Source organism: Mya arenaria, chromosome 8, assembly GCF_026914265.1.
Source record: "Mya arenaria isolate MELC-2E11 chromosome 8, ASM2691426v1".
Lineage (NCBI taxonomy): Eukaryota > Metazoa > Mollusca > Bivalvia > Myida > Myidae > Mya > Mya arenaria.
The window spans coordinates 67,824,943-67,897,031 of record NC_069129.1 but is presented as its reverse complement, the minus strand read 5'-3'; the positions used below and the strand labels follow the sequence as shown (position 1 = coordinate 67,897,031).

General features: G+C 36.1%; 3 protein-coding genes across 3 annotated transcripts; all 3 read right to left on the bottom strand.

Annotated features, from left to right (window-relative positions):
* Nucleotides 1-36,733: 36,733 nt before the first annotated feature.
* On the bottom strand, nucleotides 36,734-40,295 carry LOC128244974 (thiol S-methyltransferase METTL7B-like). Its single transcript, XM_052963146.1, has 2 exons — nucleotides 39,776-40,295; nucleotides 36,734-37,695 (listed from the first exon to the last, which is right to left on the bottom strand). The coding sequence occupies exons 1-2, from the start codon at nucleotides 40,289-40,291 to the stop codon at nucleotides 37,459-37,461; spliced, it is 753 nt and encodes a 250-aa protein (XP_052819106.1). The 5' UTR covers nucleotides 40,292-40,295; the 3' UTR covers nucleotides 36,734-37,458.
* A 6,692-nt stretch (nucleotides 40,296-46,987) lies between these two features.
* On the bottom strand, nucleotides 46,988-52,583 carry LOC128242408 (uncharacterized). The gene is made up of 4 exons (XM_052959546.1): nucleotides 52,434-52,583; nucleotides 49,088-49,272; nucleotides 48,621-48,713; nucleotides 46,988-48,242 (listed from the first exon to the last, which is right to left on the bottom strand). Exons 1-4 carry the CDS (start codon nucleotides 52,444-52,446, stop codon nucleotides 47,610-47,612), a joined length of 924 nt encoding a protein of 307 aa, XP_052815506.1. The 5' UTR covers nucleotides 52,447-52,583; the 3' UTR covers nucleotides 46,988-47,609.
* Nucleotides 52,584-58,386: 5,803 nt separating this feature from the next.
* Nucleotides 58,387-67,710, bottom strand: LOC128244510 (low-density lipoprotein receptor-related protein 2-like). Its single transcript, XM_052962511.1, has 18 exons — nucleotides 67,609-67,710; nucleotides 67,083-67,165; nucleotides 65,275-65,415; nucleotides 64,865-64,991; nucleotides 64,497-64,668; nucleotides 64,125-64,250; nucleotides 63,559-63,655; nucleotides 62,790-62,926; nucleotides 62,405-62,597; nucleotides 62,038-62,168; nucleotides 61,491-61,650; nucleotides 61,102-61,214; nucleotides 60,833-60,961; nucleotides 60,485-60,679; nucleotides 60,122-60,304; nucleotides 59,747-59,870; nucleotides 59,340-59,443; nucleotides 58,387-58,983 (listed from the first exon to the last, which is right to left on the bottom strand). The coding sequence occupies exons 1-18, from the start codon at nucleotides 67,708-67,710 to the stop codon at nucleotides 58,847-58,849; spliced, it is 2,454 nt and encodes an 817-aa protein (XP_052818471.1). The 3' UTR covers nucleotides 58,387-58,846.
* Nucleotides 67,711-72,089: the final 4,379 nt, after the last annotated feature.

Sequence of the window (72,089 nt, the reverse complement as noted above, 5' to 3'; positions counted from 1 at the left end):
AATCTTATAACAAATATGATAAAATAAATACATTATTGCTAGAGTGTGGTTTTATTGACTTGTTGTTTGTAAAATAAATTTGCATGTCTCTTCAACACTAACATTAAAGATTTTATTAATCTTAAATACATGAGTATGTTGTTACACACTGACTTTGAATTTATTTACATAGTTTTATGAAAATAAAGAACAGAAATTATATTTCATGTCTGTTGATTTTGTGGTCCTGGTAAGTGGAAATGGATTCACGCAATGGTTTATCGAAGGCCATATAGAGAATAAGTTATTAATAATACATTGTATTATGCTGAGAGGGTTAAATTGTAAACTAATAATTTCTCTGTACTGATACTGATACCAAAAGTCACTTATCATATAAATGAGTTTAAATTTGAATAATAATACTAATTTGAATAACATATAAAACTAAACGTTTTAATGTCAACTTTGAATAACATATAATGTCAACATATAAAAACCAAGATAAATATATTAAATTAGTATCAAAAGGAATGGCCCCATACAAAACTCATTTGATTTTTTCAAGGACAAAGTTGAAACTGACTATACATTCCGTAGATGGCATCTTCTACAAAAACACACACTTAAATGGACGAAGCCATTGCATTTTAATGAAAGTGACACTTTTTATTTCGGGTTAGCAAATACAATTTATTGGCAACTGGTATTCACTTAAAACTTGTTACGGTATATTAAAGAAGCTTATATGAATGATGTTTGCATGCTCATGCATTTTTATTTGATGCAATATCAACAATATTGTGCACATTAAAAGTTAAATACCCCTGTTTCCGGAATGAGCTTATCCGTTGAGATGTTGCATGTGTAATATTTATCAAACTATTTTTGACAGAAGGAGCGTATACATTGTTGACAGTTTTTTCAGGTATTTGGTTGAATAGTTACCATTTTAATATGCTGGAATGAAGTTTGTCATTAAATCTGCCGATGCACAAAATTCTATAAAGAGGAAATATGCACTTGAAACAGGTAAGTGCGATTTTATTAAATTGGTACTACTGTACCATCATATATTAGATTTTCATTTGTCATTTTCATTTTCAAAGGTACACCATAAGCCCTATATATTGGTGTATATTAAAATAATAGGTACATGTTTACGCTACTTAATGGATATTGGATGTGTAATGGATTTGATGGGTATTTTTTCATTAAAATTCAACAACCTTTTCGTAATGTCGTTGTATATGCCAAACAAGTCTATGATGTTAACAGAAAAATGCGGTAAACACGCACTGACCGGAACCTTGTTTACCAGTGCATTGTGGGTATTTTTATGAAGTTTTGGTTAGGTTAAAGTTGTCCAAGTTGGTTAACTTAGCCGCCGCATTTTCTGCCTTTATACAAACGGATAAACGGTTTGGATAAAATGGCCAACTTGGTTAAAGTTAACCGCTGGACAACTTTAACCAACGGTTAAATTTAACCAACTTTTATACAATTGGCTGCTGAATGATATGTTTCCGAGCGTATTAGGTTACAATGTCCGTGATGCTCCACGCAGTCTTAATGTTATTTTCTGTACGATATTAATCAAGCAGTACTCTATTGGAACATATTCCATCACTACCTCCTTCTCTTCTGAAAAAGTTTCTGTCGGAAGCTATTTAACAATAATTTGATAATCGACGATGTACTGCAAGTTACTTGTCTTACATTTCACTTACAATAATTAAAAGTCACTTTATACGTTTTACTAACTACTAAACAAATACATGTATGCCTATAAGTAATAAATACATATGAAGCTACAGTGCACCACTATGTCAACACACGCATTATTCTGAAGTTAAACAAACGGGGGAAAGAATTAATGTGTATGCACTCTCAAATAAAAACAGCTTTGCCAAGAAATGCTTGACATTATGCACTTATCCTTCACTAAGCATTAACAAGGCATCAGCAGTTGCCAATGATTGCTAAACAAAAGCCCATTATGTCTTAATAAAATCGCATTAATAAACTGGCAAATGTAATTTACCAATTAACACTTGGAAAGTTCGGTCACAAACCTTACGTGAACAACGAACTCAAACAATTACAAGTTAGGTGTTAAAAGTCCACACTGACATCACGGTGGAGGAAACAGGTTTCCAAGGAGAAATGTCTTTAAAGAAAAAATATCAATTAAGAATGTTAATATTCCATCGAAGCTTTGAATGCCATTGGTCAAAAGGCAGTTCTCTTGTTCACCGGCATTGAAGCATGACAAAACAGCCTCACAAAACTGGTTTTCTAGAATTTAGTTAATGTGGCGAAATAAACTGCTTGATATGAATATTTTGTAACATAGAACACTGTTAATGAAAGCATAATATTCAGTTAATTGAAGTTCTATTTGAAAGATTTACGTAAAACTTCAACATCAAAGAAAGCACCTGTGGTTACGGCATCAGAACTAGAATAACAAAAGTATACTGTTCAGTTTATTACACACGTTATTGTCCTTCACGAGAGCAATTGGCGCGAGCACGTGTTGCCGTTTGTATGTTATTCAGTGTATGGTTCGTACAAAGGATATAGACAGCTTGTGCTTCATTGTCCATTATTGTGATTCGTAAAGAGCATCAATCATCAACCTATGAGTGTTTTGGTCACTGCCTACGCACCATTCACTTAGTATTGTAAAATTGGAAGGTCACGTTATACCCAATAAATAGCATTTCAAACAGTCGAAGACAACTAAGTAAAGTTTAAAAAAATACTAATACCGGCACTGAAGTACTAAGGCTCACAAGGAAAAACAATGAAAAGAAGACTTACAATGAAAATAAAATGCGTTCATACACCAAAATGCCTCAAATGAACACGATGGCCACCTATGATGCTTAACAATAGAGACAAACCTATGGAATCTGTAATGATTCTGCATTCATTACGTAATTATTCCATACATTTATCAGGCATGTAATAGCGCATGTCCCTGTGCACACCTGACAAATCCGACATGTTTAATTTGTGCAATATATTTTCTATCAATCATTTATTGAACAGGGAATTTCGCGACCGTCAGGCTACAATACCGGTTTATTTTGGTTATATACTTTATTTCATATAAAAGCGGACTCATTGCAACTGGGAAAGGGTAGCTTATCTGTTAAGTGTATGGCCATGGAGGTAAGTGTGTTGTATGGTGTAAGAGTATGTAAAGGAACGAGTGTATTATGGACTTGAGGCAGCTACGTTCAGCCAGGTTTTAGAATTTTGGTTTAGATTGCCTTGTACGAAGTGCATTTCGGACTTAAGCGATGAAGGTGGTCTTCTTAGTATTTGACTAAAGTGCGCATGTCGAAAACAAGAGTTTTTCTAAAAACCAAGGTATCAACGATTAGCTATATTGTCTTCTTGTAGGTTGCAATTGAGTTCATGTGCTCTATTTCGTAAACTGTAATACATCAATGAAAACGTAAGTTGTCCCCAAAGAGTATTGTGTTCGACTATTGTTACGAAAAGGGTTTATTTTAGACTCAATGCCAGGTTGTCTACATACCTGAATATACGTGACATTGTATTGAGACCTATTGCAACTACTTTTATTTTAACGGCATCAACAGCATCAAAACATCTATATCCTTTCACCGAATCTTGCTCTCGTGAGGGACAATAACGTGTATAATAAATTGAAAAGTAGAGTTTTGTTATATTACGTTCTGATGCCGTAACCACAGGTGCTCTCTCTGATCTTACAATTGTACGTAGATCTTCCAAATAAAATCTCAATTAAATGAATATTACGTTTTTATGCAAAGTGTTCTCTGTAACAAAACTCTTATATCAAGCAGTTTATTTTTCCACATTTACTCTACAATTCTACAAAACCGGTTTCTATGAGGCTGTATGGCATGCTTCAAAGTCAGTAAACGAATAAACAGGAATTACCTAGGAGTATTCAAAGCTTCAATGCCAAACTGTCGATGGAATCTTAACGTTCTTAATAAATAAAAATTCTTAGATGACATTTCTTCCCGGATACCTGTCCTGTTCCTGCACCATAATGTCAGTGTGGATTTTTAACACCTAACTTGTAATTGTTTGAGTTCGCTGCTAACGTAAGGTCTGATCGACCTTTCAAAGTGTTTATTGGTATGTTACATTTGCAGTTTATTAATGCAATTGTATTAAGATATAATGGGCTTCTGTTTAGCAATCATTGGCAACTGATGATGCCTTGGTAATGAATAGTGAACGATAAGTGCATAATGTCAAGCATTTCTTGACAAAGCTGTTTTCATATGAGAGTGTAATATACATATAAATTCCTTCCCCGTTTATTTGACTTCAGAATAATGCGTTCGTTGGCATCGTGGTGCACTCTAGCCTCATATATATTGAATACTTACACATGTATATGTTTAATATATATAATTAATAAATAAATATATATTTTAAAAAATCACTACATTATTAAAAGTAAAAAGTATAAAGTGATCATTACATCATTGTATTCAAAAAGGGTAACTTGTAGTGCATCGTCGAAATCGAATTATTGTAGAAGTAACTTCCGACAAGAATCTTTGTCTATATCAAGATGTCTTGGGACTAACTAAACGAAACGGAATGGTGTTACACTATCAAGTCCAGTAGCGATAGAACTAGTTCCAATTGTTTACCGCATTATTCATGTCGTACAGAGTTTAACACTGAGACTGCGTGAAGCATCAATGACATATTAATCTACTACGTATGGAAACGGATCATTCAGCTGTTTTTGATGCCCTTTAATGATATTGAACATGCGGTATGACATTTTGTCGTAGCAAAGCCTATACTGGATTTCGTACTGAAAATTCATTATCTCCCCATTGAATGCGCTACATAATTTCATCACCCAGTACACCCTTGCCAGTAATCCTGTGTCCACAAGATGATAATTTGTTGTTTTAATGGAATAAGTAAATATTGCAGTACAATAGTTTATAGCTTATGTTGTAGTGGTCGATAATATGTAACAGGAGTTCTGTGAGTTTTCTTCAATTTTAAAACGCAGATTTAATGAAACTTAATGAAAATGCAGCTAGAGTCAAGCTATTTTCCTACGTGGTGGCAAAGATCCACTGCTAATCAAGGGATGTTACTGCATAGGATTTTGGAACGCAATTGGCCGTTGAGATTGTCATTGTTGTTCAGTTTAAGTGACCTTGACGTTTCATTTGAGTTTGATTGCTCTATTCCTGACCTTTGTATCTTCATCTATAGTAATGTGAGAGTGTAATTCCGTTTTTATTGATATTCTAAGAGTCATACATTCCAGGAGAGGTGCCTTACCACAAACTATTTATATGCAGTATCATGGTACATATGAGTTCTGCTACAAAAGCAATACAAAAAGTGAATTTTGTGAATGGACATTTATAGATAAAAGTTTGTGGGTAAGAGATCTTTCGGTAGCACAAAACATAAACTTATAAGAGGATCGATCTTGGCCCTAATCCCAGAAATAAAGACTCATAAATCTAAAGACTATAACCTTGCATTGTCGGATAAACTACCGACACCCGAACGCCTGAAATAAATAACAACTAAGAAGAGGAAACGACCCAACATTAGCTTCTAACATTAAAACGTCCATTTTATATACAACACATAAATCATGGCTCATATTTGATAGCTATTAGATAAGTTGATTGCTTCATTATTAACAAGAACAATTGTAGTTAATATTGCACAAAGAACGCTGTCAATTCTTCATTGTATTATAATCATAATAAACGCAAAAACACGGCATTGGATGCAGAGTTAAGACTTCACAAAACATTAATTCAGTACCTGTATTTCAACAAAGCATTAACGTTTTATGAACATTGTTAATGTAATTAATGCTAGCTACAAACGAGAAAGTTAAGTTATTTTATAAGTAAGCGAGCGAATTTCCAAGCGTGTTATATGCTCGCTAGCTCTTGTGCGTTCGTACTGCATAAACCTAAAAATGCCATCAATCCTTAATTGACATATTTTGAAGACACACTAATGAAGGCCTTATCGTCATAGACGGGATTAAAGACATTGTCTAAAAACGACGACTAATGAATACAATACTTGGAGATTTAAATAGTTTTTGAGAACTAAAAAACTAAAATATCGTTTCAACATTTATTAACGTTGTGTTTAAGATCACACTGCTTTTAAAGGGGATGCCACACATTAGAACGACAATTGACATTAGAGCAATAAAATGTGCAGGTGCTCAATTAAATACATTTTTCTGTCATGCTTTTAGGTGAAATATGTTTATTAGTGATATTACAAAAGTGGTTTTACCACTTCAAACAATGAAGTGAAAGTATAGTGTTAGTTATCATTTTCGATCGATTTCTTGAAGTTGAATTGTTGAACAATTGCGTCCGTACAAACTTATAAAAACAACAACAAATGCTGGTACATAGATCAGATGTTATACCATCTGTTTAATATCTTACCAAACTGTCTGACTTTGGATTAACTGATTTATAAGTAACAAAAAATCGGTTTACGAAAATTCAACCATGTACCATGTCTGTGTGAAAATTAACGGCTAGAATATGTATCATATTTCATTATTATATATATTATCGTCCGTGCTGCAATATTTAAGATAAATAAATCGTAAAACTCAAATATAACATTAAACATAAATGACATACTTTTATTATCAAACACACATATTTGAAACAATACGATCTGTTGATGTTTAAATTGTTCATTACAATGCAACGCACATAAATAGCCAGTTTCTTGACATTTAAATCTTACTGTTTCTCACCGTTTGATTAAGACGTTATGATTAATATGTTAGTATATTTTACTTATTATTTGTAACAACTATGTGACACAATAATTTTACCATAAGCATTTATAAAAAATGTTTCTGAATTACCGGTATTTGCTTTCTGTGTGAAAACATATGCTATAGCTGATTAGCGTGGGCGGTGCTCGGAACACAGAAAATTGTCTTTAGAATTGTTAAGTGATTATGTCTAAATATTTCAAATTATTCAATCGCTATTTTAGAAAAATAGAAAATTAAAGGCGGTCAATTTTGCATGATTTGGTTTATCTAAAGTTCGACTTGAAAGGCCACTATGAACCTTGTAAAGTAATAGTAGTGTTGTATTTTGATTCCACACTATGTAAACAAGCGACTGTTTTTCCTTATCTATTTTAAATGGCCACGAATAATCCGATAAAAGGACAGTTAAAGAGTTTTGTGTTTGACAGATGTACTGTTATCTTAATGACACTGATGGAGACAGGTCATTTATTCCGTAGATAAATTAATCCTGGAGCCACTAAGTGCTTTTCTACAGTCGTGAAGATTTGTAGAATAACCGTAGGCGTATACATTTTGCCTGAGTATGTCATTTTTATTTGTGTACGGCACATATAAGAAGAGAATGTTGCTTGAGGTGTTCGTTATTTCAACCAGACAACACGTATTTGTTCAGATAATGATGTACCAAATATAAGCAACTAGCGATCCAGTGGCGGTATTCAATATTCAACTTGAGTCAATCTTGTGGTCATAAATCATTGACTTCATTCGCTCTACTGTTCAGTTTTTAATAACAAGTAATCCGATTAGCTACTTTGTTCTTAGATCCAATTAAGACCAATATTGAGTACCAGCCCATGGGAGGAGGGGAGTCGCCAAGTGAACATTTCATGTGAAAATAGTGGAAAAGAAATGTATAAATTACACGAAAATGTACCATTTTAGACTAAAATTAGCCATGAGCCCCCGAACTCCCTTACCATATTCATACAAGGAGTTCATGGGACAAGGGTTCAAACCCCAAGGTGCGTTCTCTCTCTAACGTGTATACAACATGGACAGTCAAGTTTCTTCGTTGAAAACAATGTTTTTGAAACCTACATGCAGAAACACCAAACGTGGCTTCGAACATGCAAACGCTCAGGAATGTAGAATAAGTGTACTAAATACGGGGAAACATTCTTGTCTGATAATATATATATGTAAACAATAACATAAAAATAGCATTTGAGAAAATACGTGTTTAATTTTGTTACTTTTACAGTAGGTATATGCGATAAATTGTATTCGATCCTGGTGCATTACTGCCTATTGTTGATAAAGAAACGCAATTAGCGGCAGAAATAGGCCAATAAAAGGAGAGCTTCGAATTTTGTAACCTTTCCCACGAAATGGTTATATGCCCTATCTAAGGAAACGCTACCAATTGCAAATGCCAATGTGTTTACATGATCATTGGCGAGAGAGCAGTTGACCAAGTTGTGCCAAGCTCGAAAAGTTTCACTACTGCTTTGGCTAACTAATTATACCATATGTGTGATATAGGTGCGTCTAGCTTCTTCCAATATTTTTCTTGTAGATGTTTCACCAATAATGTAGACGAGTACCTTATCATTATGACAAAACCGAAAATTGAATTTGACGGTGTCTGGATCTGTACCTTCCGAATTTACTCTATAAAAATAATATGCCTATCAGGTTTTCCTTTAAAATGATAGACAGCGCGCATCACGTACATTCCATTTGAGGGAGCATTAAAAGCAAATACACATCCCTCGGTTGCCCACCTTTTCTGGTATGTCGTAAAAACCCTCAGCTAAGACTGGCATGATATACAAAGTATATTTATTTCGATACGAATCTGTTTTTATTTGACTTCAAATAATAGTTCTGATTTTGTTCCCATCGTCTGTAATGTACACCAGCTACAGGCACACCCAGTAACGTAACACTGTATTGCAATATACAATATTACAATTACAACACTTACAAAGTATATTTTAAAGCAACCAATACCTAACGGACAAACACAGAGAAACAAAAACTGCAGTTTTAATTACGAATGGATTGTGAACATGTAAAATGGCACTGTTCGACCAAGAAACACATACACACTGAACAAACAATTTTTCGCCCAGGTTTACACCAAACCTAAATATGTGCGTCGTTTGCATGAGCCATTAACAACAATGACTTTTCGTTTGCAATTATTGCAATCCTCGGAATGAAATGTATTAACGTATTTTGTGAGGTTTACTCTCCAGTCAACACCATGTACAATTGACGTTTACCTTGATTTTTGATGAAATGGAGAAAAGATGAACCCGGACAAATGTGCCCAGAAATCCCAACCATGTAAAAATATCATTTTGAGGTTGGTAAAGTCGAACATCTGGGTTGCAATGACATCCAATGACACCCATTTAAACTTTTGTGTTGTTAGTTAGAATCACTTTTAATTTTGTAACACAGATCATCAATATCCTACTGCTCGAATGCGCAAATACCACACAGTGTCACTAAGTCAACCTCATATTTATTAATAATTATTACAGGTATATGATTAATGTCTTTTGTACTGCAACCCTGCATAATTTGCAAATGTTGCCTGTTGTAATGAGGACCTTTTATATCGCCGGTTTCTTCTATTTTGATTTACAATAATTGCTTTGAAAATATCCCATTGTTTAATGACACAATTCCAGCCTCTTTCTAACATATGAGTAGTGGAGTCTAATGCACTTTGAAAGATACAAAAAACGCAACTTTTATTTTGGGGTTTATTGTCTCTAAAGCAATCACCTAAACCGTATTGAAGTTTGAGCTTTGAGTACAATACAAAATTCAATAAATGATATACTTATGAATGTTTTATGACTAAATGTTTATTAACAAATTGATATTGCCAAATTAATTTTATGTTTAAAATATTATCCTAAATGATCCAAGAAGTTAGGTACAGTGCAGACTACATGGTAATACCGGGAAATGCCTTTTCTCGACAGTTTTAAAACTGTAAGGGTTTTTCTTAGATTTTCAAGAGCTTTCTGACATACAATGGCAGGTGTCTACTTAAGAATAAAATATTAAAGAGGTTGCAAAACGCGACGTGTATGTGTGTTTTTACGTGAAGCTACGCGTACAAGGAAAGATTGCAAATGAGTTTAAAGCAGCCTGTGAAATTTCTCTAAGGACTTGTACTTGTATGCTCGCTGATACTCGCATGACTCAATGTCATCGTAAAATTGTACCTGCTTTTTTGACCTGTACACTGTTCACATACCCGAAAAACGTTTTGCACAAAGGAACACACACGTACACGTACAACTTTAACATGATTAACTCATAGTTGTTTACGTGGACTGTGACTGTCAGTGAAATATAACATGACTGATACAACGTTTGGGCTAATTGTATTTTAACCCCCAACTCTTGAATATATATATATATATATATATATATATATATATATATATATATATATATATATATATATATATATATATCATAATGTTAAACAGTTCCTCGTTTCAATGAGGTATATGGAAGAAATGAAACACTTTTTACATATTACTGGACGTTAAAAGATAAATACTGTTATGAAAGTGGCATTAATTATTATGGACTTCCTCTCTTATAGTTTAATTACACTGTCACCTGTTAATGTCATATTTGCTATGTTTAACAGTATCCCAGCAAAACATTGACGCGCTAATAGAACCAGTGCGTTAAAACGTTTAACTAGTTTCGAGAAATACAAAAAAATTGTATTCGATGAACCTGGATTACATAATCGAATTGTGTTGGATGGAAATGTACAGGCTATTTAGGTCTTATATAAAAAAGACAACCTACCTTATTCAAGTTGCATTGAGTCAAAAAACACAATGGTTTCCTATTGTCAATACACGGTCATGGCCTTAGAAGACAACCAAGCGTATCGTAGCTGCCTTGAGTCCGATTTTCTAGTAAGCCTCAGAATAGACACCTTTTGTTAAACCTAAATTTGCTCTCCTAAAAATAAAATCTCATACGCTGATACAATACCAAGACAATAAAATGCGTGAGGATGTCTGTTGCAAATATACATCAATATTATCATCGGTAGCTATTCATTTTAAAGGGCACTTGAGGAATTGGGAAACAAAAGGCTTTCTAGAACATACAACCGGCAATGCATGGCTGCAAATACCCTCCTTTCGTTTTACTAGCGAGGGTCATGAACTGCACACCACACCATTTTTTCCCTAATTTTGATTCCACAAAATGAGTGCCTTATTTGATCTAGCTCTTTTATATTGATATTCCGAAAAAAACACAACTAACATTAATGATATGTGAATGCACAACATTCTCTTCGAGAATCATTAAAACTAACGATATATTCGAGTGATATTGATAGTCAAAATGTGAAGAGATAACAAATTCGACTCCTGTGTGGGTTTTTTACCTAACTTAATGTTGAACACAATACGTTTAGATGTAAATTTAACATCATTTGTGTACATTTGTGCTGAAAGTAAGTGTTATCCCTATAGGTGGTATTTTTTAACAAATAATATATAAATGGGGCAAAAAATACCTTTCTGTTGTGTTTCCACTGAAATACGAATCCAGATTTTTTTGATTATTAAACCTGACTTTGTTTTCATAAAATTGCGATCATAATGTTTGCTTATATTGTTGTTTGCTTATATTGATATGTTGCAATATCACCTTTTGACGATTTGCCTAAGCTTTATTCTAAGTTTATTGTTGTTAGCTTTCAGAACAGGTTTGAACTCATATAAAATATGCTTATACATTGATGGACTAGACTCTAAAAACATATAAAGGAGTTATTAAAGATTTGCCGTATTTTCATGTTCGACCAAGATTGAGTTTAGCGTCACCTTAAAGGGGCTGTCTCACGTATGATAAAATAGCGAAAAAAAAAAGAAAATTGTCAAAAACTGACATAAACTTGGCATCGATGTGTACAAGGCATTGAAACTTACTAACTGAAGTACCACATAGTTTACAATTTATTTCAGTTTAGCAGTCATTCGTATTTTCCATTAAAAAAGTTTACTGGGTATGTCTACCAGGTAGAATTCATTCCTTATGCGTGATTGGCTAGTCGGTGTTATCGCGTGATGTTACCGTGGTAGGTGTATAGCTTAATTATGTCACCCGATTAGAATAAGCCTTTGTAGCTCAGTGAATAAGACGCTGGACTTCAAATTTGGCGACGCGGGTTCGAACCCGGTCTCCGACACAATTTGTTGTACATTTTGGTACTTTTTTTTTACAATTATGATATCAAAGCGTAACACATTCTATTAGATAATCGTCCTGAGATTCGTTACAGAAAAAAAACTTTTTTGGTGCCAATCTGTGACACAGTCCCTTTAAGTTGTTTATATACACATTTTAGAAAACCTGTAAGTAACAAGAAGAAATATCTTTTGTCCAGGAGCGTTTAAACCTTATATAATTCAATAAATAACAGTTTTCTCTAAAGGGTCAATCAAACCCGCTTTCTTAACCGCCGCCGCCTCCACCATGTTTTCTGTATGGACATTTTATTTCGTATTTCTATCTTTTCTAGGCAGCAGGCAATGTGCCTGTTATATTTTGAGTTACGTTCTTGACGAAATGTCTATGACCGATCTAGCAAAGTTTAGATATCGGGTAATTACATATGCCTAATGTTTATTGCGATTTTACTTAGACATAATGGGCTATTGTTTTGCTACCATTAGCAAATTATGATACCTTGTTAAAACTGATGCCTTGAATGATTCGTACATTATGACAACCATATCTTGGTGAAAGCTTTATTCATATGCAGTTGATGCACACATAAATTCTTCAGATGTACTTTTTGTCTCAGAGGCACGTGGGGATTTTTGGCACCGAGGTAAATTACATATAAAAATGTGCCAGTTGATTATCCCACGGTACTTGTGCAGTAATAAAGGAAGGTGTACCATGAATATCGACAATGTCCGGAATCGGAATACTACTTCCTTTTAAGATTGAATGATTTCTAAACTTATTATATGCTGTCTTTACTTTGTTTAACTACTAAACATGTATATGTACACATATATACAAGCATAAACTGTATAGTCTTTTCACTATTTGCTCAGCTTACAATACAAGATGCAAATATGTCTAATTAAAAAGTAATCAAATGAGTTTTAATCTACAGAAAATGAGCCCGCTAATTGAATATGCAAGATCGCTACATAACTGTCAAGGGTAGCTTTCTTGGCATTAGTCAATGCATGACTACCTCGACAATTAACCCAAGCCCATACATATTTTAACACATCAAACAGCGCAAAAAAACATTGCAGGTCATCGTTGCCACTTTTTTCAGTATAAGGATAAATGTCCAATACGCTCCTAATTACCGTCCTGGGACCGAGGAATCGTGATTAAGTATTGATATGATAATGGTAGTAAAGATTATAATTTGATGTTCTTAATCTGTTCGTTTGTGTGATTCTTTTTCTTCTTTTAAACTGTCTATCGACCGTTTTTGGTGCTATATTGTTTAACTGTCTACGGTTATATACTTATGGAACGCGTAGTTTATCATTTACATGAAATGTGCTTGTTGTCTTGTATGTCTCTGGTTGAGTATGTGTTTGACCTTGTGCTGTGAAACAGGACCGCTGCTGGGATTGCTTGAACTATTCAACAACATTAGAGTCCCTGAAGTTTTATTTGCGTTATTACTTGACCATTTGTTTTTCATGTACAGTAACTTGAGAATGTCAATATCGACTATATTGACATTTAAACAAGATCTGAATGAGGATTCCCCAGAAATATTAAATACATATACTTAAAGAATGAAGGCGTCTCATGGCATATAAGAAATCTATTTATACTTAAGGATACTCTCGAAATAAAAAAATGACCAGGAACATGAGGCTTTCATAACCGTTTGAATTCTGCATTCAAGATTACATAAACTCAGGGGGAGAAATCGTTCGATAGAAAAAAACACACATATAAATAATGAGATAATCGACCTTAGTTAGTAATGCCAAACTCCCAAACATCTGGAGCAAATAAGACCTTACAAACATTAGCTCGTAAGACCAAACCTCAATTTTATTTTCAGAATCTTAAGCATTGCATATATTGGATTTATAATAGATTAGGTGATTTTATGATCATTACCAGGAAAGATTATTGTTCATTATTGGTCATAAAACGATGGAAATTCTCGATTTTATTGAAGTCATGCTGAGCTCGAATTTCCCACGGCCTTTGATGCATAATAATATTTCTTCACACATTCATCACTTTTCCACATTTTTAACATGACATACACGTCTTATTAGCGTTACTGTTGTTTTAAACGAAATAATTTGTTCCTCAATTAATAGCGAGCCAGCTCTACAAGATACTGTTTTGCTCGAAATGCTTTAATCTTAAACATTTAACACGATTCTAATTCCTTTTGACACTGGTTACCTTATTTCTTATCATTGCTCAAATTGCGAAGTTTGGGCTGAATAATCTGCCATATTGAATAAGTACCTTCTGTTTTTCTTTCGGTTGAAACATTATGCATGATCGGGCAGTACAAGGGATTTGATTTTTAAAATGTTTTTCTTTAAGGACACTTGAATAATCGAGAAACCAATGGCGCTGCTATGCAATATATTTGATGCTAATATTTTGGACTGCAGTTCTCGTGTTATTGCATCAAGCATTTAAAACACAAATAGTTTGATGGGTAATGCTATGCGTTTCGTCATACTGGGCACTAAAGAAATTAAGCAGCAAAAAAGGTCAAAGACTCATGTAAATATAATTGCACATATAAACTGTAGCCTACAAACTCTAAATCGTTATGTAGATTTTTTTAAATATCGATAGTTTATGCCTATATGCAACATACATCAACACACACACACGCACACAAACACACACAAACACTGGTCAGGCATTTTAGTAAGGAAACATTATATTATGAAGAATATTGTATACATGTTCATATAATGCTTTATACTTCGAAACATAATGCTTCCTTACAAATATGTGTTACTGATTTAGTTTACCCTTATATATACATGATATATTGATGGCTATGGCGATAACATTTTGAATCATATCAGTGTTTTTTCCCGCCGATTGCGAAACAATTAATGGTTTTTTGTTTTGTTTTCCTCCCGCAAGTTTTTGTTCTGCAGTAAAAAGCTCCCACTTTTTTTAACGATAATTTTCTTTGAAACAGAATGATGTTAGATTTTGCCCAAGAGGTATATGTACAGAATAATTCTTACATCATGAAATGAAGGTACACAGCAAATTTACAAACATATAGGATTATGGGACGATATAACGATGCATCTGTATACATAAACTACCCACAAAGTGTGAGATGAACGTGCATACTATATTTCGAAAAAGTGCTATCCAGGTTTAGATTACAACCTTCATTTTCAGCTGATGAAATTGCAGATAGGCAATTGTTAAGTACTAGGCTTTATTATTGGAAAATTCAACTTTCACGGGTATTAAAAGGTCTGCCTTATGCATCTCATAAGATTTAAACGCTTTGTGTTAGAGTTTGCGATAAGTTAAATTACTTGAATTGATATATGAATGACGGAGAAGGGCTCGTTCGCTTCGCTCAATCCGACCATATTTGACTTAGTGTCATGTAACTATTATAAAAAACTCGTGCCCTCTCAATGTCCAAATTATTTATTTGAAGCAACGCATTAGCTAGGTCAACTGGAGACCTGAGACATAATATATAACGTACGCACGCACGCTACACAGATTGTACGACGCATTTCATTAACTAAATTACAAAGCGCACGATTATGATTTGTTTCTACCAATTGTGACTTTTTCTCTTTTTTAACATTTGGCAAGGCTTTCTTACATATAAATATATATGTACTCTTCAAAAAAATAACTTTTCATATAAAACACATGGTGTAACCTCTTAAATATTGGCACAATCACTCGAACATCAACCACCACACATGCTTTTCACAAGAAAACACAACCGTTTGAAAAACCATCGCCACGTTGCATCTGGCCAAACGTATGATTATCGTCATTTAAAAAGCTAAACGAAATCCGGAGGGAGAAGGATTCACAGAGAAAACAATGAAGCAATACTGACGTTGTTAACTGTCTTACATTACGGATAGAATAAACGAACTAAACACATGCATCTGCCAAATTCCTGCCATTCCGTCATCACAAAACATGCACATTTCATTTTATGTACAAAAGAAGCCATGCAAACTTGAACAGACGGTTACCGGAAAAAAACCTTCTTTTAAATGTTCTGGCTATTCATGCAATAACAATCTATTTGTCATCCGTTTACAGCCAAATGAAATGCATCGCTCTTTCAAAACAACAAGAATGTCATTTAATTCATGCAATGTCAATTTTAAACACATAAATCAAAACTTGCTCAAGGCTATACTGACTAAAGATGTTTTACGAATATCGGCACTGACTATGAAACGTTATATAATTGATTCCCTGTAACGTAAAGATATTGATGGATATGCTGGATATAAGATTTACTTCAGTGTATTTACTATCAAATTTCTATTCAGTATTGTTACATGATCTCTGGGGAATATTATCGTCAACCATATATCACCACTTGAACGTTTTAACCTTATGTTAAGAACTGGATACAGGAAACGCACCATCAATATTAAACACAAATAACACCTTGATATGCACATAGCAAATATCGCTTCAAGCATACTTCCCTTCAGGGATATGTATTTATAACCAGATATTTAAAAGCAACTTCATTGAGAAACATTTGCAGCCGCATCTCAGTGTGTGTACATTGTATGAAACGATTAACAATCATAGCTTTGTTTTTGTTCTGTTTATGGACTTCATATGAACATTTTGTTGATTCTAGTATCTTTCAACATAGCTAATGATATCAAGTATTGTTCACAATATAGAGCTATTTAAAAATAGATCTACAAGAAAATAGTTAAATGTGTGGCGCGTGTTTCCTTTAAATACTAGCACTACTATTTATACTAGGGTGGTGCATTAATGGCAAATGTTTTACATGCAAAATGTGGTGCATTAATGTCAAATGTTTATAATGCCATGGATGGTCCTATTGGAAATGTCAATTCTGTTTTCATCAAACATGAAGGAGAGATTGAGGAGATCTTGGTTTGCCCTTGTTGAAAAAATGGCCTCACTCATTCGCTTACCTTTCTTTCCATATTCACGAAGAAGAGTGCCGTTTTGTGTCCCTTATACTAATGTATTTACGTAATATGTTCACTTATAATAACATATCTTCAAGTAAGCTCATTTAATTTTATGGCCGTCCCAAATTATTATTAAGGGAAACCAACGAGCACGTGCCATTTTTTCATGCTTTCACGAGTTCATCTTGGCATTTGATATAAATCATGTTTAAAGCCTTTTCAATTGACTTAAAATTACCTACTTCGATAAATTCTACTTTGGTGCTATCAACTGAAGAAAACACAAACTATAAATATAAACATGAATCGTCTATAATACATGGAACTCGCTACTGGAAAAAAAACAGTACTGTGGCGATAAATGTCGGGTGCGCGACTTGTGTAGGTCGATTCTGCGTGTCATCTCATTACATTAAAACACTAATGCGCAAAACTTTTTTATTCGAAAGTTAATAGTTCTAATAAAACGCCAATATCTTGTTGAAGGAGGTGGACATTATTTCATAATATATTTTGATATTTTTAAACTGCCTCCAACATCAATGACAAATTAACATTTACTCTGTTAATATTTTGACATTCATCGTTTAATGGGGAATAATTTACTAGAAACGTTCCCGATTATGATGAAATAAACATCCTATCCAATAACTTTCCGATAATTGCGATGCTTATGCTGCTGCACGTAAATCGAGGCTGAACTAACGAGCTTATATTGCATCGTTTCTCCCATTTCACCTGATTTGTTTCAGATGTTCGGGAGTGTGGAAGTGTCTCTGACCTTGCTACGTGTTGTTCGTCAAACCTGTTCAATCTGATCTCTATTGACTCATTCAATATGCATGTCATATTTTTTTTAATTCCTGGCAATTGTTGAGCTTTCGCAGATGTTGAATATTGGATTCCATCGTTCCTGTCATAATTTTTATTTCTTGCTTTGTGTTCTTCAAAAAATAGAAACTGCAGGGACTAGTCCAATTGTCAGCAATTTTAACGAAGTCTCTGTTCACAGGCAATGTGTTAAGAAAGGTTCGTTCAAATGCAAACACATATCATTATAAATAAAAAACTGTTGCACAAATTGAAAAACATTCTTACTGTGAACAAAGATGGCTATGGTTACAAATGATGGTTGGCAAACATATCGCCTAGTGTGTTCGGTGTAGTGTCCAGTCCATTTCTTCTGTGAGTAAACAATCATTTTATTTCATATCGCACCGTGATTCTATGCCACACTTGAAGTTGCTAATGGCTGTACAAAATTATTAAAATCAAAAAAATAAATAGTAATTATACTTACAAATGAAATTACTTGACCTACTTTTATTAATTTGCTTGAACTGAATTTAATGCATGGCACCAGACAATATTCGCGTGAACGCGAAATCAGTTACCGCAAAGGGGAGGAGCAATGCTCTTTGAAAAAAGAACGACTTTATAAAAGCACAAACAAATGGTGTCTCTCTGCTGTTCCATGTGCAATTTGTGTCAATTTGTGTCACAGCGTAGTTGATTTGGTTGGATTTTTATGGTAACATTTTGTAACGGGCTCAGTAATTTGTATATGTTTGTAATGATTATCATCGTCTGAGACAAAGCATTATACAAATGCATGTATCCATATGAACTATTCAAGTAGATGACACAATAACTCATCGGACGATAGTTTTTGTCATAGTGACACGAAGGTGATCGACAATTCACGTCAAAAGTTCGACGAACAAAGCAGAAAACGGACGGAAAGATGTATTAAATGGTATAATAAATACCTACGTCCAAGGGCAGGATGTCTCTAAATTCCATAGTAAACTCCTCCCAGTCAAGCAGGATTGTCACCGTCTTCTCGATGTCATCAGCTGTAACACGAAAGATGTACAGGTTAAATGCAGTTATACACATTTGTGTGTAAGTATGCAGGACTTCTATAAATCAATGGTATACTCCGCCCCGTCCATCTGGACCGTCACTGAACGTTCGGTGTCGTCAGCTGAAACGCAGGAGAAATATGCATAAAATAGTGTACATTGGTTAACAACTTTCAACTCAGGATTGGGTTTGATTAGGTTTTTAGGTATAGAAAGGTGCGGGAGAATCAAGAAAGTCAAACATTTCTGTCTGGCTGAATCGTTACTTCCGGTTCTATGTCGTCAGCTGTATATATAAACTAAGACATGAGCGTATCTTGTTGTCTATTTTATTGGCTTTGGTACCCGCTGTAAAACAAATGAAGCAGGGACATGAAACAAACAACGTATCCTGGCGAGTTCACCCCTTTTGAATCATAGCAGTGCTTTCGTTGAGGTCTAATGAACACATGCAAATGTGATAAAATATCAAATATATACCCTAATAATAAGCTTCGTGTCGACTTCTGTAAGAAATACCAGATATGAGACTGACTAGAGTGCAATACAGTCTGGTATAACTGATCTAACGAATCAAAGCGAATGTAACCAGTGGCTAATACGACTATTATGGAGAAAAGATAAACATCATAAGGCGACCAGGACAAAAGTGCCAAGAAATCCTAACCATGTAAAAATATAATTTTAAGGTTGGAAAAGTCGAACATCTGGGTTTGCAATGACATCCAATGGCATCCATCCAAACTTTTGTGTTGTGAGTAAGAGTAAATATTCATTTGAAACAAATATCATCAATATACTACTGATCGAATGCGCAAATATCACACAATGACAACCTTATTATTTATACATAATGTCTGTTATCATGCAACCTTGCTTAGTTTGCAAATGTTGCCAGTTGTAGTAAGGACCTTTGATATCGTCCGTTTTTTCTATTTGAAGTTAATAATTGTTGCTTTGAAAACATCCCAGTATTTAATGATTCAATTCGACCCTCTTTCTAACAGATGCACTTTGAAAGGTACGAAAAACACGCAGCTTTTTTATTGTCTCTAAAGCAATCAACTAATTTAAACCGTATTGCAGTTAGGCTAGCTTTGAGTACTGATACAAAATTCAATAAATAATATACTAAAGAATATTTTATGTCTGAATGTTTATTAACAAATTGATATGGCCAAATTAATTTAATGTTTAAAATATTATCCTAAATGATCCCAGAAGAAGTTGAGTACTGTGCAGACTACATGGTAATACTCTCGAAAATTTCAAAAGCTTAAAGTTAATTCTTCTTAAATTTTCAAGAGCTTTTTGACGTACGAAGGCAGGTGTCCCCTTAAGAATAAGATATTAAAGAAGTTGCGAAATACGACGTAAACACGACGTGTATGTATACTTTTACGTGAAGCTTCGCCTAGAAATAAAGATTGCAGATGAGTTTAAAGAAGCTTGGTAAACTTCTCTAAGGCTGTACTTGCAAGCTTGCTGATGATACTCGCATCAATTACTTTCATCTTGAAATTGAATCTGCTATTCTACTTGTACAATGTTCACACACCCGAATGGCGCTGTGCACAATATATTTACACCTCAACTTCCATTCCTTAAATGAACTGCCTTTCGGCAATTGCCTTCATCAATCGATGAACGCAACTTCTTCGGATATGTTCGGATCGTAATTCATTGCATAACAATATACATGAAAGCTATTGATCTTGTTATTGGTTGTATTGTGTCTGCAGGTCCCGTAAAATATAGATCAACATTTTTAAAAGTGTTAGTTTATTATATTTTAAATATAATGGTACCAGAAGTGTTTCAATTTTACGTTTTAAAGTGATTTAAAGTGGTTGATCTTTTCCCGCGTTATTGTGAGGTCATTTGAAAAAAAATGTTTCCGGCTATAGTCGGGTCGTTCTATTTACAGAATGGGTAAGAACGGATAACTTAAAGGTTTTCTTAAATGAAATGAAGATTTTTGTTTTGGGTTGGTCAAAGTACGCGTGGAGTCCTTCGGACTCCACACACATTGACCAACCCAATTGCGTTCATACCCCGATAATGACATCAACCCCGCAATTCATTCCTTAAAGAAACATACATGTACACGTACCAGTAGTCTATCCCAACGTCACTAATAACTTTAACATTAAAAATACATTTTAGTTGTTTGTCGTAACCGTGGACTGTGACTGTCAGTGAAATATAACAGTGTGTTTTTAGAATTACATTTCGTTGTTGCTTGTACCTTTAGCTTAACGTACTTTTGACTTAAACCCCAACCCAACATGCTTTAGACCTACTTGTTTATATTATAATGCTAGAGTTTCTGGTTACCAACACGTGACGATTTTTTCTAAGCTAGATTATAATTGGTTGGTTTCAAAACATGGTTTAGATCATATAGAATACAATTCAGAGCACCTAATGCAAAACTTTTCAAAGATACGATGCAGTCATTGTTTGAAACTATGAGCATCACACACAGTCTGCCTTATAAAATAAAAGGTTTATGGCTGTGTTATCATAGCGTTTCGTAATAAAAAGCATCATTGTACTACAAATGGGAACAAATAAAGAAAACATTATTAAAAATAAAAGCGCCATATAATAAATTAATTCCAACTCACAGTTTTCTCGATGGGGTAAATGAAACCAGCCCTTTTTAAGTATGGACATTGTATTTCGTATTTCTAACTTTCTTGGGCAGAAGGCAATGCACCTGTAATTGTTTGAATACGCTCTTGACGAAATGTCCATGACCGACCTAGGTAAGTGTGGACACCGGTTAGTTACATATGCCAAATGTTTATTTCGATTTTAATTAGACATAATTGGCTATTGTTTTGCAATCGCTCAAAAATGTTGAAGCCTTGTTAAAACTGACGCATTGAATAATTCGTACATTATGACAAACATTTCTTGGTAAAAGCTTTATTCATATACAGTTGATGCACATACAATTACTTTTGGTCTCGGGGGCATGGGGGTCTTTTGACACCGAGGTAAATTACATATACAAAATGTGCAAGTTGATCATCCCACGGTACTTGTGCAATACTTACGAAATATATACTATGTCAATCGAATATGTCCGGCATTAGAAGACAGTTTAAATAATGTTTTAACTTATAATATGCTGTCATTACGTTGTTTAACTACTAACCACGCATATAAACAGGAATAGACATGAAAACACTTTTTACAAAATCGAAGGAGTTTTAATCTGCGGAAAGGTAAACCGTAAATTGCCATTAGATTAAACTTAAAGTTATATACTTCCGGAACGGGATGTTTAATACATATATGGACTGTGCTTGTCGTCTTGTATGTCTCTTGTTGAGTATATGTTCAAACTTGTGCTATTAAACAGGATCGTTGGGAGTGCTTGAACTATTCAACAAGACCAGAGTCCCTGACGTTTTATTTGCTTTCTGTTTTGACAATTTGTTCTTTGTGTAAAGTAATCTGAGAATGTCATTACCGTTTAAAATGACATTCTAAGTCACAAATTTTTGGTGAGGATGCCTCAGGAAGACTAAATACATATACTACTTATTGAATAATGGCGTGTCAGCATATATGAGTTCTGTCTAAACTTAAGAACGGGTAGAGAATTAAAAAAATAACCAGGAACTTGTGGATTTCATTACTGTGTTAATTATATACTCAAGGTTACATACATTCAGAAAAAAATCGTTCGGTAGCACAAGCTTCATATGAATAATGAGAAAACCGAACTTAGTTTATACGGAAAAACCCCCGAACATCTGGGACAAATAAGACCTAAACAGAGGAAACGAGGAAACATTTGCTCGTAAAGATCAAACCTCCAGTTTATCATCAGCGGTTAAAGCATTGCATATATTGGATAGTTAATGGATAAGGTGATTCTACGATCATTACCAGGAACGATTATTGTTAATTATTGGACATAAAACGATGGAAAGTCTCCATTTTATTGAAACCATGCTGTGCTCGAATTTTCCAATACCTTTGATGCATACTAATATCTCTAAACATATTCATCACTCTCCCACATAGTTTAACAAGACATTAACATCTTATTAGTGTTATTAATGTTATAACGAAATAATTATTTTATTAGTTTACAGCGAGCAAATACTACTCGTTTGTTTTGCTCGGCTTGCTTTAGCCTTAAACATTCGACACGATTTTAATCCGTTTGTACATTGGTAGCCGTATGTTATTTCCATTGCTCGAATTGCGATGCTTCCTGAATGTTTAACCGCAACTGCCACTAAAACAATGTGACAGTCATTCAACACTTAAAAATTCGAACGTGGGTACCATTTATTAGTAGCATATAATAAAATATCTGTACTGAGTCGAAGAATGCTAAATGTACATTCAAATTGTGTGTAGACTTTGAATAAACGTGCAATATTGCGTCCGGCAAAGCGATTGGAACTGTTATTTCTAATTATACCATTGTCTCCACATCAGCATTGACCACCGATGAGCCAATCGGTTTTACAATATGAGAACTTCAGAGGCCAGCTCAACTTCCAATTATTCGAATAGTATTGACCTCGTTTAAAGACAACATAATCAAGGCCTTATAGAGATACGAGGCAGGACAGAAAACGTATTTTAACAGGGGTCAATGGAAATATTTATGCGATAAGCTACAGAAACAAGCTCAGTAGCAAGAAGTTTAAACATAAACCCGGTTTAGTTGCACTGGGTAAACGCCAAAGACATATTACATAAAATCACAAACAAGAAACATGGAAGAACAGCACAAAACTCCACAAGCAGCATAGTACATACATACTATATATAAAAAACTAGGTAAGTTTATCAAGGATTGTTAGGTACCGCCTTGGTACACTAGTCCACTGAGGGAGACCACTTAACCTTCAATATGTTTATTGATCTACATTTATTTAATTATTTATAATAACCAATCATATAATTTAAATGAGAACACAATACTTCAGGACCTGTATTATTGAAACTTATTAAGTGATTTCCTAACTTTATTTAACTATCTCACTTATCGTATGATACAATAACTTTGTAAGTTTTGAACTACTTTATATTCAATGGACTTTATAAAAAAAACATCATACTTTTATGTTAAATTGTTTATACTGTTATTTTTATTTGACAATGAGATATTTAGGAACACTGAATTTACTGAAGATAGGAAATGACATTAGATGTTTGATGAATAACGGCCCAGAAAACTGGTGGACAGCTCACCGATGTTTAATACAACGGATTGTAGCTTACTGAGCTTAGGATATCTCCTCTAAATGTTTTACCAAAATCTACCAAGGAGTCAGTCATGCCTTCACTATCAACAGAATCGAACGTAGTCTGGTGATAATGACATATTCACTACTTTTTGAGTTCTAAATAATTAATTTAAGCCCAAGCCAGTTAATGTTTGAAATGCAGTCAACCCAAAAATTATAAAAAAATAAGATATATGTAATCGGTCCATATTATATTGAGTGTGTTTTGATCTCTTTTTGTCTAGTCTAAGATCATACATATACAAGTGCTAATTCTCATTAGACAAATCCGAATTGTTTATTTTTCATTACCATTAGCAAACATAACATAGTCGTAGTTCTTATATAACCTATTAAAACGTAGCTATGCAGTTGCACTTTAGATTCTGTTAAAAGTGGCAATATAATAAAAAGAATATCGGCACCGAGCCGAAGAATGCTTCTAATAAGCAGTAAAAGAGTTTGTAATCACTGAAACAACACGCAATATTGCTTCCTGCTAAGCAATTGTAACAGTCATTAAGAATATTACCTTTATCTTCATAGCAGTATTGACCAGTGATGCATCAATCTATAACAGTTTAACAGTATATAGAAACTTTATAACAGGCAAACTATAATGGAATATACAGAGATAAGCTCAACGGCCAAGAATTCAAAAATTATCCACCTTGTTTAAAGACAACACAATTAAGGCCTTAAAGAGACGCGAGGCAGTTAGAAACAAAGTTATTAAAACTCAACCAATAAGGAATAGCTCATTATCAACAGTCTACGTACGGATTGTTTAATAGTATAGGCATGACTAGTGTTCATGGCTAAAGATTTAAGCTGCAACCAAATGCATAAATTCGGATAAGTTGTTCACCGGTTGTATGCAGTAAAGTTTGCTCATTTAAATGTTATGATTGGTTATTAGTTACAACAAGATAAATATGACCAACAAAAACACAGTGTCCCAAATTAACAAATTCGCTTCCACCATACATAACAATAAAAATGTATTTAGAAATCTTAACTCAGCATCAAAGGTCATGTTAAGCATGGTTTAAATAAAATGAAGAGTTTCAATCGTAAATTATCTACAATCGCACCTGGTTATGATGAAATAATCAGTGTATTCAATAAATATCCAATATACAAAATGATCAAGCTGCTGTAAATTTTATGGAGATTTTATCTTCATGATTTATCAAAATTTTGTAAGGTATGATTTATTTCAGATGTCCGGAAAGTAGTAGTACTTTATCTTTCATGCTCCTTGAATTTGTTTATTGACGTTATATATTGTTTGCATGAACGTAACTTGTCTTGAATTTGGGATATTTGATTTTAACATAGTTATTTGCTAAATTTGCTAAATTCTATCATTCATATCACGTGGTTTGCATGATGGCAATGATGACTGAACATCAAGGGAAGAAACCGATGTGTGTAGTTTTACCTCATTCACGATTGTAAGTACAAGCAAGCTAAGCGTCTATAACTCACTGCAGGTTTATCGCAAGGACAAGCCCAGCAATCAAACCTTACTGCGGGCCTGTAACCAAAGCTGCAAAACATCATTGCGGCCCTGTTGAAAGTTCAAGCAAGCCAAGCGGCCAGAACGTCAATGCAGTCCTGTTGAAAGGACACGCAATACCAGTGGCAAATCCTCACTGCGGTTGTTCAAGCTATCCAAACTTCCAAACCTCACAGCGGTTCTATTGAATAGGACAAAAAAAGCTCAGCGACCATAACTCAGTTGAATTGCTATTTGAAAAAAAGCCTAGCGGCTAAAGCGCACTGCAGTCCTATTGTATAATATAAGAGCTGAGCAAACGGCCAAACCTAAATACGGTCTTGTTGAATAGCACAAGTTAACTCAGCGATCAAGACGCATTGTGGTGGCAAAAACACACGACAGTCCTGTTGGATAGTACAAGCCAGTTCAGAGGCAATAACACACTGTGTCTATCTTGAATAGTGTAAACAAACCCGCGAGCAAACCTTACTGTGTCTGTCTTGAATAGTGTAAACAAGCCCGCGAGCAAACCTCACTGTGTCTATCTTGAATAGTGTAAACAAGCCCGCGAGCAAACCTCACTGTGGCTATCTTGAATAGTGTAAACAAGCCCGCGAGCAAACCTCACTGTGGCTATCTTGAATAGTGTAAACAAAACCGCGAGCAAACCTCACTGTGTCAATCTTGAATAGTGTAAACAAGACCGCGAGCAAACCTCACTGTGTCAATCTTGAATAGTGTAAACAAGACCGCGAGCAAACCTCACTGTGACTATCTTGAATAGTGTAAACAAGACCGCGAGCAAACCTCACTGTGGCTATCTTGAATAGTGCAAACAAGCCCGCGAGAAAACCTCACTGTGGCTATCTTGAATAGTGTAAACAAGACCGGGAGAAAACCTCACTGTGGCTTTCTTGAATAGTGTAAACAGGACCGCGAGCAAACCTCACTGTGTCTATCTTGAATAGTGTAAACAAGACCGCGAGCAAACCTCACTGTGTCAATCTTGAATAGTGTAAACAAGACCGCGAGCAAACCTCACTGTGTCAATCTTGAATAGTGTAAACAAGACCGCGAGCAAACCTCACTGTGTCTATCTTGAATAGTGTCAACAAGACCGCGAGCAAACCTCACTGTGGCTATCTTGAATAGTGTAAACAAGACCGCGAGCAAACCTCACTGTGTCAATCTTGAATAGTGTAAACAAGCCCGCGAGCAAACCTCACTGTGGCTATCTTGAATAGTGTAAACAAGCCCGCGAGCAAACCTCACTGTGTCAATCTTGAATAGTGTAAACAAGACCACGAGCAAACCTCACTGTGGCTATCTTGAATAGTGTAAACAAGACCGCGAGCAAACCTCACTGTGGCTATCTTGAATAGTGTAAACAAGATCGCGAGCAAACCTCACTGTGGCTATCTTGAATAGTGTAAACAAGACCGCGAGCAAACCTCACTGTGGCTATCTTGAATAGTGTAAACAAGCCCGTAAACAAGCCCGCGAGCAAACCTCACTGTGGTCCCGAGGAATAGAATAAGCGAGCCCAGCTGGCATCATCACTGTGTGATCACATGGACATAACCAGTATCTGACACTACGATCAGAAGTTCTACGTATCCATTTTAAAACAGATTTAAATTAGATTGAATGTGATCGTTTAAAATTAAATCTACGTCACCAGCCTCAGCATTTTCCATTTCTTAAACATTTGTTTGTATTTTTCTTAGTTATCGGGACGTTTAATCATCAATATGTGTCGGTGTCTTAAAAGGTGTGTAATGGTTTGCGTTTGTTTTATCGTTAACAATAGTTTCATTTACATTTTGAAGTGAAAAAGGGCAATACCAAAGCCAAAACGCAGTATGATCTTATATAATGGTTAAAACTTATGGTAGGCCGAGCAAAATAAAGTCCGGTAGGACAGTAGTTGGAGCACTCACTTCTCACCTAGGCTATCCGGGTTCGATTCCTGGCCAGGGGGCATGTGAGTTTGGTTTTAGGTCGCCAAGCCGGACAAGTGGGTTTCCTCTGGGTACTCCGCTTTCCCCCACAACACAAGAATATACTCTCGCCTAACATCGTGCCAACGAGAGTGATAAATATAATGCTGTTATTACTTGTTTCACAATCGTTGAAAAATAAATAAGGCCTAAAAAATAATTGTTTGTTTAGGGTAACATCCCCAAATCTGCAAGGTAGGGTAGGTCGGGATTGTTTTTATTTTTATTTTTCAATGCAACGTATGTCATGAAGGTATTTTTTGCAAAATCACTTTCATATATTGCTGTTGATTAGATATGGAGCTTTATTCTGCAAAATATTGATGTCCACCAGTAAGATGTTTTTAACAATAACATGTTTATTGGAAATACAAAATTGAAATAAACTTTTTGGCTAGTTTAATGACTTTAATACCGACGTATTAAACCAATACAAATATTTCTGTTTCTGAACTGACAACTAAATTGAAACATAGATACATAGAATTGATAGAAAGTGAATAGCTCAGTTTGGAGAGGGTTAAATGTATACAAAATATATGTAGCCAAGCAGGGATTTGAGCTCACGACCTTCTGTATAGAAGGTCTTTTCAGATGGTCTTAAGTTCGAATCCTGGCTAAGGTATACATTTTTAACCCCCTCGTGCTTAATACGTATATTTTAAACTAAAACAATTGACATTTTTATTAACCTAAACATGTAGATATTAAGAAATCTATCAAGACAGTGCTTCCCGTCTGTTGCTTTTACATCAATTACTTTTAATAAATGATGTATTATCATTAATGTATATATTGCGTTGACAGTTCAATGCCTGTCCGGCTAGCATCGCATTTTTCTTGGGAAGGTAAGGCATAAGTTTAACATGCGAAAACATCTTAACTGTGGTGCATGTTCGCATTTTGGTCGAAAGATATTAATAATAGACATTGTGAATTAAAAACATTTGGTACTGTAGTGGCCAAAGTTATAACATTTTAATTTGTTGTTTATATATTGAAAAGAAAATGGCCTTTAAAACCAATGACTGAAAACGTTCGAAAAAAATAGTTCGGTTCGAAAGCGCATTGTCGATTGGTTAGCAGTATATCCAGAGCCAAACAAATACAGTGTTTCAAACGAAGCGTTCGTCTGCGTTTATTTCCCTTTAGAGCTCTCTCTTTTTTCGCGGAGGAATAAAATAATTCGCGGAGGAATAAAATAATTCGCGGACGAATAAAAAAAGGTCATGGGAATGGGAAAAATTCGTAAGGGTCTGCAGCTTTTTCTTTGTAAGGTCGGGTTACCCGAAACAAACATTTTTTCTTCACGCATAAGTTTAAAACTAAAATAAAGAAAATAGGTTCTTTTGTAAATACCATAAAAAACAATGAGGAGTTTATGTTTTGTTGAAATATGTGAATAATTACTTCAGTAATATACGTAGAAATCTTAACACCGCATTAAAGGCAATGTTAAGCATGGTTTCCATAAAATCAAGAATCTCCATCTTTTTCCGTGCAATAAATTAATACAATCGTTCCCTTGTAATGATGAAATAATCAGGTTATCTAATAACTATCAAATATATGAACGATATAGCTGCTGCAAATAAAATGGAGGGTGTATCTTTATGAGCTATCTTTACGAGCGAATGTTGCATCGTTTCCATCGGTATGGTCTAATTTGTACCATATGTTCGAAAGTTCGGAAGTAAACCTAAGCAATGTTCCTTATATAAGTTAACTGACGTGTTTTTAATCTATATTTCATGAGTGACATTTCTTAATTTCTGGTAAGTCTTGGGTTTTAATAGGCATCATTAGTTTAGACCGATCTTTTTACAATTCATATGTGTGTGCTACAGAAATATGTATGTAACTTAGGTCAACTCAAACAGTTATTAAGTTCTCAAGTAACTCTTTGTTCCTTTTTTCATGAAGCTTATCAAGCTTGGTTGTTGCTTTTCAAATAAAAACAACGTTGTTTTCAATATAAAATATATTTGTTCCATGGCAATGGTTACTGTACGACAAGGGAAGTCTCTGATGTGTGTGTGGAGTAATTAGCTGTAATCCTGTAACGGCCAGCCTATTGGCCAAAACCAACTGCGGTTCAAGCATAAGGAAAAGGCCCACTAAAATAGTTCAAACAAGCCAAGCGGTCAAAACTTATTACGGTTCTGTTGATTATCACACGCAAGCTCAGCGCCCAAAGCTCACTGATGTCCTGCTATAAAGCTAGAACTGTAGTGTGCCACGGCGTAGTTTTGGTGTTCGGGGGGGGGGGGGGGTGAAATATATCGCGAACTTACATGAAACTGAACAATTTTTCTTTTTTTTATTTGCCTAAAAGAACATAAAATGACAGTTTAGTGTTGTTGATTTTTTTTTTAATAAAAGGCACTCCAAATTGATTTCGAACGTCACGTCATTTCGGAAATAACGTCATTGAATGTCTTACGTCTATATATGTGGGTTATATATAACCTCGTTTCCGCAAAAACATCCTACACTCGGGTTCGGATGAACCTTTCTTGTATACACGAGCGACATGGAAAATACTTATATTCTTACATTTACCTCCAACAAAAAAGACAAAACACTACATATTTATAGAGGTAACGAAAGTGTTTCTTTTAGTATTAGAGTGTTTATAAATGATGCAATCTTCTGACGAGGATAAAGTATACAGATGTAATTTGAATAATACTAACTGGATACACAGTATTATATCATAACAATTACCTACGTGAACCGATAGTAATTCAACAGTACAAACCGTCGTGCAGAATATTTTCCAGTCAAATGCTGTAAGTAAAACGCACAACCCCTCTCAAAGTCAAGCGTTGTATAAGCGACAACTTTAAATGGTAAAGGACTTGAATAGGTTAAAGTCAACAAGAGGCCAACGACATGGCATGTCCGCACGTAACTGTACATATTACCCAAGGTCACGCTATGATTAGTTTGTTAGTATTTTTAATCAAACTAGAAATTGTACACATGTTTTTGTACCTTAGTATATCATATCGATTTAATCAAAGCTACACAGTTTTTGTATTCTCAATTTTAGTTAAACTCCTGTAATTCAGTCAAAGGGAAATGAATCTGTTGTTCAAAATGACCTTGACACTACGCCATACACCATACGCCAGACTTACAATGATTGTAAGAAAACAATTAACTCCGTGTATTGTCTCTTGAATATACTTTAATTTAATTCATTATTTACAAGCACAAAATAACAAATCAGAAAACATTAAAAGTAAAATGTTAGCTCAATACAAGATAACATTATGTCGTAAATGTTAACAAGAGCGCCAAGTGTCACGAAATACGCCCGGACATAAGTTTTGTGGTAAGTAATGTAGTGCGCAGACACTATAAAGGTAGTTCTTGCCAATTCAAAGGTCATAACTCTGGTTATTAATCTGACCAAGACATTCTTCCCATACATATTCTGACACAATCTGTTGATGACTTGAAGGTTTCGTAAGTTATTGCTCGAACAAGATTGATTTTAGGAAATTTATATAAATAATAGGCGATTTCTCTTCAGTGACTCAAGCGATATGGCTAGTCAACGAATTTATCCAAGGTATTATTCCCATACACATTCTCACCAAATATGGTAGGTACTGGAAAAAGAAAGGGCTGGTTATGAAACTTGTCCGAGCTATTTTACACATACACATTTTGACAAAATTTGGTGATGATTGGTAAAAGGATTTCTAAAATATTGAACGGACAAGACCAGTTTAGGTCATTTCTATGATTAAACGGCTATAACTCTTGAGTGACTAGAGTGAATACTTGTTGAAGGTATTATGCTCAAACACATTCTGAAAAGATATGGTGATGGTTGGACAAAGGCTTCAATATATATTGATCATACAATACCGAATTGAGATTTCTACAATTAAAGGGCAATAATTCTCGAGTGACTACAGCGATATGACTGGTTATTAAATTTTTCCAAGATATCATGAAAATAAACAGTCAGATTAAATTTGGTGGTGATTGGACAACGGCTTCTTAAATGTTATTGAGCTGACCACGACCAAGTTTAGGTAAGATCTATAATTAAAGAGCGATAACTCTCGAGTGAATAGAGCGATATGGCTGGTTATAAAACAAGGTCAAAATAGTATGCCAATACACATTCTGAACAAATTTAGTGATGATTGGACAAAGGCTTCTACAGAAATAGAGCGGACAACAAACTGGACGCCGCCCGCCAGGCCGATAACTGCCCTAACATATGCTGCACGTAAAACTAAATTACGTCCCTTTTTAAAACGGACAAATGAAAACAATTCAACATTTTTTTCTAATTTAAAAAATAAAATGCCTAGTATAGACACTATCTGCAACATGGAAACGTAATGATAACAAGAGCTGTCATAATGACAATGTGATCCACTATCCCGCTGCTTTTCAGTTTAGGACTGCAAAGATTTGGTGAAACATGCAGGAATCACTGTAAAATTAGATAAAGAGCAAAACTTTAACCAGAATGTCTAAGTTAAGTTATAAACAGCCATAATTTGCATTATGTGCAATATATGCAATAAATATATCTAACTTGATTATCTAAGGGTGATGGATGCCTGAGAACCCAAGTACCAATGTTTCAATGCAATACATGAGGTTGTTGCTGAAATATCGACTGTTTTCTTACATGCAAAACCTTAACCAGAATTTCTAAGTCGAATGATAAAGGGCAATACTATGCATTATATGCAAGTTTTAGTTATCGTACTTGGTTAACTAAATAGGTTGGATAGTTCCTAACATATGCCTTAAATTTCATAACAATAAATGATGTATTTGCTGTGATATTGACTTAAATATAGTTACATGCAAAACCTAAACCAGAATTTAGAAGTTGAATAATCAAAGGCCATAATTTACATGTGTATATGCAAAATAAAGAATTATTTAACTTGTTTATTTAAGTTGGTTGGATGGTTGGGTACCGTTGTATAAAATGCAATACACAAGAAGTTGCCGAGATATTTACCAGTGTATGCTTACATGCAAAACCTTTATCATAATTCGAAGTCAAATATTAAAGGCCCATAATTTGCATTATAATCAAAATAGTATTGTCTAAAATCAATTCATTAATTTCAGTAGGTTGGATAGTTAAGATCACTAAAGTTTTAATGCCATACATGATGTATTAGCTGTGACAACAATTTTAAGGTGCTAACATGAAAAACCTTCAACAACTTTTAACGCAGATGCTAGTGAGTAGTACAGGTCTCTATAATTGTCAACCATTTGAACCAAAAACAACATGTTTTCAACAGTTTTTACCATAAAAAAATGTTTAAATATACAAATAAGGCGAGGAACCGCTCCAAAATGTAAAAACCCTGCAGGAATGTTAACTCTTGTGTAACTTTTCCAGAGAGTTATATAGAAAACAATATTGTAAACTAAATCACACCCACAGAAATTAGACACCTGTTAAAACCTGTCATTAAATGGCACAGAAGGTGCAGCTGGTTTTAATAATATAATATGATTAAAAAAAGACAATTAATACATTCTAGTACAAATGTGTCAAATTAAGACTGATTGTTTATGATTAAACAGGAGTAAAATACTTAATACTACAAAATAAAACTTATACTGAATACTTGTATGAAGAAGTTGGGAAGTTTTCTGAATTTTATCACAGACACTGTAAATAGTGCAGAAAAAATTATTGTTAACAAATTTATTTCAAATAAATATCTAGGCAATATGCCGAAGTGTACACATGCAGTAAAACATGTATGTGCTATTTCATAGCTAATGGTCATATAAATATCAAGTTCAATAAGTACAAGTTTTAACAATTTAGTTAATAGTACTTTATATCAAATCAAATAAAGCATGAGGTTAACTTTACTATAAATATTTATCCAAAAATATTTATATGAAAAAAACTTAAATCCATAGCCTTAAGTAAATACATCGCTAGTTATCTGTCTACATTTTGTGAGGTTAATAACATTTTATCTCAGATGGTGGATTGGTCGTACATAATTAATTTCATCTAAGCTTTTTTTTGTAATACTATGAGATATACAGTGTATACAGTGTATACCACATGATAAATTATGTCATAGATGCTACGTCAGAATGCAACATTTTGCTTAAAATTAAGACTTAAATCAAAGATAACTTTTCTTTTACTACACCATTTTAAATGAAACAAGAGCATTTTTTGTAACGAAAGCCAATCAATGGTAAGGGTAGTTTTTCAGGAACAAAAGAAATACGTAAAATTAAAGAAGGGCAATAACTCTTTCAAAGGTCAAATTGCAAAAGCCCGACAATATGCGCTGCGTCACTATATAGTCATCAATCTGTAAAAGTTTGGTAGAAATTGCATGAAAAACGTAAGAGGAGTTGCGAAGAAACCAATTTTAAATGTAAAAAAGGGCAATATCTCTTTCAAAAATGGACGAATCGCGAATCTGTGAAAGTTTGGTAGAAATCGCATGAAAAACAAAAGAGGTGTTGCGAAGAAACCAATTTTAAATGTAAAATAAACAAAGGGCTATAACTCTTTCAAAAATGGTTGAATCGCAAAAGCCCGACAATATGCGCTGCGTCACTATATAGTCATCAATCTGTAAAAGTTTGGTAGAAATTGCATGAAAAACGTAAGAGGAGTTGCGAAGAAACCAATTTTAAATGTAAAAAAGGGCAATATCTCTTTCAAAAATGGACGAATCGCGAATCTGTGAAAGTTTGGTAGAAATCGCATGAAAAACAAAAGAGGTGTTGCGAAGAAACCAATTTTAAATGTAAAATAAACAAAGGGCTATAACTCTTTCAAAAATGGTTGAATCGCAAAAGCCCGACAATATGCGCTGCGTCACTATATAGTCATCAGTCTGTGAAAGTTTTGGTAGAAATCGCATGAAAAACGTAAGAGGAGTTGCGAAGAAACCAATTTAAAATGTAAAATAAGCTAAGGGCAATAACTCTTTCAAAAATGGTCGAATCCCAAAAGCCCGACAATATGCGCTGCTTCACTTTATGATCATCAGTCTGTAAAAGTTTGGCAGAAATCGCATGAAAAAACGTAAGAGGAGTTGCGAAGAAACCAATTTTAAATGTAAAATAAGCAAAGGGCAATAACTCTTTCAAAAATGGTTAAATCGGGAAAGCCCGACAGTATGCGCTGCTTCACTTAATGATCGTCAATCTATGAAAGTTTGGTAGAAATTGCATGAAAAATGTAAGAGCAGTTGCGAAGAAACCAATTTTAAATGTAAAATAAGCAAAGGGCAATAACTCTTTCAAAAATGGTCCAATCAGAAAGCCTGATAATATGCGCTGCTTCAATTTATGATCATCAATATGTGAGAGTTTGGCAGAAATCGCATGAAAAAACGTAAGAGGAGTTGCGAAGAAACCAATTTTAAATGTAAAATAAGCAAAGGGCAATAACTCTTTCAAAAATGGTTAAATCGGGAAAGCCGACAATATGCACTGTTTCACTTTATGATCATCAATCTATGAAAGTTTGGTAGAAATTGCATGAAAAATGTAAGAGGAGTTGCGAAGAAACCAATTTTAAATGTAAAATAAGCAAAGGGCAATAACTCTTTCAAAAATGGTCCAATCAGAAAGCCTGCTAATATGCGCTGCTTCAATTTATGATCATCAATATGTGAAAGTTTGGTAGAAATCGCATGAAAAACATAAGAGCAGTTGCGAAGAAACCAATTTAAATGTAAAATAGGCAAAGGGCAATTACTCTTTCAAAATTGGTCAAATTGCAAAAGCCCGACAAATATGCACTGCTTCACTTTATGATCATCAATCTGTGAAAGTTTGGTAGAAATCACATGAAAAACGTAAGAGGAGTTGCGAAGAAACCAGTTTAAATGTAAAATAAGCAAAGGGCAATCACTCTTTCAAAAATGGTCAAATCAGGAAAGCCCGACAATATGCACTGCTCCACTTTTTGATCATCAATCTGTGAAAGTTTGGTAGAAATCGCATAAAAAACGTAAGAGGAGTTGCGAAGAAACCAATTTTAAATGTAAAAAAGGGTTATAACTCTTTCAAAAATGGTTGAATCGCAAAAGCCCGACAATATGCGCTGCTTCACTTTATGATCATCAATCTGTGAAAGTTTGGTAGATATCGCATGAGAAATGTAAGAGGAGATGCAAAGAAATGAATGTGGGACGGACGGACGGACGGACGCACACAAGCACGCACACACACACGGAATCGCGCCTCCCATTACTATATCCCCTAGCCTTTTCAAGGCGGGGGATAACAGAGGGCAGTCTATGCCGCTTAAAGAGCAACGCCTTCGTTTTCTTACCAGAGTTTGATAAAGCGATAAGTTTCATCAAACACTTTGACAAACCTGTTCCCAAAATATTGTTTTGACAGTGCTCTGTCAGACGGCCATATTGTGAAAAGGTTTGTCGAAGTGTTTCAGGAAACTACACTCTTAATCAAACTCTCGTAAAAGATTGAATGTGGGGCTCCGTAAGTGGCGTAGACTGCTCTATGTTTCATTTAAAATGGTGAATAAATAGGAAAGTTATCTCTGTTTAAAGTGTTCATTTGAAGCAAAATATTGCCTTCTGACGTAGCATCTATGACGCAATTTATCACGTGGTATACACACTGATATATATCAGTATGAAATTTAGATTTAAGAATATAATGATTCTTATGTTCAAGCACATAACACAAATGACAGTTTCTTTCTATATACTGGCTTTTGCCATTTACCAGCCCCTTCTTGTTATATCTGTGCAGATACTTTAATTTCGACAAAGCATTTCTATTTTTACCAACATTAACATTGTTAAGGTAGGACTGAAACTTAAAATTTGATATTAACACATGTTTGAGCTGTGCTAGACTCTGCTAATTCTGAGCTCCAGTTCTTTATAAACATATCAATATTTCCAACAACATATTTCAAGAATTGCTTTCCTTTAAATGGTGATGTCACACCTGATTAGACGAAGTCATTATTTTGCAATATGTGCGTGACATCATTTCCTGTTTAAAGACAGTGAATGATGACTGTTTTAAGAACATTCTTCATAAAATCAAGATGAAATATCATGTTCTCATTTTAATATGATTGAAATGCAAAATGAACTACTTCATTCAAATTAATCTTTATGAACAAAACAAAATGAAAAATAAATGTATGACTTGCTGGAATATTACCAATAGGAAATTACTTTTTCTAAAATTAATTTGTTTACAAACATGCAGAATGATATTGTTACGTTGCACATGTGAAAATACAGAAAAATATATGTGATGGTAATATTACACCAGAAACATGTTGAGGCATGTGATAAAAATAAATACTAAAATGGGCTATAAATGTGAATGTTTACAAATAAAAGAAAATTGTTTTTAATATTGTTTTGATTCTGCCCAAGAAAAATTTAAAAATGCTCAAATCATAATGAATAACATTAATAATAAAATACAAAAGTACCATAATAAAAAATAACAAATAGTTTTTCTTTAAAACAAAAAGGATAAAACATTTATATAAAGAGCATAATATATGGATAAGATTTAAAAACAGTACAGTTAAAATAAAAGGCTAAAATCTGAAATACATGTATAAGAGATGACATCCACAGTTAATACATGTACTTATATAATGAAATGATAAAAAAATGTGCACAAATAAAAATAAACAAATAGTAGAAAAATAATCACATCGTTAACAACCTTATAATCATATACCTGGTACATGTAATTACTAGCTTAATAAACATAATACTGCTTTTCATATGCGCATGTGAAATTTGAAGACTTTTGGATTATTTCCTTGCATATCCCATGATGCATGGTCGTATCCAAAATGGCAAGGACTTTGGCCTTATGTTTTCAAGGACAACTTCACTGAAGCCAGCCTTCTCTATATTGTTCCTCGTGTTTCTTCTGGCCTCACATCCATCTCCAAGCCATCTGTGGAAAGGGTTGGCGATTCCTTGAACATACCAGGTCAAAGACTTCTCCTTATCTGCGACATGTTCCACACTGACAAAGATTCCCCCCTGTAAAATATGAAATATATCAAGAAGTAAAAAAAAAAAAATGTACATGCATAACTAAACTAGATGTAATTACAATGTCTATAAATTACATCAGGACTTTCAACAGGTTCTGAAACCTAAGAGTTTTTCTAGATTCAGTGCTCCAGCTAGGCCTATATAGCAGGGTGGGGCTCCCTGCTGCCCTTTTCAAGCACCCTGTTACCTTTTAATTACACCCTGCTATGCCCTTTTGTTAGACATAGTAAATTTTCAGAAATAAGTATAAAAGTAATAAATATACATTATTTTGACACTAAAGAAAAGATAACAGCTGAGGTATTTATAACAAACTATTAGTTTTGAAAGTAGTTACAACACATAAACCATTAGAATTGAACACTGACCCTTGCAAGTGACTACTAAGGCTCATTTATTGCACATTATAAGTGCCTTTTCTGGCCTACATGTAGCACCCTGCCCTTTTTAAATCCTGGCTGGAGCTCTGTAGCTTAATGGTTTGTTTTTTCTGTAAGTCATGTATCTCATCTGTCATAAGATGCCAGATATATATTTATACTACATGTACTTTCAATAGCTTCCAAAACATTAATAAAATTTCCATTTTTCAGTGTTTTATCAATATGTATCAGTATTAGATGAAGATATACAGCTACAATGTAGCATCAGAATTTAGGGAGAAGTGTGATTTAGAACATAAACAATCCACCATGTATATAATCACATGTGATTTAGAACATAAACAATCCACCATGTATATAATCACATAAATCAATTTTACTGCTTTATAAAGATCTACTGACACTGTATACATTAAACCCTCAACTAGCATGCACTTTTGAGATGTTTTTTAGTAAGAAATAACGCATGACCGATATATTACTTGTCAAGGGCATTTGAGAAAATAATTGAAAGAAGTTTATGATGAAAATTTAATTGTGAGAAATGAAAACGAGTAATACACTTGGGTGCATAGTTAGTTCATTTAGATAAATAAATATTTCAGTTATATTTCATTTTATAGTAGTCCACAGGAACAATAAAAAATTGATGCTTGGACAATCATTGGTATTCATACTATACAGGCAGCACAGCTTGAAGACCATACAACTATGATTGTAATACCAATTCAGACATGGCTCCCAGATTGAACATTCAAAGCAAATACAAATGATGGAAAACAAAATCATAAAACACATAATTTAGAAAGCAACAACAACAATAAAAGTTGTCAACTTGTGTTTCCTGATATCATTTACTCAACAGACACGCCTTTTTCTATATAACTCTAAGTAAATTTATAAACACTTAATATAAGCCTTTACAATTTTGTCATGGATACATGCAACTAAGACAAGCAATTCTGAATTTTTATCTAGCAATGTTTTTTAATCCGTGTAGTTTTTGTATAATTTTTATTTTATTTGACATGTCTGGCAAATTTTGTACGGGTCTCACAGCTTTTTCGTAAATGACTGTCCGGATGACCAACAAATTTTGAGACGACAACATAGCTAAAAGGTACCTAAAAGCGAAATGTCTGTAAAAACTATTCTCTGATTATTCATTTTTGCAGTAGTGAGTCAATCCCATATTGACATTTGCCGTCACATAACATCGCCAAAAGTCAACCATTTCCAGTATAGAATCATGATGTTACCGGCGGACCGAAAAACCGGAAAACACCTAAGTGGCAGCGGTGTTGAAAATATTTTTTGAGAACTTGAATTGAATTGTGTTTATTTTTACTAAACGATATGTCCATGTAGTGTATCAGGAAAGCATTAAAACCAGTTGATATTCATTTTTTTACTCTTTTTGAATACCATTTTATGACATATTTGTTCGGACAGGCAAAAACTTCCAACAATCCTGTCCAACCTGGTGGACAGGCAGAATTTTTACAATTTCAAGAAGACTGTATAATAAGGGCTGTAAAGTCTGCTAGTCTGGATATCATGTGCCACATTAGATCATTTCAGCAACAAATCTGGGCTGTATAAAACTGTTGTTCCGTATTATCCAGGATTGGCTGAATTATGAATGGTTTGCAGTTTCAAAAACTGTTGAAGTTTATAATTACCTTTACTAAAACCCTTTTAATTTCTTTGAGACAATCATCAACATCTTTCACTGAGCAAAGAACCAAGGTGCAGATTACAACATCAAATTGTTTGTCCTCAAAAGGCATGTTTTCTGCAAACCCAGTCACAATTTCTGCCTCAACAACTTTGTCATTTTTCTTCAGATTACTCTTAATGTAGCCAACAAAGTGAGGATTCGGATCTAAGCATGTTAGAGATGTGTTGTCAGGTAAAAACTGGAGATTTGCTGCAGTCCCTGCGCCTACTTCTAAAACTTTCAAATCATGATTGACGTCCCGTTTATGTTTGTGCACGTACTGAAAAACTTCAGTTTTGTATTTATATAATCCCCTGTTCATCCGATTGGTAACTCTATCCATAAACCATGCGAACATGCGCTGTTGTGTGTGGTATTTTATTCTCTTCCGAAAGAGCCACATTGCACTAGCTATGACAACAGCAGAACCTATCTTGTAAATCAGAAAATTTTGCACAACTGCATCTTCGGCCGACATTTTGTTCAAGCGTATCATGTGATGGTGTAATCAGTCAAATCGTATTTATTGAAACGTTTTTGTTTTTCTCCTTCCTGGGTTACCTACCCTTATCGTTTCATGGTCGGAAAGGGCTAGAAAAGGCAGCAGCTCGTAGATAACCAGTAGGAAGAGACCAGATGAATTAGTTGCACTCAACTAAATATTCAAGGTTTTTCTTTCAGAATGCTGATATTAAAAAAGAAAATATCAACATAATTGAACAGTTTTAGCTGAAATATTGCAAATTAATACTCATTCTCAAAGATTCCACCCCTAACTGCATAGTGTATGGTGAACTTGGTGTAAACCCATAGCTTTACAAATTAAATCGAGAGTTTTATGTTATTGGAGCAAGATTGTGAACGAAAAAGATTGTAAAATATCTAAGTTGTTATATAATACGGTTCTAAAACTACATAATAGTAATGTTATTGTTTCTCCATGGTTATAATTCGTTAGCAATACCTTAAACGAACTTGGTTCGTCTGAATATTTAAGAAGTCAGTCAATCATTAGCCCTGTTAATTTCAAGTCAATTGTTAAAAGTAGACTGTATGACAAATTCTTACAAAACTGGACTAGTACTGTAGATAGCTCTTCCAAATGTCTTGTACATAGAATGTTTAAGAGTAATCATTGTTTTGGAGATTATCCTGACTTGTTACCTAGTAACCTTAGTAAAATACTTTGTAAATTTAGGACCACAAACCATTCTTTGCCAATTGAAAAAGGCAGGCATTTGAACATTGAGAGAAACAAAAGATTATGTCAGTCATGTACTAAGAATGTTATTGGTGATTGGCATTGTTCTATAAAATAATCTTACTGAAATTCAGATGACTCACTCTCCATATTCCGATTATCTACAAGATCTGTTCATAATTACAGTACCATTCCGCTGTGTATTATTGCTCCATATTTTCATTGATGTTGTTTAGTAAAGTTTTTTTTCTTCTTTTTTTGTGTGTTTGACATGTTTGTTTACTGTTTTATTTGATGTCAGTTAATATGTGTATCGTTGTTTTGTGATATCACATGCATATTATATGTCATGATGAAAATAAAACTTGAAACTTGGCTCCCACACTAGAATTGCAGGTTTGATCACATCTGTAATTCTTCTGTCCTTAAATAAAAAAAAATTCTAATGGTGTTGATGCTGCAATAATAATAATTCAAATTGAAGAATAAGTGATTTGGATTTGTTTTTTTTTAAAAAAGGGAAAAAAACCCACTCTTGAAATTTACACTAAATGCAAAGATCTGTTTCACCAATATGGTTCTATGGGCTAAAACTCCTTTTAATAAAAATGTCTACAGTCAATAATACATTTCACCAGACATGTCAGGTGGTAAAAGATTTTTCATTACATTTCAGAAGTTATTGTGTGTTGTACTGGTGACAAGAAAAATCCTATGACCAGACTTATAAATGAAAGATATTGATGTTGTGATGGAAGTAATACTAAAATTAGCAACATAAAATTCATATCAGTATACATAAACAAAATTGCACTAGACTCATATTGGTTAGTATAAGTTGCGAACAGTGTTGGCTAGATCGGGCTGTATGGTAATGCACTTGTGTTGTCATGTATCCAGTATGAAGATTTATCTGTATAACACAGGGATGTCACTGGATACCGTGCAGTTTATTGTTACCCAATTTAGGACAAAATGTTTCTAGGAAAGTTTTAATTACCGTGATTTGGCGTTTAATAAGGATTATTCTGGTAAAACTACATCCGAAATTGGCATTACATTCGCATTATGCGAACACTGTTCGTACGTAACAGTTACCAAAAATGCTATAGTTGAAGAATAATTAAATCAATGACAAAACTCTGCTGTGCTATAGTTAAAAAGCATCTAAGACAGCTGTGACAAGAATTTCGCATTTTCAGCTAATGGTTAACACGTTTATACTAGTGCCCATACGTTGTATATTCAGCAGCTAGGTCGCCATTTTTGGGCTACGCCAGATGTAACCTGTTGTTGTACAGATTATGCTGGGAACCAGACAACTCCTTCCAGTAGACGATTGCAATCTATACAGGGTTTCCCATAACCGACAGATTAATCTTTGACTTTATAGAATGGTCAGTTTAATGCAGATAATATCTCATAACATGAATATTGACATAACAGGAGTGTAATGAATATTTTTTTTATTTCTTTGTACGTCATACAATAGTCTGCATTTGTAGCCTACTTCATAATTCGGCATTTAGGCTTATCTTTAAAGACGCCGCCAATAAATAAATGAATTTAGGTTTGATCTAAAAACATACTATTTACTTGGATGCATTTCTTCTATGTGTACATGTGCTCGTAGTTGTCCAGTGTACATGTGCTCGTAGTTGTCCAGTGTACATGTGCTCGTAGTTGTCCAGTGTACATGTCCTCAAAGTTGTTCAGTGGACATTTGCTCGCAGTTGTCCAGTGTTCATGTGCTCGTAGTTGTTCAGTGTACATGTGCTCGTAGTTGTCCAGTGTACATGTGCTCGTAGTTGTCCAGTGAACATTTGCTCGCAGTTGTCCAGTGTACATGTGCTCGTAGTTGTTCAGTGTACATGTGCTCGTAGTTGTCCAGTGTACATGTGCTCGCAGTTGTCCAGTGTACATGTGCTCGTAGTTGTCCAGTGTACATGTGCTCGTAGTTGTCCAGTGTACATGTGCTCGTAGTTGTTCAGTGTACATGTGCTCGTAGTTGTTCAGTGTACATGTGCTCGTAGTTGTCCAGTGTACACGTGCTCGTAGTTATACAGTGAACATGTGCTCGTAGTTGTCCAGTGTACATGTGCTCGTAGTTGTCCAGTGAACATGTGCTCGTAGTTGTTCAGTGAACATGTGCTCGTAGTTGTCCAGTGAACATGTGCTCGTAGTTGTCCAGTGTACATGTGCTCGTAGTTGTTCAGTAAACATGTGCTCGTAGTTATACAGTGAACATGTGCTCGTAGTTATACAGTGAACACGTGCTCGTAGTTATACAGTGAACACGTGCTCGTAGTTATACAGTGAACATGTGCTCGTAGTTGTTCAGTAAACATGTGCTCGTAGTTATACAGTGAACATGTGCTCGTAGTTATACAGTGAACATGTGCTCGTAGTTATACAGTGAACATGTGCTCGTAGTTGTTCAGTAAACATGTGCTCGTAGTTATACAGTGAACATGTGCTCGTAGTTATACAGTGAACATGTGCTCGTAGTTTTCTAGTAAACTCGTGCTCGTAGTTGTCGAGTGAACATGTGCTCGTAGTTGTCTAGTGAACATGTGCTCGTAGTTGTCTAGTGAACATGTGCTCGTAGTTGTCCAGTGAACATGTGCTTGCAGTTGTCCTGTGAACATATGCTCGTAAGAATACAGTGAACACGTGCTCGTAGTTGTCTAGTGAACATGTGCTCGTAGTTATACAGTGAACATGTGCTTGCAGTTGTCTAGTGAACACATGCTCGTAGTTATACAGTGAACATGTGCTCGTAGTTGTTCAGTAAACATGTGCTCGTAGTTGTCCAGTGAACATGTGCTCGTAGTTGTCTAGTGAACACGTGCTCGTAGTTGTCTAGTGAACATGTGCTTGCAGTTGTCCAGTGAACATGTGCTCGTAGTTATACAGTGAACACGTGCTCGTAGTTATACAGTGAACACGTGCTCGTAGTTATACAGTGAACATGTGCTCGTAGTTATACAGTGAACACGTGCTCGTAGTTGTCTAGTGAACATGTGCTCGTAGTTGTCTAGTGAACATGTGCTCGTAGTTATACAGTGAACATGTGCTCGTAGTTGTCTAGTGAACATGTGCTCGTAGTTGTCTAGTGAACATGTGCTCGTAGTTGTCCAGTGAACATGTGCTCGTAGTTGTCCAGTGAACACGTGCTCGTAGTTGTCTAGTGAACATGTGCTCGTAGTTATACAGTGAACATGTGCTCGAAGTTATACAGTGAACACGTGCTCGTAGTTGTCTAGTGAACACGTGCTCGTAGTTGTCTAGTGAACATGTGCTCGTAGTTGTCCAGTGAACATGTGCTCGTAGTTGTCTAGTGAACATGTGCTCGTAGTTGTCTAGTGAACATGTGCTCGTAGTTGTCCAGTGTACACGTGCTCGTAGTTGTCTAGTGAACACGTGCTCGTAGTTGTCTAGTGAACACGTGCTCGTAGTTGTCTAGTGAACATGTGCTCGTAGTTATACAGTGAACACGTGCTCGTAGTTGTCCAGTGAACACGTGCTCGTAGTTGTCTAGTGAACACGTGCTCGTAGTTGTCTAGTGAACATGTGCTCGTAGTTGTCCAGTGAACATGTGCTCGTAGTTGTCTAGTGAACATGTGCTCGTAGTTGTCTAGTGAACATGTGCTCGTAGTTGTCCAGTGAACATGTGCTCGTAGTTGTCTAGTGAACATGTGCTCGTAGTTGTCTAGTGAACATGTGCTCGTAGTTGTCTAGTGAACATGTGCTCGTAGTTGTCTAGTGAACACGTGCTCGTAGTTGTCTAGTGAACATGTACTTGCAGTTGTTCAGTGAACATGTGCTTGCAGTTGTTCAGTGAACATGTACTTGCATTTGTTCAGTGAACATGTACTTGCAGTTGTTCAGTGAACACGTGCTTGCAGTTGTCCAGTGAAAATGTGCTCGTAGTTGTCCAGTGAACGTGTGATTGCAGTTGTCCAGTGAACATGTGCTCGTAGTTGTCCAGTGTACATGTGCTCGTAGTTATACAGTGAACATGTGCTCGTAGTTTTCTAGTGGACATGTGCTCGTAGTTGTCTAGTGAACATGTGCTCGTAGTTGTTCAGTGCGCATTTGATCGTAGTTGTCCAATGAAAATGTGTTTATGACGTTTAATTCTGATTGACCGATATTGCTGTCGTTTTGTAAATGTTAGCAGGTTATCATCCTAGAGGCTTTACTGAATAAAGAACTGTAAGAAAAAAAGAAGCGACATTATAGCAAACAAATGTCGCATTTTTGTTCTTGAACACACAAAAGGCGGCGGGGGGGGGGGGGGGGAATCCTATTAGGGTCATTGCTATTACCTACCCCTCGCCTTTTGAAAATGTGCAAGGAAAAACGTGTCATTTGTTTGCAGTTACATTTTCGCATCTTCTTTCTGTCAAATTTGTAGCACTTTGTATAGAAAAACTATAGTGTTTTTATGTGAAATTCGATAAAAAACGATGCGAGATTTGACATCAACATCTTTTTAGAGAAGTCTGTCTGGAGAAATACGTGACATTTATTGTTATATCGGCGCATCATTCTTCATTGAAAACCAAGAGGTTTAATTATATGAAGTTCTGTTTAAATTGAAAAAAAATACTAAATTTAAAATTTACTTCGTGAAGTGGTCTGCAGGATCTGATAAGCTCCGCCTACCAGTCATCGAGTAGCATTCACGCATTATATTAATGTATTTCAAGAATCATTGTTAGTTGTTGTTAAACTGCGGTACAGAATACACCTATTATACAAATCCTGTTTCGGGTCTGACTTACCCCTTTACATACACAAGAGTCTGTTACTTTATGGTCTTAGTATACTTAACGCAGAGCATTACACTTCGGTGCATCTATTTTTAATAAGTCTGTCTGGAGCAACAAAACGCGATACTAATTGTTGAATCGGCGCATATTTTTACTTCGAGGTTTTTAAGATAAAGAACTGCAGAAATTGAGGAAAATATGTTTTAGTAAACATATTGCGTTTTTTCTTGGACATTTTCAAAAGGCGAGGGGCTGGATCGCGATGGCCCGAATTGGATTCCGTATGATTCTTTGTTTGTGTGCGAAGTGTTTATGTATATATATATATATATATATATATATATATATATATATATATATATATATATATATATATATATATATATGTTTTCACGAAATTAACCAATGGCTAAACAATATAACAATAAAATTAAGTTCACTATGTTCTTCGTCTGTCAACTCAATTAATATATGTACTCGTTAAAGTATCCTGGTTTCAAAATGATAAGATGTTGCATGCAGATGTCTGGGTATTACGCTGCGTTTAATGTCGGTTTTCAAAAGGCATGCGGTCGGATCTGGACCCCTGCATTGGGAATCGGACGGGTATAAAAGTATTTTAATGGTGGCGAAAAGTAAGACAATTAGAAATTGTAGAGCCCGTCACCTACTCTAATATTATGTTTATATGCCGACATTTTCACAGGGGGTAGATTTGTCCCTGAAATACTTTTTGACGCGTTTATATAGTAATTTAGGAAATGACTATTTCCAATAGTTCGCATTGAAAAGTGCATAAAACATAAATATGGTAAAGCTTATATTTCAATATATGTACGTCTATTGTGAATTTGTCTAATATTCAACCGGAAGCGCGCTCTTCAGGCCATGTGTTCCCGTCCGCTGTTTATGGTTATGCGTGCATGTTTATGTTCATTTTGGCTTCATCACTACAGTTAAATCGTTGATAGATGAACGGATGTACTTGATGTAACTCATCGGACATGATATTTCAAACCAATTGTACGTTCGACTTTGTGCTGATTTAGTAAATATATTGCAGCTTGCAGGAATCACGAATCAAACTGGCTGTTTACTAGGCACAGATGTCCATCACATAGCTTGAACACATAAATATGTCCCTAAGAGGCCTTTGATTTAATTCCCAAATAAAACTAATAATATGACATTTCAATAAATTCTAGAAGTTTACTTGAAAAGTATCATATAAAATGGACAAGGTGATCAATTACAGAAATGGCCAGGTCAGACATTTGAAGTGGAGAATGATGATATCATGTCCCAGGCGTAGACAATCATTTAGAATGTTTCCAAAGCCTCTTGTTTTCCAAATTAATTCTAAATGTTCATCATGCAAATATCGAGCAAAAAACAAAGTTTACAACTGTATAAAAGATAGCTTAGAGTTAACAATAATCCTACGTTGCGCGTTTATCCTGAGCTATATCATTTGTAATGAATTGACAGCGCATTATATAAGTGTTGCATGTTTTAATTTTGAACAGTATGTTATTTTATCAAACAACTAATGACAAATCATCAAATTATGGCAACATACAAACAATACATTCAGATAAGATAGAAACGAAAAGCCCTGTCAGCAGCCTTCAATTGTACATGTCAAACCTTTAAGTGTGCTTCATGCCTGGGTGAGATATATATATATATATGTATGTATTGCACTGTAAGGCACTAAATATTTGATTTATCACTGATTAAATATACATTGTGTACTTTGCATTCGTTTATGTCAATTATAGTGCATCCTTCCAAATTCAGCGATTGCAAAGCATGTTTCACACCTTTGCGATTTTCTGCGTTGATGTGCCGGGTACGGCAAGCTCTGTGTATGGCGGCGGCGGCTCCATGGGCAACTGGGAGCGTTCGGGTGTCACCAAGGAGTCAATATCACTATACTTTGGCGGCCCTGACGGCTCTGTGCCAGTGTCTATAGTCTGAACCATGCCCTGATTGCCAACACTGTTACCGCTGATAACGCTGACCTGCACGTCGGTGGGGCTGTACGGGGGAGGGGTGGGAGGTTCGAACCCAAAGTTAGTAAACCCCTGCGGTTCGGTAGTGGATGCCGGGCCGTTGCGGCGTCGGTACTCCTCATTCTGGTGCCTAATGTCTGCCCATACGTCTCTGTAGTCGTTTACCTGCCGGATGACGCCGAACCTACCCCGGTATGCCACCATACCGAACGCAGGGCCGTACCGTCGCAGCAGACCCAGCCCAACTACCGACGTACTGATCCCCACCACATCGAAGGCAAACAACAACCCGGCCAGTATTTTATTTGAGCGGATATTTGTTTCGTATGTACATTCCTCCTCGTCCATTATACACAGCCCGTAAATCCACACCGTCGAAATGGCGAAGATGCACACGAAAAACATGAATAATGAAATAGCTCTGTGCCAGTTTGCCTGAAATTAGAAGGACTTCATACAATCTTAATAAGATGAGGGTGAAATCTATATCAGCCAGTCTAAAGCTCTAGAATTATTCTTTAAATCCGTGTATAAACACATTTCCTGTTAAATTAAAATAATTAAAAACTGCCCGACTAAACACTTAAGTCTGTGTTCCAGCTGGGATGGGTAAGATTCCCGGGCTGGGTGCACGTGAGATTCCCGAGCTGGGTGCACGTGATATGTCCGGGCTAGGTGCACTTGAGTTTGTTTCATGATGGTCACCAAGCCAAACAAATTGGTGTTCTACCCCTTCAACAGTAGACAATGGCGCAACCTGATGCCATCGAGTGTGACGATTCGTCATAACGTTACATGCGAGGCTCTACTTACAGCACAGTTGACCTCCCTTTTAGCGTCCTCACAGGTCGTACAGTATGGACCCTTGTTGTATACGCGGAACGCCAGCAGGCTCGCGATGATCAGCTACCAAATTAACATGAGTACAAAGAGTTAAACAATTGATTCAAAATGTAGCTCTTATAAATGTTCTTGTATTTGATGTTTGCTTAGTTTAAAAAAAAACTACTTTGAGGTTTTAACACACACAAAGCAATGACTTGAAAGCATACGGCGAATAAAAACACTTGTTAATGAGTCAATGCAATTGTAATATAACTTGAAACAACACTAGAAAAACATTTCAAATTCAAATACATTTTATATCAAGACATGAACGAGTGATGTACATACACTCTCACAAAAAAACAGCAGGTATTAGTAATCAATTGTTGTAACCACGCGAAGATAAGCTAAATTAAGGAACGTCACGTCAATTTCACGGCCTAAAGTGTGCTTACAAACGATCCATTTGCGAAGCCGCCTGCGTAGTATGGGAAACCTTCCTCCCTCAAGTGGGTCGCGAAGGCGGCGCATGCGATCGATCCAACACCAGCAGTGAACTGGATGATGGACATTGTGAGGTAGGTGCGTACGGCCGCCCGCCTCTTTCGCTCCAAATGGAGGCTGTCAGGATCAGTGACATCTGAAAACAGACAAGACATGGTATGGCGTACATTGTTCGTCATATTTGCGGGTCTTAAATCACACTATATATGAAACATTGTTTACAGACACATTACAAGTGCAAAACACAAGTGGTGCTGATGTGGCAGATCACTACATTTGTAAGCATGGACCAATGGGATTTGAGTTTAATTTCAATTCGCTCGTGATTGAAATCCGTAGAACGCTTGGTTGATAATTTTATTTTGTAAAACGAATTGACTGACACGTGATGGGTTTTATAAGTAATGGTATTCGAAGAAAAATGAGGGTTCGGTTTTGTTCGGCGTGTTTCGAATCGACGATGTGACTCGTGACTAGTAATGCGGTGTGCAACCGCCTGAACTATGGATGGTTACATACTCGCATATTGCAAAAATTGCTTAAATGACGTCTTTGGCCCTATGTGCTATGGCATCTAACTATAGTGTGCCGTACGAAGGCCAGTATATGCTACTAAATTTAACGGAGTGATTTGGGCAAGTTCCACCATGGAAATAAAGGCTTAAGACTGTCAAAAATGTTTTGGTTTAAACTTATAATAAGAATATAAATACATACCCACTATAGGGTTTTGGTCGATTAAACAAAATATAACTTCAATTTATCACAATTCCTAACATTTTAAGAAATTCAGAATGTTCAAGTTTACCACAGCCCAGTAAAATCTGCCTATACTTATCTTCACATTCCATGACCCTTTTCTGGAGCAGTCTTTCTTTTTAAAAACCTGGCTTAAACCCTATGCATACCCGAGATTTCGGGTCCGTGTGTATAAGGTTAGTGCAGGTTATGATTTCGTGATTTATTTACATTTCTCGATCTGTTTGATTTTTATATTATAATTGCTGGCTCCGGCATGGCCACTCACACCCCTGGCCTGGCTGTGTGTAAAAGATGCAAAAAAAGATTTACAGTACAAGACGGACTCGACATCTTATTTGAGAAGGCACATTGACAAGTTCACAGACGTCATCCGCGTTATTTTTTGGTCGATTTCTTAACTACTATGGCCGATTTCTGATTTATGTTCAATATAAAACCTTACGCGGCAATGTAACAGGACGTGCAGGATCATTATCACCCAGCTGTAATATTTAATCAATTATATTGACATGGAAAACAAGACAGTCATATACTCACTGTCGGGCTGAAGAGAACATTATAAAGAAAGAATAACTCAATTAAACTGAACTATTTAAGAATAATTGTCCTAATAAATCAATCATTATAAAGGCAAAAAATACTGGCAAACAACGAAGTTTACATATGTGAGACCGCAACATTCACATTTTTACAAACATATCTAACTTGCGTGCTCGAGCGGGCAATTTATAAATACAGTCATCAATCAGCACATTGTTTACAATTTTTTCGTCATTTTAGTTTTGTCTCTTCGAGATTTTTAAAAGCTGTTATCTTTTCATTATGTAAATGAGCACATTTTTCACAAATTGATATGTAAATCTACCATCAGCTTCATGAATTTTGCTTAGTTTGTTAGGTCTTGAGTGCGACAAAAACAGATTGCAGATCTAGCGGATTAAGTGTGTGGGGGTGGGGAGGGGCACCGACAGACAGACAAAAGACGGACGGACCGACAGACGAATGAGCAACAGAACACTGCTTACATTGCCATACACGCTTACACATGTATGGAATGCAACTGACATATAAAACAACTTTTGTAAAACAAATGTGCTTCGGTATGGTATGCGACCCCCATATCCCCCTTCGGTATGGTATGCGACCCCCATATCCCCCTTCGGTATGGTATGCGACCCCCATATCCCCCTTCTTTGACCGTACCCATGTTACACAAAAATGATTTGTGAAAATCGTGATCAATATTTCACAAAATTGTGAAAACTATGATGTGTGAATGCTCTAGTTCAACATGTGCCTGAAACTGACCTGGATAATCCTGTATCAGTATGCGGTAAATATTTGCGAACTAAATCACTGCTTACTATTCAAATACTTTTGCGGGAGTCTTATCAATTTAAGGGCATTCAAACCTTAACCGTTCTTTTGAAATTACCTTTAACATAAGAGAAACTTGTATGTTATAAATGACCAACATGTAATTAAGCAGACCTGTATTGGTAAACTCAATGGCTGTATACCATAATTACCGAATTTTGGTTTTCTTGCAAAAACTTTTCAAATGGTTTTGTAATGACATTCTAATAGCCTAAACTAGTTCTGGCCTGAATTTCTCGCAATATCTTTAGCCGATCAGGTTTAAGTATCAGGTTTCATTTTGGTAAACAACTTGTTCTTAAACTTGAACCTTGTGTTGTTTTTTTTCGGCAAGGTTTATATTGATTCTTACTGAGCTATAGGTATGCACATACAAATGGCATATTTAAACTGTTCTTGATAAATGGACATAAAATATCTCTTAATTCACTATCGTGAACCATTCTCTAATCCAATAATATGTATGTATGTATATATACATATATATTTAATATACCTTTTCATGTATGTTGTGTACTGACTCATTGTAAAAAAACATCTTTGTTATAGAAAAGATAGCTATCAATTCAATAGTCTTTATTCAACCAACAGTCAACACCAAATGCAAGGGAAAATACAAACTTTAACTTATAAATAAACGCCATGCTGTTTTCAGCTAATTTAAAAAAAAAGAAGTAGTTGAATATTGTTTTTAAATTAACAGTTTCGGATCATGTGTGCATTTATTGATTTTGACTCATTTGTTGGAATAGCCTAAATTACAATGTCATGATCCCACCCTTTTGATGTTTTGTTTTATATACCGATATTATATAAATAACACTTAAGAAGACGTCATGGTTTTATAGATTCTTACTATAAATAGATCATCATCAGGGTATTTAATAATAAGCTGATATATTTTGAATAATTTGAGTGATCCTTTAAGATATTGCAACGATCGATTGATTTCCTTTTCTAACATAACCATAATCGATAATAAGGTACACCTGTATAAGTCACTGTCTTGAGTGTCATAATCACCGCGGTATTTATAGAGGACATATGTTAAATAATGGATATAGAACATTGTATAACAATACCAAGTGCCTTATCTACATGAACAAAGTGATTCACCTAATAAGTATCATAATCAATCAATCAATCAATACAACTCACCGCGATGCTCCATGGCAAACGGTTTAGCCTGATTTATCCGAGACCTGCCATTACACCAATCTACAGACGTGTGTTTACAATCATGTGTGCACCTTTTATAAGTCCGTAAACAGTATGTGCTTATATATACGATATATGGTTGCACGCTCTGATAACTAGAGAGGTATGGAGGTTATATAAGAACACGCTTGTTGAACAAGCAATACACACAACCACGTTCACTGTGCATTCAGCAATGCCTGGTATGAACCCTCTAATCGATACAGTGTTTTACCCCGATGCTACTGCAGGAGAATGTCGGAGATCGATGAAAACAACTGGGTGACATGTATCGAAAGATGACGAAGACAAAACCTAAAGTCCCTGTATATATATAGATGTTATTTTAATGCGTGATATGTCCCGCGGCGTTTTAAAAACTATTTTAGTCATGACCATGTTGTATCGCTGCATTGTGGTATTACAATGTTTGTGATACTTATTTATTTCTATTCTTGAACTTACTAAAAAAATTGTATTTATCATAAATTGTCACCTGGTTAAGATAAGAAACATCACACTTTCAAACATATACATGTTATGATTTTCAAAATGAACTGCAGCGAAAATAACATATAAATCCTAGGTTTTAATGTATATAGTATTATGTTTCTGATCATAATTGATGTTGTTGCTGTTGCTGATAATGATGGCTAGTAAAGAATTCAATTTGACAATAAGATTGACAACGGCTTATCAGCAGACGCATTGTAATACTTTTCTCTACGAATAGAGGAAGGGAAATAGTCTAATTTTAGGATGGAAGTTGTCAAGTGAGAACGTTGTCTGCCTCTCATGAAATAAGTTGTGGTGTCGATCCCCACATGGAAACTCTCATGGCCTCTCATGGTACTGGTTTCTACTCGGGACATGGACTCGAGTGCGTGCCTTCAGCTCTCGACATAATACATGAAGAAGCGTATATAATATATTGTAAATTAATGCTATTCAAGCGGTGATCAAGCGACTTATATGTAAAATAAACAAGTGAGATTTTGTTGACGACAATACAAAGTCATGTTGCATCATATGACATAAACGGTCCATTACAAATGTAAAATGATGAAAAGGTAGCAAATGATAATAGCGTACGTGCATTATAATCGAAATACATATAACGAAGGCTGTTCAGGAAGTTCGTGGATGTTTTACGTACATATTCATATAATTTATTTATTCTTGAAGAAACGTTCAGGCCAATCCGTAAGTGATCTTGTATTATGTTTTATTTCAGCTTCAGCTAAATAAAGCATAAATTATTGATGTTATAAAAACGATGTCGTTGATAACTTTTACTATTTTTCTGAACAATCGGCCGTTTGCTTGAATTTGCGTTTCAAGTTTTGTTTACAAACAATTGATATAAAACATAAGTATAGACACTCAAATGGCGATAGATTTGCTGTATATACTTTATATTCAAAGTACTTTGAGTTTGCACTATTCCACTACCTCCGTGCCCGACTTCAGGCTGATTATGCTATTATATTATGTCTCTAATGCTACTATTATTATGTCACAATCATGTACAACGAATGTCAAAATGTTTTCAGATGAGATGCCGTTGATTCCGTAGCTAATATTTTTTTTGAGTGATTAAATCGTCATCAAAATACAATGTAGACGTAGCATATATTTCTTGCTACAGTTTAAATGAAAAAATAAATAAAAAATAAATACGACTTAATTTAGCAATTTGTTTATAAGTGAAAATGTGCACATATTGTAATGTTTGTCAATGTCTTACATGCTTTAATAAATCTAAAGGGATCAAATTGTTTATTCAGAATATGCTTAAATATTCAAATCGTTTGTTACGTGCTTTCGTAAATAAAACCCCAGTCCAACCGAAATCCCGGACTGTCCTGGATCACCCCGGATCGTCCTGGACTGAAATTTTGCCGGTCCGGGATCGATCAGTGTTGGATCCGTGAGTCCAGGCTGATCCGGGACATTCCGGAATGGCCCAGGATGCTCCTGGATGGTCCAGGATATCAACCCGGCAATTTTAACTGTTTAAAACTGCCGTGGTGATCCAGGGTCGCCCCGTGCCATCTGGGAGTTGTTGGTTTTTAATCCGGGTCAGTCCGTGAAAATCCATGTAGCAACCGTGTTGGCTCCAGGAAAGCCCGTAGTAGGATTGTGTTGATCCTGGGTGATCGGGCATGACGTGTGGACACGAATCATCGGCTGTTCATGTTGGGTCCTGGACAGTCCGTAGATGATCCGGGACGGTCCGGCCTGACATCAATCTTGACATTTTTTATTGTAAAAAAAACACCAACAAAACACTTATTCATTGCATTGTGATAACGGCACCGAGTTTGAGTAGATTTTTTTAAAAATCCAGGGGGTTCAAGTTTTAAGCATTAAAGGGCACATATGGCCATAGAGGTCTAGGTCGTGGGATGCGATAATCTTCAACGCACGACAAACATGGCGCGTTACAACTTAAAATGCTGAAGTATTTCGTTCCACAGACGATTTGCAACAGACAGACCAACCGACCCACAGCCCGTCCGACCGACCAACCGACCTATAGCCCGACCAACCGACCTACAGCCTGACCGACCGACCTATAGTAACCAATCATGTGATATGTCTCTAATCCCATCACTACATCCAAAGTTAAATATTTCGGGGATAAGATAAACATAACAAGGTTGATATACTTGGCTTTTGAATAAATTGATCAACATATCGAATCATTTTATAGGATTGAAGCCACGACCTTCAATTATTGTTCTGTATCAGTTTTGTTTCATTCTGAAGTAAAATTTATTTTTAAACAAAGTTTCAGGCTTTTTTTGTCCAGTCAGGTTCTTTTTTAAGCATATTTTCAATACAGGTTATAAAGGTTATAAGGCAATTATAAAGAGTGCGATTTTTTAGTTTATCATAGTATACATAAAACGATGCATGTACTTATATTCGTATTATTAGTCCGTGTCACAACAGATGTGAAGTGTCTAACAATAAACTACTAGTATCTAAAACCAGACATAAGTTGCTTAAATGGAGCGTTCAATATGATATATTCGATTTATGTAGACATAAGTGGTGAGGGAATGCACTTTACTTGGGTGTTCGCACATATTTTGGGGCCAATGTAGAACAGATTTGACGGTGAATATAAACATGCATTAACGTAGAGCAAGGGCAGTACTAGGATTTAACGTTAGAGGGGGCGTAATTAAGAAGGCGTAACCTTTTGACTTTCACCCCTCCCTCAGAATCGAAATTACTTAGCATAAAGTGCAGAGGAGGGTACCCCCATAAGAAATACATATACAAACTAGTCCGAAATGCTGCATTTCGGACGTATTTTCCTTTTATCTCCTATATTGTAATAAAAAAGAAAACTTGGTCGATGAAAGGGGGAAGGGGACGCACGCCGGGTGCTCCCCCTGGAACCGCTAAAGTAGAGTGTGTTTTTGTTGTTGTTGTTGTTTTTGTTGTTGTTGAGTTTATAAAGGTCTACCCGTGTCCTATAATGGCTGCATTATGGCTTGACCCCGTCACATCCCCAAGTGTGACGTAAACAGAATTTTGAAGTCAAAGGGGGGATTTTTACTCCCATCGGTTGACGGGATATTCGCCAAAGGAGTAATTTTGTACCCAAAGTGCCGCGAAACCTGCGATGAATGACATCTATAGTGGTCCCACAGCTCTGACTATTGGATATGGTTTCATTTCTCTAGTCTTAACTACAGTTGTAAATTTGATAATGCATTGTATCTGAAAAGAACATTTACGTGTAAGAATGGTATTTTTTTTAAAAGATGGGCAAGACTCGCGGTTAGTTCATTGACTAGAAAGTGTTGTGAGAACAGGAGTTTTCGCCCACTATACGTATTTCTATTTCTAATATATATGAACTGACCATTTTGTTGTCGATGTCTGACTATTGCCTCACTATTTAATTATTGAAGCTTCTTCAATACCAGATAGTGCGTTGACATAACTTGATTACCCTTCAAGTTTTTTAAATGTTCATGTACTTATATAGAGAGGGTAAAAAAATAATATTTTTTTTTAAATCGGCCCACATGCATATGCATGTGCGGGATATAGACATAGTATACATTTTATACACAGGTATGTCACGGTGGAGAACCCACGTGACTTATTTGGTAAAGTGCATGGCAACAAATGTCAACAAGTCTCGATTCAGGTAAGATTTTTAAAGATAACTTTTTTTAATATTTGGAGAATTTTTGTGAAATAAAGACCATAAACCCCGCATTTAAGAGCTCTATCAACGGTAATACCTAAGTGTTTTTTATCGGTCTACATGCTTTGGTAGTCTATTTCTCATAGATCGTTGCACATGCGCGATGTAACAATGATTGTCAGAGAAGGTTTTCATAGTCTGATGACATTAGAAGCTTACGTCATAGTCCTAATTTACAATACATGTGTAATCAGCTATCGAATCGTATTTAACTTCATGTATTCAGTTCATACTTGAAATAATTATGAGATAAAAATTAAATACAAATTAAACATTTACTTAAGATCTTCTACTCCTTTTTGTCATTTTTCTATTAAATATTCAACCAGGTCAGCACAATTCTGTACACTAATGTGCGTTTTTTGTCCAGATTCTTTCTCTTGCGAAAAGAGATCAGAATATCGTAATTGAATAGAGCATATTAACATCAAAAATAACGATGTCATCCCAGTAATGGTGTATGTATTATGTAAACGTATCGAGGTAATTCTACTAACCCAAATACCTACAATTTGTTGAGTTTTAAAGAACCTACACGTTAATATTTCGGTGTTTTTCCCTTTTTATACAACCAGCACTTGATTTCATTTGGCTTTATGAAATACTCACAAAGTCGCACCAATTTACCGTCACGTGACACTCACTTACTAATTAGATTGAGCTATATAACATCTGGGCTGTTTATCTTTCGCGCCAAAATGCGGCAAAATATCACGTGACTACATTGAGGGCAATGCTTGTAAGTAAAAGTGCATTCGAACACCAAATAAGTTAGTTTTACAGAAAATAGTGCGAGTTTTGTCGGCCTGGCCTCGCTGCGCTCCCTCCATTTTCTGTTTTTTTTTCTAGACCTTTCAGATGACACATACAGAGAAAACAATTAATCGGCTAAATGCTTTATCAATACTATGATTAAACAAATAAACACATGCATGCAACTACAACCTATTGTTATTTTCGAAGTAATCAAACTATACGGTCTTGTCGGATTTTGAATGTCATCGAATACAGCAATGGCGGGATCTTCTTGGGATCAAATAAAGAATGGACTACATTCTGGTGTTCACGTTTTATTAACAATATATAACGTTGAATAGAATGAAGTGCATTTAAGCTAGTAAAATAATAAAGAAAGTGTATTTCAATTATGCTTTTTATCTGTTATTTCCTTCACTCTAAGCACACAAATATTCACAAAATAAGGAATTAGTGTATGTACTTATTTGTGGAACAATGAGATCTTTATTATTGTTCAAATCTTTCTTTATATTCCATAGAAAGTTTTTGTCGATGACTATATTTTGACTTTAAAGAACATTTTGTTTACGATGTTAAGTTACCATGATAAACAAAGGTAAATATACTACAATATGTCACTTATGATTTATAATCTGGTTTCCTCGGCTATTTTAATTTTAAAAACTCGATTTCACTTGCACACACATAAGTGCACGCACTAAACATAATAATGCATGTTTTGACAAGTGAAATAGATCAGAAGGCCGTGTTCGGGCGGCGCCCACACTTCGGGATCTTTTCTTTTTTGTAGAACTTTACTAATATGCATGATAACATTCATGGACGGTAGTCTGCGAAAAACAAACAAATATCTATGAACCCTATAGAGCAGGGATAGTTAATAAGTATCAAGAATGTGTGGACGTTTTGGAGCTGCTGAAAGGCATGAAGTTGCACCTTTCTTTAAACAAACGCCATAGTTTATTGGGGTCTCAACAAAGCTTTAAAAACATAAACTGCTTTATTATTATACTTGGTGGAGAAAACGTGACAGGGTTTGCTCTGTAAGTTTAATCATGGGGTAGGAATTCATTAATGTAAGTTTTAGACATTCAAGTAACATAACACATTCATGGAACATACATGTTTGCATGACAACGTACATAAATTTGTATAAAATATTAAAAAATATCAAAAACATATCGTACACAATGTATTGTACATAAATATAAAAAATACGGCAGCCATTCCATCACTGTTTGAGCGTGTGCTATACAATTTTACACCGAAGTCTTTAAAGTGTCAGGAGCACAAAGTCATTTACATGGGCTTCTCATATCGTAATGACCACCGGAAGTAGGTGTTAGAAGGCGCTACTATCGTGTTGGATCCCAACCGGATGTTAGCGTTTAGGAACGTTGTTGTCGTAGGTGTTTCCGGGCGCCGCTTGTTGCGTCCGCCGCCAGGACTCTTGCGTCAGGTCCGCCTTGTCCTCGGCAAGATTGGAGTAGCCGAACCCGTTCCCGGCCTCCGGCGTCCCTGCACACAAAGAGAGAGTATTGATGCTAGATGACAGTGGTTCTGGTATGTGGTCTAGCCGCACACTTAGATATAATGTCATTAATTTCATGATTTAAAATAATTATCAAGTATTAATACAGGCTTTAGAAGAAAAACTGTGTGTACATTTTGAAAACAACGATGTGTATTTAATCTACTACTTTGCTTATACAGCCCTTTTTAACTACACATATTGTCAACCCTTTAATATTATAACTGTACATACTGGCAACACTTAAACATTATAACCGCACATATTGGCAACCCTTTTAACATTATAAATGCACATACTGGCAACCCTTTAACATTATAACCGCACGTAGCAGGTAACTAACCGACTGGCTGCAGGTCGACGTTGTTCTCCCGGTATCGCGGGTTCTCGAAGGAACTTCCATTGCTCGCATCTTTCTTCCGGAATGGAACACTTAGCTTTCCCAGCCTGGTTGAAAAATAACTATGCTTATTGTACAATGCAAAGAAATGATCCATTTATGCTGTATAAAAATGAACTACACAGTATGCAAACACTAGAAATAAAAGATAAACATGCATAAACCAGACTCCCGGAAGATTCGCCTTAATATCATTTTTTAATAAGACCATAATGACTAACTTAATGTACGATGTCAGATATCGTCAGTACGCGATGTGTATATCTAAAAAGTACACCATTCCACAAAGTACCATAACATAATTAATAATACCTTGCAAATAAATACACGTATAACGAACTATTAGTTACCTGTACAGCAGAAAAAGAACAACGATGATGATGACTATGAGGACGGCGATCCCCACGCCTACCCCTACACCGATAGCCGCCTTCTTACTTCCGTCCGCAATCAGCTGCTCCGACCGAACAATTTCTACAATGCATCAGATTAAACAACATATAAACATATCTCCAGTTGTCCTCATCCTATATATAGCTGGATCTTCGTGTATATTTCGGAAGCTGAAAAATGTAGTTATTAACATGTTCAACAAGGAGACCAAATATTTAAACATTTAAAGCATGAGGTAACACGGCCAACCACCTTGACCTCACCAAACAATGACTAAATATCTTCGCTAAACATCCATGGACTATCATTTACTACATTCGGTTTTATTTTACCTATACACAAGGGTTGGTTGCGGCTGGTGGCGTTCCATGTCCCCTCCCGCAGGCACATGACGTGGCGGGCACCCATGGCGGGCTGGAATCCGGCGTTGCAGTCGAACGTGCAAAGCGCACCAGGTCGCATCGAGCAAGTCGAGTTCACCTGGCCGTTGTCTATGAAGTAAGGGCATTGTATCTCTAAAAAGAAAAACAAGAAAGATATATGAACACCAACCTCATGTATTGCAGTGGCCGAATATGCATAGAGCTCCATGAAACACAATATATAGCTCCCACATAACCGGAACATAGGTTTGAACTATTTTGTGTCAATATCTGTTTCTCTTTTTTAACTGAGAATATCAGTACACAAAATACCTTCACACGGATCTTGCACGTCCCACATTAGCTTTCCGTCCTCGTCCACGTTTTCGGTACACGTGATCAAGCCCACGTCCGCCCGTGCCGTGTAGGAGGCGGAGCAGTTGAATGCGCATGCGTGGCCCGGCGCACGTACACAGGAAGAGTCCTCCACAATCACACCATTCGGAATTTTGACGGGACAGCGGGGTACTGTATGAAATGTTTCGTTGGCATGTTTATGAACTTGTATGAATATAATAGAAGCAACAGAAAACATCCATTAATGATTCAGTAAGTATAGAACGTTTTTTCGCGTGATACGAGAGCGTGTTTCTCATAAAGACTAACGCAAAATGACCTTACCGTTTTCGCAAGTCTTGCCGTCTGCTAGGAGGGAGGTGTACCAGTTACAGCCGCACGTCCGCTGGCCACCAGGAGCCGGGAAGCAAAAGTCAGAACAGCCACCGTTGTCCTCTGCACATGCGCTGCTCTCTGTGACAAACATGTTAAAGGTTACATATTTGGAATAAAACGCCAAGCAGTCATTATTGCAGTATTATATATTTGACATAAGAAAACGTAACATCGCAAAAGTCGAGAAGTAAGCGATGTTTTATTGAGCTAATGCATACTTGGTAGAGTGGCGGTGGATCGGAAGATGTACATGGACTGGAGGTTGCCCATCTCCATCGGTCCCACGGACTCGAGTGCCCCCTCGCCGCTCTTCCGCATTCGTTGCACCTGCCTGAAAACATGGAGGAAGGAAGTTAAGTTATTCTATTGTCTAAAGTTATTTTCCCCAAACTAACGATGATTTTGTTCCATGCCTGAAGTAGTGTTTGAAATACAGATCATAACAGAAGGTTATGTTTTAAATCGTTCCCGCCAATTTGTCATACGGCCCATTAAAAATATGCGTGAGCATATGGTTCAATTGCGTGTGTAATTACAAGCAGTACCAGCTCATTCCGAACTAGGCTAACTGACAATAGAACATTTAACTTAACGCGTTATTTCACACCTCTTGTATATGTCTGTGAAGTACAGGTAGTCGTCTACCAGTTCTATATCCATCAGGTGGGACTGTCGCGGCAGCTGGCGGACCAACGTCCGGTCCTCCCCCTCGTAGTTGGTCGAGTAGATCCTGTCTAGGAATCCATCTGTCCAGTAAATACGCTGGGCTGGGGGATTATGTGGAATACAAGTGTTTGTGTTAACTAAAGCTTGTTGAAGGCATCACGTTGATGTTTTCGAGAGGTATTCAAATATATAAAACTAACGCTTCTAATAAAAGTATACGTTTCTAAACCTGCTTCTTACTTAATGTATCTAACATGGTCTAAATATGTATAGTTTACACACATATATGTAGTGTACCCAAAATCAGAAATAACATTAAGGTTATTGTGTATCATCTTATAGGTTCATGAACGGTGTTATTATGATAGACAATTACCAGGTATAAGAACAAGTATTTTATAGTTTAATCTCAGAGTTCACGTCGTGGAAGACATGGTTCGTGAAAAACGAAACATTTCTTGAAGGAAAATGTTTGGAGCACTAGTTACCTTGATGGTCGATTGCGAGGCCGTTTGGCCAGACGATGTCGTTGTGGATGATCTCCTTATGGTTGCCGCCATCCATATTTGCCTTGTAGATGCCCGGTGCCGAGCTCCCGAAATCCGTCCAGAACATTACCCTGATAACAAAAAAGGTTCAATTATTAATGCAGTTTGACCGATCGACATCTTGATGAAGATTTGCAATTAGAAACGAGACGGACGTGGAGTATCAAACAACACAACACTCACACAACATTTACATTGTCATACTAAACCTCATATAGTTATTAAATCCACTACAAGCCAACAGTAGCTGAATAATATTCATTGCAGGAAACGAGTCAATGTTCAATGTTTGCTGTATGCGACGCACCCCTCACTAGAGTCGAGGACAATGTCTCGCGGCTGGTGACCTTCCCACACGACGACGGCGTTACTTCCGTTTCCGTTGAACACACCGATCATGGAGTCCTGTAGCTCCGACGAGAAGTCCGACACCGCCGTGAAGTACACGTTCCCTGTCGTCGGCTCGATGGCGATCCGGTCTGGCTTGGCGATCAGCTCCGCTAAAAATGAAATGGTAACCAAAAACTTTGGAACCTAATGAACAAAGGTGTTACAAAATCCGTTTCTTCATGCGCATATTACAAAAAAATATTTGTAAGTCAAAATTCGTTGCTTTAAATCAAATAGATAAGATGTTAGGGATGTATGTGTCTGTATTTGATGAATCTCTATTCAAGGTAACAAGCACTCACTCAGCTCGGCGAAGACGCGCTGATCGGAGCCGTCCAGGTTAGCGGAGTAGACGCTGCGGGATCGGTCGGTGGACCAGAGGACGAGACCCCGGGTGTGGTCCCACAACACGCCGTCCGGCCGTCCAAGGTCGGGAACCCTATGGCAGATAAGGTGGTGGTAGGGTTAACAAGGAGATAAGCGGGATGGGAGATGAAACAAAGGAGTATGGTCTGAAGAAGGTCACTCGATCACAGCATTCCGTCCCAAATCGGGAACACTACGGGAGACGGGAAGGGTTGGTTGACGGTGGTCTTAATCGGAATTTGAATGTTTATAGAACACCGTTTAAGTTCAGTTTATATTATTTAGTGTTGCATAACGGCATATGGAATTTATTCAAAAGTTTTTTTCACAAAGGTGTTTGGATTGATTATGAAATCGACATCTTTGTATACGACTGTGGTCCTCTGCGCCGTTTCAGTAAAAATCTGAAGTCGATTTTAGTCGTAAATTGAAATTATCTTAGAGTCATACTTTCGTGTTTTTCTACATATAAATGAATTTCAAGAAATAAAAATATCAATGAGACGTTTATTCAGATTTAAGATTATTGAAGTTCGGACAACTTTATTGAAACGACCGCGAGTTTTAAAGTCGAGCGTTATAAACAACAGCCACAACATAAAGTACATACAGTACAACGCCAATAACTACAGCAACTTCAATTATATAATGTAAGGCTTGTAAGCTATGGGTAAATATAAGAACATAAATGCCTGGGTGACTTACGGTACTGCCACGGCTTGTGTGGTTGCCCCCAGTGACACCTGGAAGATCTGGTTGTACGTGTAGTCAGTCACCAAGATAAAGTTGTCACTCACGGGCTCTGTAACACACACCTAGGTATAACTTTGTGTAAACAAGTGTTAAGTGATCAGTGGAATGGTGGTAGAAAAAAACAAAAAACCGACTGCAGTGACACACTCTTACACAGCATTATACTAGTACCATTAGTTTGCACGATGCTACACGGTATTGCGGTCGGCTGGCAGCTGATAAAATCACGCTCGAGTCTGTTTCCTGGGCAAAACCAGTACTTGTGTCCATTTTAAGAGGCCACGAGAAGCTGGGGATAGAACCCACAACCTCTTTGGTCTGCGGCGGACACCTAAACCACTAGACTACTCTAACCCTCCGGCTGAGTGACAAGCCGCCAACTAAAGCATCAAACTCATAACGAGAGAATTTGTAAATTCCTCATATTCTTAGCGTGTCTGTCCCTCTGTTTCAAGCGATCTTAACCTTTGTATTAACTAAAGGACAAACGAACTATTTAAATTAATTCCACCACTCACGTGTTTTACACGTGCCATCTTGTGCTTTCTGGTACCCGACATAACACTCGCAGGTGGGGGTTCCGCTGGTGTAGTCCGGAACACAGATATGATCACAACCGCCGTACGACGTCTGGTCGCACTGGCCTGTATAATATATGAACAGTATAAGGTCATCAATTGTTAGTTGTTATATAGTTAGAGAGTATTGTATACTCCCAAATGGAATCATAACATGAGAAAGAAAAATCCTAGCTCCGCAATCTCATTCGAACGCTCGTTAGTTTTTTCATAGTCGATTAAGAGGAAAAATATTGACATTTATTTGTAAACGAAACAGCTGAATGAATGGTGCATCATAATATCATACGAAGCATGTCTACATTGACTCACGTGGCTCTGGTGGCTGTAGTGCTTCGAGGTCTAAGATTTTGATGGCGGTGATGTTCTCCACCCCGGTTATCTGGCCCTGCTCTACGGAGTTGTAAAGTGGCAGGGTGAGTCCCAGGTCGGACGTCTTCAGTATGTACGCGTTACCCTGTCGGTGAACTAACACCGCATATTCCTAGAGGAGAACCGAACAATAATTCATGTATTGGATCCACTTAATGTATTTCAAGGTACGCTAAGGACTAAATTAAAAAAGTAGACGCATTCATCATATATGATTTCGACTGTAAGTCAAAAACAATAGAAATTGTCCAAGACGTAAGTAGTATGATTATCTATGTACTATTAATTTAACAAAGAAAGTTTCTCACATTATATATAACGATGTCCTCTATATGTCGGTCACTGAACATGTAGTCTGACATGGTTCCGTTGTAGTAGATACTGTACAGATCCGTGTGTCCACCGTCCGTCAGTCCCTCCACTACAGCGAACAGCCTGAAATACGGACATGGGGCGTGAAACAGAAAAGCCAACGTATCGCGGTTTTATGACGTCGAATGATATATTTTCAAGTTTGAAATCAACAAGGCAATTTGAGTGGATTTTTCAGACTTAATTTATGAAATATGCAATATTTTATTGCAACCATCATGCATGATTATTGATTATGATTAACCAAACTATAAATATATTAGAATACGATATGTACACCCGAAACCATCGCAAGGTACTGACAATGAGCACATTTATTCTTACTTATATAAGGATATAAACTTACAAGTCATATTTCACGTCGTGTACGAGTTTTGACGGGTTTTTAAGAGGGTATTGTAGGTTGACGGTTTTTATCTCGACGTCGAATCTGGAACCCAGCTCCGCGTACTCTAGGTCACTGCCACCGCTGATCCAGAACCCTTCGCTGCAATTACCATTTATGTGTCTTAATGTTCTCCACATAATGATCAATGTAGAATTATATAAGCATAAATTAATATATTTCCTATTTCCTTCCAACTATATAGACTGAGACAAAAGAAAGCAACACTTTTGAATTTGTTGGTCTTTAGTGTATGTCGCAAATATTGCCGATATATCGAGGGTCATATATATATATATATATATATATATATATATATATATATATATATATATATATATATATATATAATATATATATATATATATGCAACTGGATTAAATCGTTTCTGCAGGAGTGTTGCTATGATTTGATGACGTCATAATCATTAGCCGACCACTTTTTTAAACTAACCCGATAAATTTAACAGTGTGTGTATACCACGTGATCAATTACGTCATATATGCTACGTCGGAAGGCAATATTTTGGTTAAAATGAAGACTTAAATCAAAGATATCTTTTCTTTTACTACAGCATTTTAAATGAAACAAAATGCAGTCTATGCCGCTTACAGAGCCCTGCATTCGTTTCATTACCGGTGTTTGATTAGGTGATTAGTTTCCACAAACACTTCGACAAACCTGTCTCCAAAATAATATTTTGACAGTGCTCCGTCAGACGGCCGTATTGTGAAAAGGTATGTCGAAGTGTTTTAAGAAACTAAACTCTCAACCAAGTTCTAGTAAAAGACCGAAGGCGGGGCTCCATAAGCGGTGAATGGTGAAGAAATGTTGAAGTTATCTTTGTTTAAAGTCTTAATTCGAAGCAAAATGTTGCCTTCCGACGTAGCATTTATGACGCACTTTATCACGTGGTATACACACACTGTTAATGCCTGTTGAAATTTACGCCAGTACGAATAAAAAATCTGCTCATTATGTTTGTCTAAAAAGAGAAATATTTTCTAAAAATATTTTGTACCTGTATGTATATGTTCCAGTTAGTTTTGCTAATGTGTTTTCTTGATGCATGTTTGGTGGAGCGCTCTACACCCCACCCTCATGTTTGTTTTTTATGAATATATTTTATGAAAAAGAAAAAAGAGAGAAATGAAGCTTTTTTTGGAGTAATGCAATTTTCGGGAAAACATGAGAAACCATACAGAGCACGACTCGCAAGAAGAAAATGTTCGAATAGCAATACATATGGATTCCTCAAGTAGAAATCCCCCTCCCTTAAGAGAAGTATTCGGAGGATAATGGAAATGCAAAACTGTACACTTTCTCTCGTCGTTAAGTGTACAATCAGTACATAAATCAACACAGATCAACGACAGTGCCGTAAAATGACCCGGCAGCGTGACACAACAAACGTCGGGTTAGCGCACTCGATTATCACCTGTGCGGCCCGGGCTCGATTTCCGGCCTGAGTGCATGCGGGTTTGGGATGTGGTCACCAAAAAGGACAGGTGGATGTCGTCCGGATGCTCCGGCTTCCCCCCCCCACAAGACCCCAATCTCGCGCAAAATTGTGCCAACGAGAGTGATTAATATAGGTTGTAACTTGTTTTACGTAGTAAAATACATATAAAGTTTTAACAAACGTGACCGGCGTTGGATTTCGTTTATACAACAGTGTTTTAAGACGGTATTGATTCGCGCAGGGTTCGTAAACAGAATCTTGATTTATTAAAGTCGAAAATTATGCAACAAGACAAAGATGTGCTTACTGTAGGTGGGGAACGACGACCATGTTGTGAGGGTTCTCTCCCGTCTTTGCTTGGTGAACCATCGTCACGTGCTGAGGGTCGTTCTACAAAAACACACATGTGAATATAAGTAACATTAAACTTACCTAAGTGGTCAAGTTAAATGTCAATACATGAATGATTATTTACGACCAAAAGACGGACAAAACTATTTCTTTCGCCAACAAACCTATACAGTAAATCATTTGCATTTGGAGTATAATAAATACCAAAGTCACCATCTTGTTTATACGCTGCTTACATGTTACATACATTGTAACAACAGCCTCATCTTGAATTGAATTGGCAATGCACTGGGACAATTACGTATCCATTTGACCTTTTAATACCAAAAACATCCATAATCCCTATTGAATGTTTGATAAAATGGGATTTGCTTCAAATAATAAAAAATAGTCAATTAAAATACATCCAACGTTCATAGGTTAATCAGACTAGGTGTAGCAAATAGCACCATCAATTAAACTTGCGGTTTGTAATCGATTACCGGGTCCATATCCCAGATCTGTGGCGGACTGCTGGAAATGATGTAGTACAGGGCTTCGTCCGCATAGTCCCATGACAAAGCTGTAAAACACACAAAAGTCATAGTGAAGTCACAGAACTGTCAATAACACATATTGTAGCCGTACGCCTGAGCTGTAATATACCCATTACATACTGGAACGACAGTGACTGTACTATTCAAACACTGCAGTCGTACGCCTGAGCTGTAATATACCCATTACATACTGGAACGACAGTGACTGTACTATTCAAACACTGCAGTCGTACGCCTGAGCTGTAATATACCCATTACATACTGGAACGACAGTGACTGTACTATTCAAACACTGCAGTCGTACGCCTGAGCTTTAATATACCCATTACATACTGGAACGACAGTGACTGTACTATTCAAACACTGCAGTCGTACGCCTGAGCTGTAATATACCCATTACATACTGGAACGACAGTGACTGTACTATTCAAACACTGCAGTCGTACGCCTGAGCTGTAATATACCCATTACATACTGGAACGACAGTGACTGTACTATTCAAACACTGCAGTCGTACGCCTGAGCTGTAATATACCCATTACATACTGGAACGACAGTGACTGTACTATTCAAACACTGCAGTCGTACGCCTGAGCTGTAATATACCCATTACATACTGGAACGACAGTGACTGTACTATTCAAACACTGCAGTCGTACGCCTGAGCTTTAATATACCCATTACATACTGGAACGACAGTGACTGTACTATTCAAACACTGCAGTCGTACGCCTGAGCTGTAATATACCCATTACATACTGGAACGACAGTGACTGTACTATTCAAACATTGTAGTCGTACGCCTGAGCTGTAATATACCCATTACATACTGGAACGACAGTGACTGTACTATTCAAACACTGCAGTCGTACGCCTGAGCTGTAATATACCCATTACATACTGGAACGACAGTGACTGTACTATTCAAACACTGCAGTCGTACGCCTGAGCTGTAATATACCCATTACATACTGGAACGACAGTGACTGTACTATTCAAACACTGCAGTCGTACGCCTGAGCTGTAATATACCCATTACATACTGGAACGACAGTGACTGTACTATTCAAACACTGAAGTCGTACGCCTGAGCTGTAATATACCCATTACATACTGGAACGACAGTGACTGTACTATTCAAACACTGCAGTCGTACGCCTGAGCTTTAATATACCCATTACATACTGGAACGACAGTGACTGTACTATTCAAACACTGCAGTCGTACGCCTGAGCTTTAATATACCCATTACATACTGGAACGACAGTGACTGTACTATTCAAACACTGCAGTCGTACGCCTGAGCTTTAATATACCCATTACATACTGGAACGACAGTGACTGTACTATTCAAACACTGCAGTCGTACGCCTGAGCTGTAATATACCCATTACATACTGGAACGACAGTGACTGTACTATTCAAACACTGCAGTCGTACGCCTGAGCTTTAATATACCCATTACATACTGGAACGACAGTGACTGTACTATTCAAACATTGTAGTCGTACGCCTGAGCTGTAATATACCCATTACATACTGGAACGACAGTGACTGTACTATTCAAACACTGCAGTCGTACGCCTGAGCTGTAATATACCCATTACATACTGGAACGACAGTGACTGTACTATTCAAACACTGCAGTCGTACGCCTGAGCTGTAATATACCCATTACATACTGGAACGACAGTGACTGTACTATTCAAACACTGCAGTCGTACGCCTGAGCTGTAATATACACATTACATACTGGAACGACAGTGACTGTACTATTCAAACACTGTAGTCGTACGCCTGAGCTGTAATATACACATTACATACTGGAACGACAGTGACTGTACTATTCAACACTGCAGTCGTACGCCTGAGCTGTAATATACCCATTACATACTGGAACGACAGTGACTGTACTATTCAAACACTGCAGTCGTACGCCTGAGCTGTAATATACCCATTACATACTGGAACGACAGTGACTGTACTATTCAAACACTGCAGTCGTACGCCTGAGCTTTAATATACCCATTACATACTGGAACGACAGTGACTGTACTATTCAAACACTGCAGTCGTACGCCTGAGCTGTAATATACCCATTACATACTGGAACGACAGTGACTGTACTATTCAAACACTGCAGTCGTACGCCTGAGCTGTAATATACCCATTACATACTGGAACGACAGTGACTGTACTATTCAAACACTGCAGTCGTACGCCTGAGCTGTAATATACCCATTACATACTCGTAATACAGATACTGTGTTGTCCCAAAACAGTAGTCGTGCGCCAGAGCTGTGATAGACACATAGTTCATTTCTACATATATTTACAATATAGTGAGTACACACATAATTTAGTCGTACAAATAACTTTAATAATGATATAGTGTAGTCGTGCGTCATACTTATTCTATACATATACTGAAATCTTACGAAAGAGCTTTAATATGCATGAAGAGTTGTCGCTCGATACAGCTTTAATAATCATATAGTGTAAGGCGTACGACAGAATTGAACTATTAAGTAATGATGAAAGATTGTTAGTATGTTCTCACAAAGCTACATCAACCCATTGTTTGTAAAAACAAACTAACAACATATAACTTATTTAGTGCTATTCATAAACTTCCCACTAAATGGGTAAAACACTGTTTAAAGCTGCACTCTCACAGATTGAACGTTTTGAGAACTTTTTTATTTTTTGTCTTGGAACGAGCCAATTTTTGCGAAAATTCATGGAAACCAGTTATATAAGACTGCTGACAAAAAATAAGACTGCAGATTTTTATATTCATGTTCAAAAATTGATGTTTTATGTATTTTTCTTAAAGCGTTAGTAACGGTTTAAGCCATAAAACATTAATTTTCGAACGGAAATATGAAAATCTGCGATCTGATCTTTTGTCAGCAATCTTATATCATTCGTTTGCAGATATTTACGCAATAATTTGCTCTTTCTAAGACAAAAAAAAATGTTAAAACGGTAAATCTGTGAGAGTGCAGCTTTAAAATCAATTACGGCTGATGGCTGATTTATTAGAAAAAAATGAATTGGCAACTTTGAAAAATACAGCCTTATCATTGGACAAAGAAACATATTGACTTCTTATTTAGTTTAGTCAAAGCTATACTTCCCATATGTAGAAGTCTTACGAAAGAGCTATAGTCGTATGACAAAGCTGTAATATGCGCAAAGAATATGCATATTGCACCGCTGTAATATACGTATAATTTATTGTATGTCAGAGCTGTACAAAACACCAAGTGTGGTCGTACGTACGCCTGAACTGTTGTAACACATGTAGTCGGACGACAGTCAGTTGTGTTACTGATTATTCATATAGTGTACTCATACACTTATGCTTATCATGTAAGCCACGATGAAGTTCGTCCAACGTATTGTTCAATTGTCATACCTGTGATGTTATAAGACGACTCGATTAGCAAGTATCGCGACTGCGTTGATGCGGCGTCGATCGCGACCCTGAAAAAGTATATTATCCATATTCGGTTAAATTACAATCTTACGTTTCAAAAACATACAGTCATCATTCGATACCAATAACTTGGTGGCTAAGGTTAATCAAAATGTCCATCTCCTACGCCAGTGTAAACTTCGTCATAATAACGTCATAAATGACATGTCGAAAGGCAATATTTTGCTTTGAACAAAGACAACCTTTATTTTTCTTCACCATTTTAAATGAAACAAAGGCAGTCTATGTCGCTTAAATATCCCCGCCTTCGTTTTATTACCTAAGTTTGATAAGGTGATTTGTTTTCTAAAACAGTTCGACAAACTGTTTCTTAATTAACGCTTTGACAGTGCTCCATCAGGCAGCGGATTTGTGAAGTGTTTTAAGAAACTAAAACCTCAATCAAACTCTGGTAAAAGACCGAAGGCGGGGCTCTATAAGCGGCGTGGACTGTGCTATATTTTATGTAAAGTGGTGGTGAAATATTAGTTATCTTTGTTTGAAGTCTTCATTCGATTCAAATTATTGCCTTCCGACGAAGCATTTACGTCGCAATTTTTCACGTGGTATACACACACCGTACGCTCTCGCCTGACAAGCAGAATAGATCTCTGCCACCATGAGCGAGTTTAGCTGGAGTGCAGTCTTAAGTATACACTATATAAACTATTTTTTAAATGTTTATATCTTCTCTCTTTTTTGATAGCCTTTTTACATCAATTTTCAATAGTTCATGGTGCATTGAGGTTAAAATACAAACACGTATTTAAAAATTAAAGATCATTTACAAACTTAATCGATATGATATATGGTCACGTGATCTGCATAGTAGTAGTGATTACTGCACGGTAAGGAAAGTAACACTGCGTGGACTTTGACAGAATGTATATTGAAAGTTTGAACAATAGGAGCAACTAAAAACTCCCCTTTCAAAGTCCTTACCTGT

What these genes read in the sequence shown, in the direction of transcription:
- LOC128244510 (XM_052962511.1), bottom strand. Translation starts at nt 67,710, where the DNA reads ATGACTTTTGTGTGTTTTACAGCTTTGTCATGGGACTATGCGGACGAA. An exon ending in CCTCGCAATCGACCATCAAG is followed by an intron (nt 61,651 to 62,037) that starts GTAACTAGTGCT and finishes ATAATCCCCCAG; the next exon opens with CCCAGCGTATTTACTGGACA. An exon ending in ATCCACCGCCACTCTACCAA is followed by an intron (nt 60,962 to 61,101) that starts GTATGCATTAGC and finishes TGTTTGTCACAG; the next exon opens with AGAGCAGCGCATGTGCAGAG.
- LOC128242408 (XM_052959546.1), bottom strand. An exon ending in GCTTCGCAAATGGATCGTTT is followed by an intron (nt 48,714 to 49,087) that starts GTAAGCACACTT and finishes TTAATTTGGTAG; the next exon opens with CTGATCATCGCGAGCCTGCT. An exon ending in AAAGGGAGGTCAACTGTGCT is followed by an intron (nt 48,243 to 48,620) that starts GTAAGTAGAGCC and finishes TTCTAATTTCAG; the next exon opens with GCAAACTGGCACAGAGCTAT.
- LOC128244974 (XM_052963146.1), bottom strand. Translation starts at nt 40,291, where the DNA reads ATGTCGGCCGAAGATGCAGTTGTGCAAAATTTTCTGATTTACAAGATA. An exon ending in TTAAAAGGGTTTTAGTAAAG is followed by an intron (nt 37,696 to 39,775) that starts GTAATTATAAAC and finishes CATATTTTACAG; the next exon opens with GGGGGAATCTTTGTCAGTGT.